The sequence below is a fragment of the Amblyomma maculatum genome, chromosome 3 (genome assembly GCF_055883805.1).
Source record: "Amblyomma maculatum isolate TAMU_Amacu chromosome 3, ASM5588380v1, whole genome shotgun sequence".
In the NCBI taxonomy this organism is placed as follows: Eukaryota; Metazoa; Arthropoda; class Arachnida; order Ixodida; family Ixodidae; genus Amblyomma; species Amblyomma maculatum.
Window position 1 is genome coordinate 62,393,248 of NC_139346.1, and position 72,089 is coordinate 62,465,336.

The following is a 72,089-nucleotide window of genomic DNA, read 5'->3' on the forward strand; positions in this document are numbered from 1 at the left end:
CGTCATAAAAAAACAAAAAATATCGATAGCCGATAGCATCTTTTCCTGCTTTATTTTTGATGGAGTGGAAGCGTGGGCGAGTTAGTGTTACATAGTGAACGCAATATCCTGTTTAAAATTTTGTATAAGAGCATTGCGAAAATAGATTCCAAATAGCTAGTGTGCTTTATCCAGAAATATATAGTTATGCCCTATATAAACATTATCCCTTGAGGATTCGTCACAACCGTAACTCAAATCAGCGTCTCTGTTTCCTATTTCATACTCTGGTTTTGCGATCTGCAACCATGACATCACTGTTTATGGTATAGTAACTATAATATGCGTAGAAATAATATGAGCAGGCGTAATAGTTGTAGCAGTGTAAAGTGACAGTTCCAGTGATCACAAAATCTTGCTTTATCAAACGTTATTCGTATATGATAACGAGGAACAATTTAAGTCAATTTCGAGCAATAACATCCCTTGTTTTTTTGTTAGCTCGCGCGTGTCCAGCCTCAGAAGTTGAAGTTCGTAAATTACAAAAGTAAGGAAAAATGCGTGACCGTCAAATTCTTTTTACGTTTGAGAAGAGTTGACCTAGCAAAATAAATTCCAAATCGCTACCAAGAGAGGAAGCACCACGCACGCGACCGGAATATTCTCTTGTGCACTTCAGAGTATGTCCGGCGGCGGAAACAACTAAAAGAGCCGGAGGGAAGTTGAGACAGTCTTGAAGCTACATGTCCAGAAGAAGAATTCGAACTAGGATAATTTTGAACGCGCTTAGGGCGCCCCTTTCTTATGTCCAATTTCGATACTTTGCATTGTCAATTTCATTATTTAGACGTACGTAATTTTGCATTCGCATCTAGTTTATGTTTCTGTATATTTGTGCAGAACAATTGGGTTTACAATTTTTGTTGCTTACTAATAGGCGCCTACCTCCATATTCTGCGTCAATTTGGCCTGAACAGCGTGTTGAATATTTTCTTTTATATCACCCTTGGGAGAAACGCTTGCGAATACGCGCTTATGGTTTTCACCGACCCAAGGTTTGCAAGAATTTGTGTAACACGCGGCTCGTAAAATGCCGCTTTTGTTTTTAGATGAGGTGTGTGAAAGCGATTGCGAAAGTCGATTCGACCTGAGAGTCCTTTGAAGGTGCTTTTCACTTTGTTGTTTCCCACTTGCATGTTCTTCGAAAATATCCTCGACTACTAGAGCAGCTGATCTCATGATTTCCCTCTATATTAGGTTCAGCACCATTGAACCCTTCTATTTTTCTTGCACGTGAACTGTTAGTGCTATAAGCAGCTTTAGTCGGAAGGGACATGAAAACTCTCCATCCAAATTAGCCGCCATAACCTACTGTAAATAATGGAAACAATATTGAAATAACTACTCAATGCTCTACCAACAATAAATCAGTGTATACATTTGTTCCTTTCTTCGTTCCTGCGTGGTAACTATTCAAACAAGATTTGGAGAGTACGGTGAGAAAAAGGACTGCGACAGGCAGCAAACGAGCGCGTGAAAAAAAAACAACAATGTTTTCCTGGCAACTATTTTGAGAGCAATTAAGGAAATATGAAGTGCATCGAGAATAGGCAATTTACAAAAAATGAAGCATGCAAAGCCTCCCTTAATAATATGAATAGCAAGAAAGAGTTCGAATTGAAACTATAGTTTATTTACCCAAGCTTGGCTTAATTAGAAAAGGACATAAAATATGGGCACGGATACAAATTATATACAAGTTCCAGGGAGAGGGTTGTTGGCAGCATTGATCACATCTAGCAGGCACAGGGTCCTTGTCGGCTTTGTTCTCATCAAACGAAGCTATCGAAGGAGTCGCGTTTTTAAACAAGCACAACAATGTCGCCTTCATCAGAGTCACTGTAGGAGTCATTAGGACTCGAGGCAGACATGATTTCCTCCGCTTTCTTTATCACCATGTTCACGAAAAAGCGCCAGCGCAGGCACACGCTTTGTCGACGGAAAGGCTTCAAGTCCATTTTTCTGCGGGAAACAGCCAGGATTCGGCAGGCGTCGATGTAAGTCGCTTCACAATATGCGGTAGTCGGCTGAGAGACGCGCGCAGATGGAACTGAACCATTGTTGCCACCAGCAAAAGGCGATGTTGACTCCATGACTCGGCAAAAGTTGATCAGGGACACGCGAGGCCGCACGACTGAAGCTTGGCTGCAACAAGCCAATAATGGCTTGTTTCATGAAGCACTACACATTTCATGTGTTGAAGATGGAGAGGGTAGATAAAACTGGACTGGTTTAGGGAAAGCAGAGTCTTTACCCTTTCCTCCTCTAGTCGTGTGGAAGCCCGGCTGTTCACTCCCGTTATCTTATCTCTACAGAGAGAAAAACATATTCAGAACCAGCTGGTGGTGACCCACTTTAGCTCTCGTGCGAATTACAGACTGACATGGGCTGGAGAGGTCCCTAAGCAGGACAGGTCATGGTTAAAAGCATGTTCAGCACAGGGGAAGATGAATGACGACACCACACGCAAAGCTCTTAATGTAATACCGACGGCCATGTTTTAACAGAATAACGCGGCTCAAACTACCAAACTGGCACAAAGCACAGTTTCGAATACCTGTCTATAACTTAAGCGTAAATGTATAAACTGTGCGCATGAGCAGGAGGCAATGCGCGTTAGTGTCGGCACTATTACGGTCTGAGGCTGAAATCACATGCGGCAACTTAGAATTCCAAACCCCGAAGCAGAGCAAAGTCTGCGAGTTAAATTAGGCGCCTTTCGCGGCGCTGTGATTCCTTTGGTAGTGCTGGCTCACCGGCAAAACCTTTCGTTTTTTTACAATTTTATATTTTATTGACGCGTGGACTTTTAAAGAAAATGGCAAAACGTTTTTTCTCCCGCCATGCGTGAGTAAAAGTTTATTTGGTGCGTTTCGGCGCGCCGCATATTATGTGTGATTGTGTTTTAAAAAAGTAATAATTTGGCTTATAATACTCGGTAGCTGAATTGCAATATTTTAGCATTTTTAACGCTCGTCATAAAAAACAAAAAATATCGATAGCCGATAGCATCTTTTCCTGCTTTATTTTTTGATGCCCTATCGAAAAATGCAGTGTCGCTGGGATACTGGACAGTGTTTTCCAGTGTAAAGCAGTATGTTTTTTACACTGGTAATACTGCGCCACACTGGCGTCGCACTTGGATTCGCTGGGCCACACTTGGATGGTACTGACGCTCGCAGTTTGGCACTGGGTCGCACTGGCACCTACTGGACATTCACTGCAAGCTCACTGGTCCCAGCGTTTCACAGCGCCAAGCTACACCTTTCACGCTGGGTCGCAGTGTGTCACGCTGCGCCTAATGGACGTTCACTGCAAACTCACTGGTACCAGCGCTGTGCAGCGCCAAGCTGTGCAGTGTCACACTGCACACAGTTTGCACACTGGGATAGTGCCCGTCTCATTCCCTGAGAAAATTGGGAGCGCTTACTAACGCCTAATTGCTGGAGAATTCATACCGTGCATCTTATTGTAAGTATAGCGGTTTTTAAAATGGGTCTAAATATGCGTCTGGCGGAAGTCCATGCAGCCAATGCCGGACGTCGACGTAGACATGTAGACTATACGTCCTCCACATGCATTATATGCTACGCGCTCTTCCGGAATGACACTAAATTCAGGACCTTCAAAGTAATGTTTAACCGTTTTTATGTCTCGCACTCACATATGATGCCGATCGCGGCGTTTTCATGCGCATTTGCGCGCAGCGATCACTGCAGCGCTGCCGCTCGCACCACATTGCATGCAGGCGTCGCGGCGGCAAAGCAATGCGGCGTACATCGGCCAGTAGAGATACACGATATAGTTTGGCACATCTTTCGTGCTTAGTAAACGGTCTCGAACTCGGCCGTACCTCGATTTGCTCGTATTTTACAAGATGCCGGCATATATGGACCGCCGGCGCCTTCAGTGCTTTCTGAAGTACGTACTGCGCGCCCCGAATCTATCGAGTGCCGCGGACATTGAAAGCACGCATCTTAAAGCGCAGCTTTTCTTTTAAGTGCAAACAGTACATAGAGGGTGTTCACTATTTTTATTTTTGCGTACATGGAGTTTAAACCCCTTCATGCTCGAGGTTACCGTAACTCGATTGAATGGCCTCCGCTTTCACACGAGCGGAAGATATATGTACGCGCCGGACTTCGGTACGCGGTAGAAAATGTGCGCTGCACATTTAGTTGCTGAAGCTGACTCTTGGAATTTTGCAGAGGGTGCCACGCAAGCGATCGTTGCTACAACCACCCATATATATGTTCCCACGGCTGGCCTACTCTGTGGCGCATATGAATGTAGTCGAGTACGCGCCCCCAATGCGTTGACCGGCTGTGCAGAGCTCGCAATTCTGCCCTCGATCGCGTTCGTTTTATTGCTTGTTGGGCGCTTCCATATCGAGTTTTGATGTGTGCAAAATAAACGTGAATTGTAGCCAAGCACTTGTCCTGTGATTATCGTTCCTCAATTGCGTTTTTGATGCATATATATGCGTCGAATGTACTACGTCCGCGCGCTCTCAAATGAAACATGCAGTTGCACAATAAATATTCTACTTTTGAGGGGCTGCAAACTGCTGTACAGCAGTATGCGAAGGAGAAGTTATATCATTTCTGCCTTGACCATGCAAAACTCAGTGTTTCAGGTGTGGTCAAGTAGTTCGAACAGCTCGCCATTAAAGACGAATTAACGGCTGATTGGGGGAGTTGGTGAACCATGACGAACAGTAATATAAGAGCGCGACAGAAACCATTGTTGTCCTCTTCTCTTCGTCTCATTTCTGTTGCGCTCTTATATTACTGTTCGCCTTTCAAGCCCGCGGCGAGCGCTGGACCAGCAGAGCGACTTTCCACGCCACACTGCTGTCTTGCTAGAAAGTCAACCTAGGCGGCGTTTGACATTCAGCTGGTTTTTGTGGGCTCCGTAATGATAAACAACGCCTTCAGAAACGTGCTAAATGTTCAAAAATATTCAAAAAATGTTTTAAAAAATTAGACAGTCATCACAAACACACCAAGAGGGCATTTTAGATCATTTTCGCAGAAGACACATCCACAGCTAGCTTCATACTTATGAAAGAGGACAATTACCAATATGCAAAGAGTGGAGATGAACTAGCAATAAACCATTCGGGGGGGGGGGGGGGAGGGGGGGTTCTTCTATTTAACACTTTCATTCCAGGTTGTCTTCAACAAAAAAAGTGGGCAGACGTTGACAAAACAATTGAGCACTCCAGTCAAAACCAAACACCCGCACGTCTTTAGAGATCTGTAGAATTGCCAAAGGTTACTTTCCGATTGCTAGGACATTAGAGCTGCATGACAGAGCTGTCATGTGAATAGACCACACCAGATCAAAGGCTTCTCATATAGTATAGCTAACCAAGGTATACCTAACAGCGTTGTGTTGATTTTTATGGCACATAAGCGACTAATGCTGCCATGCACTAAAAACAAGGTATAATGTATTTTTTTTTTCTGCATAATGACTAAAATGTTCTTTAGGATGCAGCTTGTTTAGGAACATTGCTTCCTTTAGGAAACGGAAAATGCAGGGAATTTGGACTAGTGCACTTCCTCGTAGGATTATACTGGAATGGAAAGGGATCTGTTGCAAAATTGTAGAAAATGTTTTCTTCTTAATTTCTCGCGTCTGGTGCATATGAAAGTAAGATATGGTTTATTGCTAGTTATTGCTTTCTTTATTGCTTTCTATGGTTTATTGCTTTCATAACTATGAAGCTCTGTGTCAGGTGTGGGTGTGTCTTTTGTAAAGACGGCCTAAAATGTCCTCCATGATGTGTTTTTGATGACAGCATGATTTCCATTCCTCGATGATAGGTTTGACTAAGTTTAGTTTGTTGTTTATTTCAATGTTCCAATCATTCTGCAATTTCACTCTCAAATTTCTTTGTAAAAGCTTCTTGGTATTTTTATGCAGTATATTCAACCTCTGTAATTTAGCATTGCAGCTAGGTTAACCGGTTATTTCTCTTCAGCGCCTTTGAAGACAGCTGTCCAGCGTTCATAAAGTGTACGGCTTCTGACGACAGGAACTTCTTTCAAGTCATAGAAATAAATGAGACTCACAACCATTAGCTATCTAAGGTATGCATATATATATATATATATATATATATATATATATATATATATATATATATATATATATATATATATATATATATATATATATATATATTATATATTGAGCGCACAGTGGAATGGTGTCAGCACACTGTTAGAAGAGGTCTTGTAACAACAATCGCCCCCTGAGGTGGTCGTGCCATGTAACCACAAGCACTGACAGAACTCTTGATCATGTTATGTGATGATGCTGCCCTTGCAAAAATAAAGGTACACATTTCAAAACATCCAGTGCACCACTTGACTATTTGCCACCAATTTTTGTGCAAAAATGTCTTTTTCATGCATGTTAACCAGCATGATTTACAAACATACCTTGTGCACAAGCCAAAAGTGCCACGATGCCACACAATATGGCAGGAGCTGCTAACTCGAGCTTGCAAAGTTACATCTTGAAATTTGTTCTGAGACGTTTCAGCTCCAAGTAAGAAAGGTTACTCCTAGGCCATGTAGGCATATTTGTACAGTTTGGTTAACACAAGCCTTACAGAGGTCTCCGTCAAGTTGTCTTTCACATAACACGGCAGCCTATGACTGCATGCTAATGAGTATGTGTGAGATAACAGAGACATGAATTAAGGAATTAGTGATTAAGTGTGTAGCAAAGGGCATATACAGTTGTGAGCAAAAGTGGTATACTCCACACGCTGCAAGAAAACTGCCCACCAGATTTTTCCGACAGAGAAGCAGTTATTTCTGAGATATGCATTACGTATCCTTCTTGATATACTTGCCATCTTGCCCAAGCAATTTTGTGTGGCACATTTTGTTATGCTGAAAAAAATGAATCGTTATGGTTTGCGTGGAGTATGCCACTTTTGCTCACGGGTGTACATTAATGGGAATCCACAGTGGCATCCGCAGACAAGAGTCATTAACACTGGCACATCATACCCTTACAGGTGGAGGTTAGGAATCTCCCTAATTTTTGTCTACTCAAAGCTTAAGTCATTTTCTTCGTTCTTCTAGGTAAGGAGGATGTCAAAATAATAGCATCAAGAATGCCTAAGACTATCAATTACGAGGAGGTTGATCCCGTAAATAAGTGCTAGCAAAAGTCGAATCTTAGCGGAAAGGCATGAAATTGAAATGCAACGAATGCAGAGATGTGTTGCGAGACGATCAACTGTCGTGTGCGACATCTGTCTCCGTTAGTTTGATCAAGTGATTGGCCAAAGTTGATGGAACTTGTGGTCTTGTGAGAAGTGCAGTGTAGTAGCATAGATGCAACCTTACCCATTAACAATTTGAGTGCCGTAAGTGTATCATATTGCTTTTGTAAAATGTTCATAGTTTCCATGCAAACATTGTGAGAAATTTCCTTTTAGTGAATGTTTGCTGAAATGTGAATATAATGTGCAATAAAACTAGTGTTTTTTGCTATTTCCTTCTTCATGTATACATTAGTTCTGTAAAGAACTCCACAGGCTTGAAGGAAATGTAATGGCATGCTTTTTGTTACTAGACCCCATCTTGTTGGCTCAGTAGTTAAGAGCGCTCGGCTGTTGAACCCATAGATGCAGATTTGATTCCAGCCGCAGTAGACATTTCAGTAGAGGCAAAACAATAGGCTATCATGCACCGTGTGGTGCCATTGCTTGTAAAAGAACCCCAGGTGGTTAAAATTATACCTGAGCCCTCAAATATTGCGTCCCTTATAGTCATAGTTGTTTTGGGATGCTAAACCATATATTATATATCACATCACTGTCTGAGTAAGATGCTATTCATAGTCAATTAATCATACACAAAACGACCAGTTTTTTCTGCATGGGACAGCATGTGTTCTACAATTTTATTTTAGCCTTCATGAAGAATGCCACATTGGCTCCACACGGCCTTCTGTAAACCCTTGGTATGTGTCACAATCCCACGCCCAATTATGTATTTGTCTAAGGGCACCTGTGCATGCATGGAGGGGACCATTACGTTCCATTTGTCAGAACTGAAATACATCCTTTACATCACTCCTGTTATTCAACTGCTTGCTATTTGAGCTGTCCAGCATTGATGCAAGCTTCAAAGAAGTGCTATTAGCAAATTAATCCAAGAACTGCTTCGGTTTTATCTTCAACAACTGTTCCAGAACCATAATTAGCCAAATGTTGCACAACATGAATGAGAGGTTACAAAACCTAAATAAATGCACATCCTACAAATGGTATGTGGTGTCACATCCTAAAGTGACATATATGAAGAATACTGCAGTGGAGGGTTCCAGATTAACTGCTTGGGCTTTGTACCTTGCATTGACATATCGCAGCAAATAGATGTGTTTGCATTTCGCCTCCACCAAAGTGCGGCTGCCATCACTGGGGTTAAATATCACGATGTCGGGCTAAGAACGCAATGCTAAGACGTCGCAGTGTGTAACCTCTCCAGCATTACAGCCGTCACATGCAAGGCAGATATTCATGTTCAGCTTTGGACTGACAAGCTTAACGTGTGCCATTTACGTTTGCCTAGCTTGACAAAGCAAGAAAAAAAAAATTAAGGAAAACCTAAAAAAAAACACACAATACAGGACTAGTCATTAACACATATAAAGCACATTTGTTCCTTTATTAATGATGAAGTGGCCTTCAATAACAGCACAAAGCCTGAAGGAAGGTGCTGTGCCTGGCAGCTATTATTTTCACCTGTAGTAATGCGCATCATGGGGGTGCTGAGCACTTATTTTTCTGTCCACTCCAACATGCGAAAACTACATCATGTGCATTCCCAACTTTGTGCAACGCCAGGTTAAAGTATTGCCGTTCAATGCTTTTTGCAAGCTTCAAAACAATAGGCGTGTACTTTGTAGAAATAGCCCATTTTCCGAGTTTTAAGCACCGTAATGCAGTCTGATAAATTGTCGATCACTTATTTTGGTCTGACTGTTGCACAGCGCGCGTCAATAAGATTACGATGCTCTCTTTACGCGACATTTTCGGACTTTCCACTGAATAAACACTGACATGCACGTGGAACATCGGCGATCATAAGTGAACACCATGTGAATACCACGACCTACTGTATAATACAGTAGGTCGTGGTGAATACGCTCAGCGCACGTTCATCACAGCACTCTCGCAGGATGTAGTCCAGACCGTGGTCCGGACATCACGCATCTCACGAAAAGCACAAACCGGCGCCTATACCTCCAGCCATACAGCAAACAAAAATGACGCGATGCTTGTATTAGATCACGGTGGACTAGAGACACGCAGGCGGTACCCAGCAGCTTTTTCAGCGCCGCTTGTCTGTATACAACTTGCAGCACCGCAAAGCATCAGCAGAAAGCGACGCGTTACGTGACGCATTTGATCACTGATGGAAGTGAGAAAACTTTGAAGAATCGAAACTACAAAACTGCCATCGTAGACGATAATCCACAGGATAACCAACCAAATGAGCAGGCGTGCGGGCCTCGGGCTGGTCGTCATCGGTACCATATAGCCTCAACGATTACATATGCGCTTGTGCTTCTCTGCCGCGGCCCAAAACACGTAAACCTATCAGGCCATCACGTAGTCTATCACCCATTGCTACAATCACACATCCGAGGACCTCAGATCCGTTCTGGTTTTCCGACGTATCCCGGAGAAAAAACGCATCGTGTCCGCCGGACGTAAACACCACCGATCGGGTCCGTGAGATATATTTCCCGGATCTGTCAGGCTTTTCCGACGATCCCGAAGAAAAACACACCGAGTACGTCGGGTGTAGTACCTTTAAAGCCATTGATCGGGTCCGTCCGACGTATGTACCTTTAGCCACAGCCTTTTTATATTCACTGCACAGCTACAGCAAATGTATGTTGAATCTGTTTGAGGTCTAGAGAATTCCCCGCCCGTCGCGCCTGCCGAGGCAAAGGTGTGCTCCGCTGCAACAGGGATGTTTGAGGAAGACTAGATAACTATCGAGCCTGAATTTCTCCTTACGAGAGTACTTTCGTGAGTTCTAGATTAGCGCCAAGAGTGCGGGCACTTCTAAGCGGTCACCATGTGCAAACAGATGCAAACCAGAAATGAACCTGAAAAAATTCTGTCATTTCAAGGTCAGTGTCAATATATGGTTCACGTGTACATAATCATATTTATTTTTTCAAGTGTCACCATAAATCTACTTAGTACCAGATACTTCTATACTATCGCAAACAGGGCTTTGCTTGGTAAACCTGTTTGCTCCAGCCTCACAGCTCTGCATCAGTACAAGGCACAACCATATCCGCACTGGCAGTGCTGCTTCCAATGTGCAGGTCCTGATAATTAAACAGCTAATTATTATTCCACGCCCACTATTCTGATTTTCACTATGATATGCATGAGATAATTACAAGGGCTCTGTAGGCTCTTGTTCAAAAGAGAAAGAAGTTTGAGCCAGAAAACCATTGACAGATTTCATTGAAAACATCAAAGAATAGCTGCTTTCAGATGTAGATAAATGCTGCACTCAACATTAATCACCATTACTCTGTCAGGCAGCATCTCCAGTGTATAATTATTCTAGTAGTATTTTGTAGGAAAGCAAGCATTCATTAGCATTCATCCATTTCACTTCTCAAAGCAAAGAAAAAAAAATCTTTGGACAACACCGAACCTAAATTACATGTCGACTTTGTTATTCGAGATGGTTTGATTTGTAGCACTGCACTGCTAACCTATGGAAATATTGTATAATGCAGAAATACCTCCTCCCTCTAGCAATGCACCACATGGATAAAGCAGAAGCATAAGAACAGCAATGGAACAGCCATTAGCAAGATAAAAAATAGAACTTGTAGATGCAGTTTCAGCTTGAATTGTCTAGGTACTGCATAAAGGATTTTAACTGTTGATAAGTTCACAATTAAGAAATAAAATCTGCACCTGTTTCAAACCAAAACTTTTTGTGCATAAATCGAATGCACTGCATAGAGAAAAGGTGTACCAACTAAGTTTGTTCTACAGCATGAACAGCTTCTTTGTTCCAAAACAAAGAAAATCTTACAAAACATACTGCACAACTCCTGAAAGAATGCTTGTGTCCAGGACTTAATTCAGAGTGGTTAGAGTGCTCGACTTCTGTGGCCAAGGATGCAGGATCAAATCACAGCCACGGCGGCCTCTTTTCGAGAGGCAAAAAGCAAGGCGCCCATAGGCTGTGTGATGTCAGTGACGTTAAAAAACCCCAAATGGTCTAAATTTTCTGACTCCTCCACTACAGCATCTTGTACAGCTTGAGTCGCTTTGGGACGTTAAATCCCACAAACCAACCAGCAAACTCAGAAAGCACACAATTAAATGTGGTGCCAACCGTAAACAACATGGTTTTGTGATTTGCATTCTGGCACAAAAAGGAATTTTCCCCTTAATAATATCAGGATATACAAATAAAATGGTTCTTTTAATTAGCTGATATGGATTAGAAACATTATACTGTTTCATTTTAATTAGTACCAAAAAACTTATGGTCATGAAATTCAGTAGCTTTAAAAGCTCCATGACAAAATCTTACCTACAGACATTACGTTTCAAAAGAAGCAGAGTTTTTATGTGCGGCAAAATGCTAGTAACACATATTCAAAAACCCTAGATGGTCGAAATTATTTCGAATCAAACACAAACTGCGTCGCAAAACCTGTATGCAAGTTAGAGATAAGTGCGACATGCCGTGTTGTCCCATATCATTTCATATTGATCTGTTTCAACATGAAAAAGAAGAACACAAGTTAAAAAGAGAAGGCGTGTCCCTGTGATCATTTAAATTGGCTTGCTGCATTACAAAAAGTCACCCTGAGTACCAAGCTTCTGCAACTTAGTAGCAAAACTGCAAATACTCTTCTATGGATGCGCCCCGCCGGGGTGGCGCAGTGGTTAGGGCGCTCGACTACTGTGCCCAAGGACGCGGGATCGAATCCCGGCCTCGGCGGCCGCTTTTCGATGGAGGCGAAAAGCTAAGCGCCTGTGTGCTGTGCGATGTCAGTGCACGTTAAAGAACCCCAGGTGGTCGAAATTTCCGGAGTCCTCCACAACGGCGTCTCTCATAGCCTGAGTCGCTTTGGGACGTTAAACCCCAAAACCAAACCAAACCATCTTCTATGGATGCCAAGCTAGATGCACTTCACAAAAAACTAACCAGCAATTCTCGCACCTAGTTTGTGCACACCACTGCATGTGTTGTACATAGGTGCACTCTTTGACACGGTCAATATACCTTCAGAGCCAATTTACTGCTGTGTGCCCAGGATAACGCAACCTTTACATTCACCACTGTTCCCAAGTTTGGACATCGGTCATAATCATCATAATTAGCCAGACTATACCTACTGCAGGGCAAATACCTCTCCCCTATTCCTCCAATTTACCCGGTCATGTGCTAACTGCATCCACTTAACCCATGCGAACTTCCTTAACCACTTCCACCCACCAAACTTCCTGTTGCCACCTGCTACGCTTTCTTTCCCTTGGAATCCAATCTGTTACCCTTAACGACGATCGGTTGTCCTCTTTTAGCACAACCTGCCCTGCCCATGCTCTTTTCTTCATTACTTCCTCTAGAATGTCATTAACTCGAGTTATTTCTCTGACCCACTCTACGTGCTTCCTTTCTCTTAACGTTACACCTATCATTTTTCGTTCCATAGCCCCCTGCGTTGTCCTCAACTTAAGAAGAACCTTTTTACAGGGTATTCTGTGCAACACAAACACACACAAGAAAGAGGACACCATGGGTGCCCATGTTGAACTCTTTCTTGTGTGTATTTGTATTGCACTCGATACCTTGTAATTATGTGTGACAGCCAACTAGCTCAGCAGTTAACTCTCTTAAAGAACCCTTTTCATTAGCCTCCACATTTCAGCCGCAAAAGTGAGTAAGGTAAGATGCAGCTGTTGTATACTTCCTGGGTGATACCGGTAAGCTGCTAGTCATAATCTGCGAATATTTGCCAAATGCGCTCCATCCCAATCTTATTCTCCTAGTTATTTCCCTTCCATGGTCTGGATGCGGTTACTACCTGTCCAAAGTAGATACATTTCAGAAAAGTAGATACTTGGGCTTGTTGGTACATGATCGAAGGGAACAAAATGTAGCGCACCAAGACAAGGACAGCGCTGTGTGTGTCTTCTTTCTCTGTCCTTGTCTTGGTGCGCTACATTTTGTTCCCTTAGATATATTTGCCTACTACTTCCAGTGCTTCGCTACCTATTGTGAACCTACCTTCCCGAGGCTGTTGAACATTACCTTAATCTTGTGCATGTTGATTTTGGAGCCTACCTTTCTGTTTTTCCAGTCTCGGTCATCATCCTTCTTTGCAGTTCATCCCGTGAGCTACTTCGCAGATTACCGCGATTCGAGAATTGCAGATTACTGACATCCGCCCCTATCAACTGCTCCCATTCCAAGTCTCTGAATACTTCCTCTTAGTAAGCTGTGAACAGTACTGCGTAGGTCGTGTCTCCTTGCGTAGTACCTTTTTATATGGGAATTTTGTTACTTTTTTATGCAGAACTATGGTTACTGATTGAACGGGTAAAACTGCGTCTGCGCCTTGTTCGTGCCTGTGTGTTTTTTACGTCCTGTCTATTTTGCGCAGTTTTACCCGTTCAATTAGTATGAACGAACCAGCCCTTCAGAGTGTATTACTTATGGTTACTGAACAGCCGCTATATATATCTTAATCCAGTACTTTTACAAACGGCTCGTCTGCAACCTGATTTCACAATGCCTGCATGACTCTCGAGGTTTTTACTAAGTCAAATGCTTTTTCGTAATCAATGAATGCTATGTATAAGGGCTGGTAGCTTAATTGGTTATTATATTCCTAGCATTTTGCATTCACCTGATTGATGATATGGACATGAAATTTTCGAAAACCTGCTTGATCTTTTGCTTGATTGAAGTCTAAGATTGTCGTAATTGTGTTAGCAATTTTGTGATTACGTTAGTAAACACCATTATATGTAACAGATAGTAGGCTGATTGGTTTGCAATTTTGAACGCCGCTACAATCCATAATTTCAAACTTCCCGCGTCTCGGCTGCCGATGGTACTTCTGGTTCCCATTGGTTGAAAATAAAAGAAAACTTATGCTCCATTTTTGGCTTTCAAAACTTTTCAAAAACAGGCTCACTTTTTATTATATTATTAATAAAATGATTGTTAATTATTGCTGCACTTTTGTATACAATACTACGATACTACTACTCACAAGTAACTGCTTGGCAGTTCGCATGTGTGTGTACAGGCGCTGGTCACTGGTGTGTATCAACGGTCAACGGTCTGTGTGGCCCACGGCCTATTGTATGTTGTGTTATCTTTGTGCTTTCTGCCGTATTTTACTTCTGCCTGCGTGCCATGTTGGCATCAGCTGCTCCCTGACCACAGCGCGCGTCGTTTACTAACAGCGGTGGATCCGTCCTCGTCTCAAGTGTTTGTGTCGTCTCAGTATGCAGTCGAAGGCAGCGGGGAATACGTCAGTGGTAAGCCTTTCTCCACTTCTGTATGCTCTCAAGCAGTGCTTACGAGCAATAGGTGGTTACGCAGAACAGTATATTGTTTTTCATTTCCGAAATTTTCATCGAGATACTGCTTGATAAAAGCGCAAAAAGAAATTATTTGAGCTCTATAGCCGCAAGTTGCTTTATCTCTTGTCTTTTCACCGCTGTGCAAGGCGCCGTCGACGCTTTTACCCACGACCTACTGTATAATGCTTTTACCGCTGCTACCAGACGTTATTGTTCTTAAGTAGGGTCTGCATTTCAGGCAAACATCGGAAGATTAGTCGAACAGGTGTTCATGAGACTCCCCCACCCCCCTCATGCGAACGAGGCACCCTCTGTGCGAGCGCTCACCGCAGCTGTGTGCACTTCGCACTGTCGCGTGCTCTGCTCTTCGGATAAGTGTGCTATTACATGCCAGCTGTGCTCTGCGGTGAAGGGGCGCTAAAAGGCGACGCAACTTGCAGCAGTGAGCTCGACATCGAAAATTACTTTCTCTCTTAAAGCAACAGTTAACGCGATGAAAAATTCAGAAATGAAAGACAATAAGCTGCTCTACCTAGCGCCTTAACGTTCGTTCTTTTTTTTTACTGTAACCCTTCCAGGCTGACACCAACATGTCTTCATGGTTCAACATGCACTTCTTTCTGCAAACTGTTTTCTATTTCGATATACACTGATTTACTAGATGTAACATTGGTTATAAATGACATCTAGGGAAGCAATATGGCTATTTTCTAATTCCCAAAGGCTTGTTAATAGTTGTAACAAAATGAAAATTTATGTACTTTGAGGATTTCTTACACAATGTTTAAGGAAAGATTTCGAATATTTTGAATGCTTTATTGTTTATTGAATGTGATACTTGGTTTCTCGCTTTTTTGAAACATTTGAATTTTATTCAACTCAGAAAAATGTTTTGGAGCAATTTTAAGCTTTCAAACATGCCTTGGGATGAGTCATCGGCAATGTTTTTGGACAAATCAGGTTGAGTGCAACCTCCGGGTCGTTTGGTGCAGAACGACCCTTGTTAGTTTTATATATCGGAAGAGCTCAGTCAGCGTGCCTGTACACAAACAAGAGGACCTTTTAAGGAGGAAGTTTTAACTCATATTTGCCTGTATGCTTATTGGCAATAACATGTGGAAGGGAAACAGTTTCAAGACAAGGCACGAGCTTATGTCATGTAGCTGCACATATTTATCCCTTACCGCTTATAGTTTTTGTGATTGCATATTTGGACCTAATATGACCGAGCCTGAATTCATAACTTTGCCATTACGAACAGCTCAGCAAACTTGGGCAGAGTGTTGGAGCAGTTTCACGAATTCTATACATCATGCACTTGTGTTCATTTTGGTTATCGTACCATATTAGTTTCTATCCACTGATATGGTTAAATGAGATTTTCTTGTTTGCCAGGCATTTAACAAAAGCTTCTATGCGAGCTCTTCTCATGTCTTTTGTGTGTTGTCATGCAGAAGGTCTCCGAGAGCTGATGGCTTCTTTTAAGATATCGTGGACCCCAGTGCCAAGGCTGATTCTTGGTAAAGTCACCAAGTCTGCTAAGGTAAGGATTTTTTTGTCATCACGCCATAACCAGCTGCGCTCAAAAGAGCTGTACATAATAGTTAGGGTATTTATTAAGTGCAGTTTTATTTGTGATGTGGTCCAGTTGGACAGTCCATTTCTTAAAGCTGTAGCCTATACATGCAACACTTACTGTCTGGATGAGGGACCAATTCAAAAGTGCTTTGCAAGATGAGGCTAACATGTGTGCAGTATTAGATACATTGTGACCCTCTAAATAGTAAGTGAAAGTGCATGAGCAATATCACTTGGGGTTCATTTTATTATAATAGTATGATTAGCTACCACCTCCTTGAGAATCGTAAAGGTGCTTGCCGAGTAACGGTTTTGCATTGTGGGGTCATTGCAAACTGGCTATTTTAGACAACCGGTATGTCTACAGAGCAAGATTTATTGAAAGGAAAATAGATAGGTCAGCTGACTACTATGAGGGTGGCAGCAGAACGCTGGAGCTGATCAACTGAAGGATCATCTATTCAACTGCACGCTAATCTGTGAGCGACTTGTCTTCTTCAATGGCCTCATAATGTCCAATCGGAAAAGGAAATGAAAGTGCCAGGCGAATCACATTGAGATGGAGAACATCCTCAAGGCATTCAAATCTTTCAAAACTCCCGATGAGGTATGTTACATTCATAATTTGTCACCTCCTTGATAGTCAGTAAAGGGTGGTGTAGCAGCTTATGGGGTGAGTTGGTGCATAATACTCAGAATTGCAGTGAAGCCTAGACAAACACATAGAAACAAACACGAAACAGGCACACACTACAAACTGTAATACAAAACTGTACCCGAATTTCCTCTTGCACACTCGGCCACAACTTCCTCCTCTACTCTCAAGTACCGCACACTCGCACACATCTTCTATCCCAAGCAGATATGTCTGGCCAATAGTAAATGTTAGCAAGGTAGCATCCAAGCAACAAATACAAGACCAAGGCTGTCACTCACATCTTCTAACAAGAGTTAAAACTCCAGCCACATAGGCACAAACTAAAAAAAAACACATCTGCAGCTGCCAAGAATCAGGTTCACATTCACGCACAATACATCTAAACAATGAGTCCGGTTTGTGAGTTTCAACACAAAAGACATATGAAGGGAACCCTTATTTGAATCGCTGATTGCCTTGCCCAATCTGGTCAGCTGCAGTTCATTTCTTCTTCACAAGCATAAAATTCTTTTTAATTGCCTAAGGTCTTCTTATTAGGCAAGAGTCGGAATAGGATTGGCAGAGAAATTTTTGAGGCGTTATAGATACAAAAGAAAGACAGCACATGGTTCATTGATGCCTCTTTGTCCTTGTGCAAAAATGAAATTTCAGTTCTTGAAGGCTGTTTATGAGTTGTTGCTAGGGATGTGTGGTGCATGAGGAATGCTTTTTGGATGAGCTTGAAGACTTACTGAGGACTTCTCGGAAGATGAGCCGGAGCTGTGAAGCCCCATTGTTTGTCAGTTTGAAGAAGACGAAGGTTGTTCCTCTAAAAAATCAATGACTTTAAATACCTTCTGAGGAATAACCTTAGTCTTCTTTAAACTGACAAACAACGGGGCTTCGCAGCTCCGGCTGGCCTATGCAAAGAGAAGGCAACCCAATAAATTAAGAATTTTATGTTTGTGAGGAAGAAAGCTGGTGCAAAAGCAGTCGTGTTTTGTAATGAACTGCAGCTGACCAGATTGGCCAAGGTGATCAGCAATTGAAAGGAGGGTTGCCTTGATGTGTTTTTTATTCTGTTGAAACTCAGAAATCGGACACATTTAGAGGTATTGGGAGGGAATGTGAACCTAATTCGTGGCAGCTGCAGATGTTTATTTTTTGTTTAAGTTTGTGTCTGTGGCGAGAGTAGTGACTGTCTTGTTTGGACGATGTGAGTGATGATCTTGGTTTTGTATTTGTTGCTTGGACGCTACCTTGCTAACAGTTATTGTTGGCCAGACATATCTGCTTGGTATAGACCAGATTTTTTTACCCTCACGCGCAGGCTGCCAGCGCGCTCCTGCTCTAGACACCAGGCGACGTATGTATGGGGACTGCGGGACCGCAGATCACGCAGGCGCCTCGCGTTGAATATGCGTGTTTGTGAGCAATCGTTGTCAAATTCTGCGGTTAACGCGCTCTACCACTTACGCATGTAGGTGTGCGCTGTGCCTTGCTACTCACATTTGTCCTTGTTCTACATAATACTACAGCATTTTGAAACGCACTGTCCTCTTGACGCAATATACGAAGGTGGGCTACCATGCAGGTTGCGGACTGTAAATCAGCGTTCATGCGCAGCAGTGGCGTATTTTTTTTCTCGGACTGCCCTTCAGAAGCATTGAATGCATATGTCTTGCTTTTTTACTTCTTTGATTCTACGAATTTTGGACCAGACTCCATGGTGTGAGATGTAACCGGATTGGCGAGCTTCACGCTAAAGGTTGCTTAGGCAAAGCGTGTTTTCGGCCACCAGTGGTTCGTTTTTGGCTTTCATTTGCCATTCCTTAACGCGAGTTTAAGTCCGATTATAACAGACGCTTGGGCGAGTTGGGCAATCCACAAGTGCAGACAGCGCAAAAAAAAAAAATGTGGAGCTACGTTTCCGATGTTTCTTTTTTTTTTTGCTTGGGCGGTCTGCACTCCCACTAACAGCAATTCAAATTTTTATTTCCTTATTTCAAAGAGAAGTCTGCATGAACAATGGTTGAGCGTAGTAGCTTTTTGTGATTTCTGCCTAAGACTCAAAAACATAATTTCATTACATGCTACGACCTGGCCAAAATGGCTAAACAGATCTTTCACATACACCGAAAGCATCTAAATGGAGAATATTCGTATTCAGCCGCTACTGTGTTATTTGTTCAAAACTTGAAAGAAATAGAGAAACTGTGTTGTGCCTTTCAGCGAGTGGCTCTGTGGATAGGGCTCTCGACTGCTGAGCCAGAAGACATGGGCTCGATCACGGAAGCTATGGCAGCTCTTCGATGAAGATGAAGCTGAAGGCGCTTGTGTGGTGTGCGATGCCAGCGCACGTTAAAGAACCCCAGGCATTCATTAACTTTCCGGAGCACTTCACTACGGCGTACCTCATAGCCGATGCCACTTTTGGACGCTAAACTTCATATACCACATAAAAACAGTTGTCATGCTCCAGCTAGTATTTCTTTGCTGCAGTTTCTTCCTTTGGCGTGTATGACAATGTACGTGCAGGATCAAAAAAAAGTATCATGCTTGACATAAAGGCACTACTGTTTAATAGGTGCTAGATTATCCAGCGATGAAAAGAAACGATCCTAATGCTCCGTTGTTTATAAATAAAGCGCAACAAAACTTGCGTGCTGTTAGCCTGTCGATTCCGATGAACGAACCGCGATAATTTGTTGGTGTTACTGGCACAGTCGTTGATCGTACATCAGCTGCCTTCATCAACAAGGCACCAGACAACCTGCATTCACTTTCATCTCGATGTATACTGTATTCTTTTAAGTATAAGTGATTGCATTGTTTATTACCTACTGTGTTCATTCAGTAGCTCTCTTCGAGCCATCCTACAGTGGCATCCACCTACCATTTTGGCATAATCGAGGATGCACTGCTCAATTTTTTTTTCAAGGAATGGGAGGATGTCATCTTGGAATGATGTATATTCATTCTTATTGAGTTTATTTTTGTTCTAATTCTCTTGTTTTGGAGGTTTTTTATATGTAGACATTTTAGCAGCAGCCTACATAACCACAAATAAAGCCCTCAGAAATGAAAATATGCACATACTGTTTACTTCCACAAGGCTCAACCTCATTACTGTGTCCATAGAAGGCACCCTAAATATACTTGTTTGATGTTTTTGGACACTACGTAAATAATGTTTGATAAAACTGCCACATACTTGTTTATCAAACAGAAGATAGTCGATGGTCACCTAGGGCAACAAATTGGATTCCAAGGTAACTAAAGCATAGCAGGGTGCAGCAGAAAGTTGGGTGAGCGGATGAATTTAAGAAGTTCACAGGGGTCAAGTGGATGCAGCTAGCAGAGGACCGGGTTAATTGTAAGAATATGAAAGAGGCCTTTGGCCTGCAATGGATATATCTCTGCTGATATAATTTTTCCAGACCTGCTACTAGTGTTGCTTTACTGTCTATTACATACACCCTATAATGCTTTTTGCGCTATAAATACCTTGTTGCCTGCTTTTTGTCCTTTTGTACATACATGGCTACTTTATTAGAAGTAGGTGCCGTACATGTTATTGTCATTGCAAAAGGTATCTGGAGTGCCACTTGCTAATGTCAGTCCATACAAGTATCTCATATTTGACCTGTATTTTTCACCTTCCCTTTCAGTCAACATGGCTCATGCGAAAGTTGGCAGCCCCCCCCCCCCCCCCCCACCTCTCCGCCTCGTGTTCAGCTCTTTGAAGTCACGGGAAGAAATGTAAGCCCCTAACAAAGCTAGAAGGCTGTAACTTTTGATCGTTCAAGAGTATTAGTTAACGTGTGCATGTTGTATGATGTGACATGTTCTGCTTATCCTATTTAATGCAGTTACATATGGCCTGGAAAACTAAAACAGCACTTTAGTATGGTGTGGTGCTAGCACAGACTTCATATATTTTGACAGGTGCATGGCTTTAAGGCATCTGTAAAATGAAACTATCTAGAAGTATCCTGTTTACTCATTTATAATATGCATCCATGTATCACAGCAAGAAAAAAAGTGGAATGCCTTGAATTTTTCTGGGCACTGGATTTTCATGGCCAAACCTCGATATTATGAATCATGTTGGGCTAAAATGGTTCATTATTTTGAATTATCACGGTACTGAAAAATTAGTGGTTATAAGGGAGTGATCTAATCTTGGTATGAAAATGATGTATCTTGGCAGTAGAGACATGCATAAAAGCCAGATCTGAAATGAAAATGTTTCACGAACTTCAAAGCTGCTTCCTTTGAAGAAATAAGTTATTTTCTTCTACTGCGTGCAGCACGCGACTGATTAAAAACCTCTATACCTTCCGCTTTGTGCAATGCTTCATCGGGTGCATACTTCATTGCACCGACTCTCTCTGTTTGCTAACATATTTATGTTAACGTGTTTGTAGTAACGAGATTTGAATGTACTTGAATGAAAATCTAGCTACTTGGAACAACCAGATTTATTGCAACCGCTCATCACTTGGAGTGATATAAATGGTGTCAAAGGATGATTTGCCTTTCTGACAGGTGGCTGGCTGTTCGCCTTCAAAGTGAAGTTCATAATTAAGAATCTTGATTGGCTTTGAACACTCTGCGTTAACCCTTTCTGCAGTCTGTTCTGTGCATGAAATATTTAACTTAATATCCCGACTCATCGCCCTGCTCCCCTTAATCAAAATATTCAGGCAAAACCGTCATTGCCAACCTCTAGGAAGAGTCAGTCACAGGCCGAAGACATTCCCGCTAATTTTTTTTTTTATTTGCTTATTACGCACTTTATCTGCTTTCGGTATAGCCCCTTTGTCTTTTGGTTGCTGTTTTTCTTGTATTTGGTATTTGTTTGCGTTTTCTTTTGAACCAGCATTGCTTTTTGTTATGTGTTTGTACTGCGGTAACTTTTGGGCATAGGCTTCCAATTGAGCTCCGGAGCTGCACTTGCATGAGACAAGCTGTAGATTTCATAGACAGTAAAACATTGTTTTGCGAGTCTTCCGAGCAAGGTAAGATCCCATAAGTTTGTTTTGTTTGTGTTTTGTGGAGTTCAACGCCCCAAAGCGACTCAGGCTATGAGAGACGCCGTAGTGGAGGGCGCCGGAAATTTCGACTACCTAGGGTTCTTTAACGTGCGCTGACATCGCACAGCACACGGGCGCCTTGCTTTTTGCCCCCTTCGAAAAGCGGCCGCCAAGGCCGGAATTCGATCCCGCATCCTTGGGAATAGTTGTCTGCGCCACCCCGGTGGGGCATAAGATCCCATGATTAAGATCGTCAAACCGCACTAGATGCAGAAAAAAAGGAATGAATATTCTCTAGATTTTGGTTTTTTGTTCAGTCCCGGAAGTTTGAAAAATTAACCTCCTCGGGTTTATGGCTCACATTCTTTTTTTTTCTTAGTGTGATAGCATGCCTTGCAATACAAAATGCTTACTTACAAAAACAGGTACATGCCAGATTTTTAAAAGAAATATACTAAGTGCCGGTGATAGATGGCCCCTTCTAGATTTCCTTTGGATCACATTCATACTGTCGATGTTCACATCTTTTCATTTTTTTGTGCCGAGAGTAATGTTTCCTCCCTGTTTAATGGCTCCAAAACTTCATGCTGCTGCTAAGTGCAGTTTTTTTTTTCGTTCAGCTGCTCCAAATATGGATATTACTACTCCAAAAATTAAGATTTTGCTGCTCTTAAAATTGTTACAAATCCTATTTCAGCTGTTACATCCCTGCATTTCTGTACTCTATTCTTAACTTTTACCCAAAATTAATTTTTCTCCAAAAAAGGCACACTTCACTATGTAGTGAATAAAGGGGGACGGAATGGAATCCAGTCTTCAGGCCACGAAACGCTTGTAATTCTTTCAAGATTTTTTTTTTTTGTCTTCCTCCACTTGCGAATGCACAACTCTTCGACGTCATTTTGTTTTGCTGCAGCTTTGTTGCAAATTTCCAGTGGCTATAGACCAGATTTATAGCTGCTCCCGGGCGCGGCCATTTTTTGCCGGCGCGCCGCCACGTGGACACTTCCTTGGGGACGGCGGGACCGTGCCTGTTCAGTAGCCATGTTCAGCTAGCGTTCGGGAGCTAGACAAAATTGCCAAAAATATTTTCATGGCATGATTGTGTTGGAGCAAGTTTATTTTCATTGTCGTAAAGTTAAAATCGACTAATTATTAGTGGGATTTAGTACTACATTCACGTTAACTGTGTTTGATGCTCAGCATGCAACTGCACTATAATGCTGTCATTTTGGTGCCTTACTGATGACAAAATGTCTGAACAATTGCAAGCATTACTCTTGCACCCCGCTGGGGTGGCGCAGTGGTTATGGCGCTCGAATACTGTTCAATACTGTTCCCAAGGATGCGAGATCGTATCCCGGCCGTCAACGGCCGCTTTTCGATAGAGGCGAAAAGCAAGGCGCCCGTTGTGCTGTGCGATGTCAGTGCACGTTAAAGAACCTTTAGGTGCTCTAAATTTCCGGAGTACTCCACTGCGGCGTCTCTCATAGCCTGAGTCGCTTTGGGACGTTAAACCCCACGAACCAAACCAAACCATTACTCTTGCATACGACTCGCATATAATTTCACTTCTAGTGAGCTCTTCCTTCATACCAGCCATTTCGAACCTCACCAATTGCGCTGTGCTGTTGTTAGCGTGGTGTGTGCCATTAACACCAACAAATTATCGCGGTGTGCGCATCTGAGTCGACAGGCTAACAGCAGGCAAGTTTTTTTTGTGCTTTATACATACCACCACATTAGGATCGTTTCATTTTATCCCTGGAAAATCTAGTGCCTATCAAACCGTAATGCCTGCGTTTCAAGCATTTTTGTACATGCCAAAGGAAGAAACTGCAGCAAAGAAATGCTAACTGGAGCATGACAACTCGGTTATCAGTGGTATATGGAGTTTAGCATCCAAAAGTGGCATCGGCAATGAGGTACGCCGTAGTGAAGTGCTCCGGAAATTTAGCAAATACCTGGGGTTCTTTAACGCGCGCTGACATCACACAACACATCACATGACATCACAAGCGCCTTCATCTTCATCGAAGAGCGGCCATAGCTTCCGTGATCGAACCCATGTCTTCTGGCTCGGCAGTGAAGAGCCCTATCCACAGCCACCGCTAGAGGACACAACACAGTTTCTCTATTTCTTTTAAGTTTTGAACAAATATTAACACAGTAGCAGCTGAATACAAGTATATTCTATTTCAGTGCTTTCAGTGTGTGTGAAAGAGCTGTTTAGCCATTTGGGCCAGGTCAAAGCATGTAATGAAATTGTGTTGTGTCTCGGGGAGTTGCTGACAGCAAAAAGCTATTCCGCTCAAATGTTTTGCATGCATACTTTTCTCTGTAATAAGGAAATAACAATTTGTATTGCTTACAGTCAAATTGCACACAGCACCATAAAAAAAAAGCTTTTGTGCTAGCATTTTTTTTTTGCGCTGTCTGCACTCTCTTGGATTACCAAGTCGCCCATGGTCAGACTTACACTGCTGTTAAGGAACGGCAAACGAAAGCCAAAGACAAACCACTGGTGGCTGAAAACGCGTTTTGCCTAAGCAACCTTCAGTGCGAAGCTCTCAGATCTGGTTACATCTCACATCATGGAGTCCGGTCCAAAATTTTACATTCTCATTCGCAGAATCAAAAAAGTAAAAAGCGAAACGTGTGAATTATGCGAAGGGCACTCTCAGAAAAAAACGCCGCCACTGCACATAAACGGCGATTTACAGTTTGCAACCTGCATGGTCGACTACCTTCGTATATTGCTTCAAGAAAAGAACAGTGCGCTTTAAAATGCTGTTGTACTCTCTGGAACAGGTACAGGTATGAGTAGCGAGACACAGCATACACCTCCATGCATAAGCGGTACAGTGCGTTAACGACAGCATTGAAGAATGATCGCTCACAAACACTTATTCAACACGGGGCATCCGCATGACCCACAGTCCTGCAGTCCCCTGTCACGCGCGCCTGACAGATGTTGCCTAGTGTCGAGAGCAGGAGCGCGCTAGCAGTCGTGAGGGTAAAAAAAAACTGGTTCGTAAACTTTAGCTTGTTTTTCGCTGTGAAAGACTGCTGCCGAGTCGCACTCATGGCACCAAAATAAAGGCTATCAGTGCAAACTGTGTTGATAGGGTGTTGAAACAGCACCTTGCAAAAGGCCTAAGAACTGCTGGCAGAACAAAGCGACCAATGGCATGGAGAATAAAGACTATGCTATGGATGTGGATTTGCCTCTGCCTTCTGTTGGCTCCTTATCTGTTTGACAAGCGTTGATGGCTATGAGAATGGCGGACTACATGGACTACATTGTTGTGCAGTGACCACTGCCTCCCCCTTCCCCCTGGAAAAAAATTTGCAGTTAACCTGCACCCCCAAACCTGCTTTATAGTTAAGGTAGGTTCTAGAGCTGTGCACGGGCTGGGGCTGCTCAGAAGCCCTTGGGCTTGGTCTGGGCCCAGGTATATTTATCTTGGGTGGGCCGGGCCGGACACCCTGATCACGAACACATGCAACATCTGCAAAAGTGCGAATACAGCCATAGTGCGATAAGTGTCTAGAATGCACAGCATTTTCCCGTGCCAAGCTGGATGGGGAATGTTATTGAAGCAATATTAAGCCATTTAAAGGAGCTAACATTTAAGTCGTAACCATGTGAAGCGACAATCCTTGGCGATGAGTCGTGCCATCACTGCGCTAACTCCTGTCGTTGCCACTGGTGCACACCGCACAAACGGGACTGCAACAGAGCAGCGCATTTTCAGCGTTGCTCTGTTACTGCTGCCTCGCGGTTTGGTCTAGGGAAGTACAGTTAGGCTAATACTCCATTTCTAACACTTAACAGCATGAAGCACGATATAACACTGATGAAATTTCATGTAACACATCTGGTTTCTAATGGAAACACCACATTGGTGCGTGGTGTGCTCCTGCACATCGATGCAGACTTCCATTGCAAGCAGTGACTTTGTCCAGCTCCTTTCGAAAGTAAACAATATCTAGCCACTCTATAACCTTTGTTTTCCCTTATTACCCTACCAATCAATCGACTCGATGCCCTCGTATGCGCATGGACGAGATGAAGTGATCGTCTGCAGGATCTTCCTTCGTGCAAAACAGATTATAGAAAAACTTGTCGCAAAAAAGGCCAAAACGGAAGTTGAATACCTCAAAGCCTTCTGCAATTGGCTGTCCGCGATCTGATTCCGGGCGACGACTGCTGAACTCAAGGATGCAGGATCGAATTCTGGTGGCAGTGGGCACAGTTTGTGAAAAGCAAGGCGCCACTGTGCTGTGCGATGCCTTGCATGCGGAAGAACCCTAGGTGGTATAAATTTCTGGAGCCTTCCACTGTGGCGTCTCTTATAGCCTGAGTCACTTTGTGATGTTAAACCACATAAATAACCACTGAAGTACTTTTTGAACTCATCTTAGTGTTGCAAATTCTCATTATGGATGACTGTGCCTCTTTTTTCCACCCTCTATATATACATATTTTATGTGTGCCAATTTTGTGCTTGCAGGTTCACTTTGGGTCGAATCTGTACATCAACGAGAGAAAAGTTCAATTTATCACAAGCAAGAAAAATGAGACAAAAGTGGAGCGGGAAATGGTGATGGTATTTCTGGACACCTGCGGAGTTGAGAGAGAAGCCTCACGGGCCAGCATTGCAGAAGGACTGCAGGCAGTGTTCCAGAGATGCCGGCAACCCCTGAGAAAGTGATGGTAATCATGACTAGGTTTCGTTTTATGCTTGTTGCTGAAATCAATGCTGCAACAGCTGTGCCAATTGTGCCATTTTGATACAGCAGCATAATTCTGCGTGCGCAAAACTTGCTGAATTTGCACCAAAATGCGCCGAACGGCCGCAAAAATTTGCCATGCTCGAAGACAACTTTCTGCGACCGTGATATAGCCAGTCATGACGTTTCAGACACTCCAGCATGTCACTGGCCTTTTATTTTTATTTTGAGATGGCTTCATGCCGTTCTAACGCCTACCCATATTTTCCTTTCTAGCATTCACGTGCTTCCTCCACTTTGAGTACGCTGAACTGTTGCGGTTTGAGGATGCTTCAACGCACGGGTCACAGTTCGTGCGGTGAAGTATCCTTTTAATGCATAGAAGCCATTTGTAACGAGGCACCACTGCTACTGCGTTGCATTGCTAAAAGGGGCGTGGTAGTATTTTTGATTTTGCAGTAATACTTCCATGCTTTGTTTTAAGCACCGCATGCTTTTAATGGGTGTATCTTGTTTTTTTTTATGTCGCTTCTGGTAGTTTTCTGTACTTTGTTGGGCTATTCATGTGCAGCAAGGTTGTTTTTAATCAGTCTAGTTGATAGACTCAAGACTCACTTTCCCGTCAGATAGTGTAGGAGATGCATCAGTTATGGCTTCTGTTGGTGATAATAAATTGGGGGGTGGGGTGGAGGGAAGGCATCGGCATGTCGGGAAACGCGCAGCAGCCAAATTTTGAATTCCATAACACCACAATGTAGCCCAAGACTGTCAGAATTAACATTTATGGATGCCGGAACATCTAAATTGCTCTGTGCACGAAGTATATAGCCTTGCTTATACGAATATATACGACTTGATTTCCTATCTGCTTTTGGCATTTGCCCTTTCGCCTTTCGGTTGCTTTTTTTTGTGCTTTTGAATGAAGATTTTTGTTTTTGGTACTGCGCTCGCATTTAAGCACAGGCTGATAGCAGGCTGATGGCTTTGAATCTCGACTGGAGCTGTCATCGCGCGACACAAGCTATGAATTTTGCAGACAGTAAAATATTGTTTTAAAAGTCTTGCAAGCAAGAATCTCTGAATGAGATTGTCAATCCGCGCTAGATGCAAAAAAAAGCACATTCTTTAGCTTTTTGTATCCTTTCTTTTTTGAAAAATTAACCTTGGTTGTATGGCTAACATTCTTTTTTTGTTTGATGCCACGCCTTGCGGTACAAAATGCTTACAGAAAGAGGTGCACGCCAGATTCTGGAACGAAATATGCCAAGCGCCTGTAATAGGTGGCCCTTGCTAGATTTCCTTTGGATCACATCCATACGGTCCGATATTCACATATTTTTTGTTTGTTTGCCCCGAAGGTAAGGTTTCTTTTCTGGCTAATGGCTTCAAAATTTAAATTCATTCTGCAAAGTGCAGGTTTTTTTTTCTCCTATGAGCTGCTCCAAATACGGATTTTGCTGCTCCAAAAATTGCTACAAATCCTATTTCTTCTATTGCACCCCTGTGAAATGAATGATAAAATTAGTGGCAGATCAACAGTGTAATTCCGAACCATGACCTTAAACACCATTTTGCTTCTGTTACTTATGCATATCTTCTCTTTTTTTTAGATCTAATACAAAAGGTGGTCACTGAAAACCGAAGTGACATGTCGACTGACAAAAGGATCTCGGACCGAAAAGCCATTGATGATATGTTTGCAGAAGTCAGTCGTGTGGGCCGTCAGAAGGAAATGTGTGAAAATAAAATTGCATATATCATGCGAAGCTCTACGTTACAGTCAATGGGAACAGGGCATCACCCGCTTCTGTGCAGGGTGTATTCTGTCCTGCATGCTAGTATCACGTGTGGTCTGTATGCTGGCTAGCTACTGCCAGTGTGCCAGCAGTGTCACCCATTGTGCCAGTGTAGGCCATATGCCAGTGTAGTCCAGCATGCCAGTGTATTCCAGCATGCCAGTGTATTCCAGCATGCCAGTGTAGGCCAGCACGCCAGTGTAGGCCAGCATGCCAGTGTAGGCCAGTGTGCCAATATGCAGTGCCACACTGGTCCGATAATCAGGTATGACACTGGCCCAGTGTCTCCCAGTGACACTGCGTTTTCCAATAGGGTGGAGTGGAAGCGTGGGCGAGTTAGTGTTACATAGTCAACGCAATATCCTGTTTAAAATTTTGTACAAGAGCATTGCGAAAATGCATTCCAAATAGCAAGTTTGCGTTATCCAGAAATATATAGTTAAGCAATATATAAACATTATGCCTTGAGGATTCGTCACAACCGTAACTCAAATCAACGTCTCTGTTTCCTACTTCATACTCTGGTTTTGCGATCTGCAACCATGACATCACAGTTTATGGTATAGTTCTATAATATGCGTAGAAATTATATGAGCAGGCGTAATAGTTGTAGCAGTGTAAAATGACAGTTCCAGTGATCACAAAATCTTAGCTTTATCAAACGTTATTCGTATATGATAACGAGGAACAAATGAAGTCAATTTCGAGCAATGACAACCCTTGTTTTTTTGTTAGTTCGCGCGTGCCCAGCCTCAGAAGTTGAAGTTCGTAAATTACAAAAGTAAGGAAAAATGCGTGACCGTCAAATTCTTTTTACGTTTGAGAAGAGTTGACCTTGCAAATAAATTCCAAATCGCTACCAAGAGAGGAAGCACCACGCACGCGACCGAAATATTCTCTTGTGCACTTCAGAGTATATCCGGCGGCGGAAACAACTAAAAGAGCCGGAGGGAAGTTGAGACAGTTTTGAAGCTACATGTCCAGAAGAAGAATTCGAACTAGGATAATTTTGAACGCGCTTAGGGCGCCCCTTTCTAGTGTCCAATTTCGATCCTTTGCATTGTCAATCTCATTATTTGGACGTACGTATATTGCACTCGCATCCAGTTTATGTTTCTGTATATTTGTGCAGAGCAATTGGGTTTACAATTTTTGTTGCTTACTAATAGGCGTCTACCTCCATATTCTGCGTCAATTTGGCCTAAACAGCGCGCTGAATATTTTTTTTATATCACCCTTGGGAGAAACGCTTGCGAATACATGCTTATGGTTTTCACCGACCCAAGGTTTGCAAGAATTTGTGTAACACGCGGATCGTAAAATGCCGCTTTTGTTTTTAGATGAGGTGTATGTAGCGATTGGGACGTCGATTCGACCTGAGAGTCCTTTGAAGGTGCTTTTCACTTTGTTGTTTCCCACTTGCATGTTCATCGAAAATATCCTCGACTTCTAGAGCAGCTGATCTCATGATTTCCCTCTAAATTAGGGTCAGCACCATTGAACCCTTCTATTTTTTCTTGCACGTGAACTGTTAGTGCTATAAGCAGCTTTAGTCGAAAGGGACAAGAAAACTCTCCATCCAAATTAGCCGCCATAACCTACTGTATAGGAATAATGGAAACAATATTGAAAAAACTACTGAATGCTCTACCAAAAATAAATCAGTGTATACATTTGTTCCTTTCTTCGTCCCTGCGTGGTAACTATTCAAACAAGATTTGGAGAGTACGGTGAGAAAAAGGACTGCGACAGGCAGCAAACGAGCACGTGAAAAAAAAAACAATGTTTTTCTGGCATCTATTTTGAGAGCAATTAAGGAAATACGAAGTGCATCGAGAATAGGCAATTTACAAAAAATGAATTATGCAATGCCTCCCTTAATAATATGAATAGCAAGAAAGAGTTCGAAATGAAACTATAGTTTATTTACCCAAGCTTGGCTTAATTAGAAACGGACATAAAATATGGACATGGATACAAAATATGTACAAGTTCCAGGGAGAGGGTTGTTGGCGGCATTGATCACATTTAGCAGGCACAGGGTCCTTGTCGGCTTTGCTCTCATCAAACGAAGCTGTCGAAGGACTCGCGTTTTTACACAAGCACAACAATGTCGTCTTCATCAGAGTCTCTGTAGGAGTCATCAGGATACGAGGCAGACATGATTTCCTCCGCTTTCTTTATCACCATGTTCACGAAAAAGCGCCAGCGCAGGCACACGCTTTGTCGACGGAAACGCATCAAGTCCATTTTGCTGCGGGAAACAGCCAGGATTCGGCAGGCGTCGATGTAAGTCGCTTCACAATATGCGGTAGTCGGCTGAGAGACGCACGCAGATGGAACTGAACCATTGTTGCCACAAGCAAAAGGCGATGTTGACTCCATGACTCGGCAAAAGTTGAGCAGGGACTCGCGAGGCCGCACGACTGAAGCTTGGCTGCAACAAGCCAAGAATGGCTTGTTTCATGAACCACTACACATTTCATGTGTCTAAGATAGAGAAGGTAGATAAAACTGGACTGGTTTAGGGAAAGCAGTCTTTACCCTTGCCTCCTCTAGTCGTGTGGAAGCCCGGCTGTTCACTCCCGTTATCTTATCTCTACAGAGAGAAAAACATAATCAGAACCAGCTGGTGGTGACCCACTTTTGCTCTCGAGCTAATTACAGACTGACATGGTCTGGAGAGGTCCCTAAGAGAGACAGGTCATGGTTAAAAGCATGTTCAGCACTGGGGAAGAAGAAGAATGATGACATCACACGCAAAGCTCTTAATGTAATACCGACGGCCATGTTTTAACAGAATAACGCGGCTCAAACCACCAAACTGGCACTAAGCGCAGTTTCGAATACCTGTCTATAACTTAAGCGTAAATGTATAAACTGTGCGCATGAGCACAAGGCAATGCGCGTTAGTGTCGGCACTGGTACGGTTTGAGGCTGAAATCACATGCGGCAACATAGAATTCCAAACCCCGAAGCAGAGCAAAGTCTGCGAGTTAAATTAGGTGCGTTTCGCGGCGCTTTGATTCCTTTGGCAGTGCTGGCTCACCGGCAAAACCTTTAGTTTTTTTTACAATTTTATAGTTTATTGACGCGTGGACTTTTAAAGAAAATGGCAAAACGTTTTTTCTCCCGCCATGCGTGAGTAAAAGTTTATTTGGTGCGTTTCGGCACGCCGCTTATTATGTGTGCTTTTGTTTTAAAAAAGTAATAAATTGGCTTATAATACTCGGTAACTGAATTGCAATATTTTAGCATTTTTAACGCTCGTCATAAAAAACAAAAAATATCGTTAGCGATAGCATCTTTTCCTGCTTTATTTTTTGATGGAGTGGAAGCATGGCGAGTTAGTGTTACATAGTCAACGCAATATCCTGTTTAAAATTTTGTATAAGAGCATTGCGAAAATGGATTCCAAATAGCAAGTGTGCTTTATCCAGAAATATATAGTTATGCCCTATATAAACATTATGCCTTGAGGATTCGTCACAACCGTAACATAAATCCGCGTCTCTGTTTCCTATTTCATACTCTGGTTTTGCGATCTGCAACCATGACATCACTGTTTATGGTATAGTAATTATATTATGCGTAGAAATAATATGAGCAGGCGTAATAGTTGTAGCAGTGTAAAGTGACAGTTCCAGTCATCACAAAATCTGAGCTTTATAAAACGCTATTCGTATATGATATCGAGGAACAAATGAAGTCAATTTCGAACAATAACATCCCTTGTTTTTTTGTTAGCTCGAGCGTGCCCAGTCTGAGAAGTTCAAGTTCGTAAAATTACAAAAGTAACGAAAAATGCGTGACCGTAAAATTCTTTTTACGTTTGAGAAGAGTTGACCTTGCAAAATAAATTCCCAATCGCTACCAAGAGAGGAAGCACCACGCACGCGACCGGAATATTCTCTTGTACACTTCAGAGTATGTCTGGCGGCGGAAACAACTAAGAGAGCCGGAAGGAAGCTGAGACAGTTTTGAAGCTACATGTCCAGAAGAAGAATTCGAACTAGGATATTTTTCAACGCGGTTAGGTCGCCCCTTTCTAGTGTCCAATTTCGATCCTTTGCATTGTCAATTTCATTATTTAGACGTACGTAATTTTGCATTCGCATCCAGTTTGTTTCTGTTTATTTGTGAAGAACAATTCGGTTTACTTTTATTGTTGCTTGCTAATAGGCGCCAACCTCCATATTCGGCGTTAATTTGGCCTAACCAGCGCGCTGAATAATTTTTTCTGTATCACCCTTGGGAGAAACGCTTGCGAATACATGCTTATGGTTTTGACCGACCCAATGTTTGCAAGAATTTGTGTAACACGCGGCTCGTAAAATGCCGCTTTTGTTTTTAGATGAGGTGTGTGAAAGCGATTGCGAAATCGATTCGACCTGAGAGTCCTTTGAAGGCGCTTTTCACTTTGTTGTTTTCCACTTTCATGTTCATCGAAAATATCCTCGACTACTAGAGCAGCTGATCTCATGATTTCCCTCTATATTAGGTTCAGCACCATTGAACCCTTTTATTTTTCTTGCACGTGAACTGTTAGTGCTATAAGCAGCTTTAGTCGGAAGGGACAAGAAAACTCTCCATCCAAATTAGCCGCCATAACCTACTGTATAGGAATAATGAAAACAATATTGAAAAAACTACTGAATGCTCTACCAAAAATAAATCAGTGTATACATTAGTTCCTTTCTTCGTTCCTGCGTGGTAACTATTCAAACAAGATTTGGAGAGTATAGTGAGAAAAAGGGCTGCGACAGGCCGCAAACAAGCGCGTAAAAAAAACAATGTTTTTCTGGCATCTATTTTGAGAGCAATTAAGGAAATACGAAGTGCATCGAGAATAGGCAATTTACAAAAAATGAATTATGCAATGCCTCCCTTAATAATATGAATAGCAAGAAAGAGTTCGAAATGAAACTACAGTTTATTTACCCAAGCTTGGCTTAATTAGAAACGGACATAAAATATGGGCATGGATACAAATTATATACAATTTCTAGGGAGAAGGTTGTTGGCAGCATTGATCACATTTAGCAGGCACAGGGTCCTTGTCGGCTTTGTTCTCATCAAACGAAGCTGTCGAAGGACTCGCGTTTTTACACAAGCACAACAATGTCGTCTTCATCAGAGTCTCTGTAGGAGTCATCAGGATACGAGGCAGACATGATTTCCTCCGCTTTCTTTATCACCATGTTCACGAAAAAGCGCCAGCGCAGGCACACGCTTTGTCGACGGAAACGCATCAAGTCCATTTTGCTGCGGGAAACAGCCAGGATTCGGCAGGCGTCGATGTAAGTCGCTTCACAATATGCGGTAGTCGGCTGAGAGACGCACGCAGATGGAACTGAACCATTGTTGCCACAAGCAAAAGGCGATGTTGACTCCATGACTCGGCAAAAGTTGAGCAGGGACTCGCGAGGCCGCACGACTGAAGCTTGGCTGCAACAAGCCAAGAATGGCTTGTTTCATGAACCACTACACATTTCATGTGTCTAAGATAGAGAAGGTAGATAAAACTGGACTGGTTTAGGGAAAGCAGAGTCTTTACCCTTTCCTCCTCTAGTCGCGTGGAAGCCCGGCTGTTCACTCCCGTTATCTTATCTCTACAGAGAGAAAAACATATTCAGAACCAGCTGGTGGTGACCCACTTTTGCTCTCGTGCGAATTACAGACTGACATGGGCTGGAGAGGTCCCTAAGCAGGACAGGTCATGGTTAAAAGCATGTTCAGCACAGGCGAAGATGAAGAATGACGACACCACACGCAAAGCTCTTAATGTAATACCGACGGCCATGTTTTAACAAAATAACGCGGCTCAAACCACCAAACTGGCACTAAGCACAGTTTCGAATACCTGTCTATAACTTAAGCGTAAATGTATAAACTGTGCGCATGAGCACAAGGCAATGCGCGTTAGTGTCGGCACTGGTACGGTTTGAGGCTGAAATCACATGCGGCTACATAGAATTCCAAACCCCGAAGCAGAGCAAAGTCTGCGAGTTAAATTAGGCGCTTTTCGCGGCGCTGTGATTCCGTTGGCAGTGCTGGCTCACCGGCAAAACCTTTATTTTTTTTTACAATTTTATAGTTTATTGACGCGTGGACTTTTAAAGAAAATGGCAAAACGTTTTTTCACCCGCCATGCGTGAGTAAAAGTTTATTTGGTGCGTTTCGGCACGCCGCTTATTATGTGTGCTTGTGTTTTAAAAAAGTAGTAATTTGGCTTATAATACTCAGTAGCTGAATTGCAATATTTTAGCATTTTTAACGCTCGTCATAAAAAACAAAAAATATCGATAACCGATAGCATCTTTTCCTGCTTTATTTTTGATGGAGTGGAAGCGTGGGCGAGTTGGTGTTACATAGTCAACGCAATATCCTGTTTAAAATTTTGTATAATAGCATTGCGAAAATGGATTCCAAATAGCAAGTTTACGTTATCCAGAAATATATAGTTATGCCCTATATAAACATTATGCCTTGAGGATTCGTCACAACCGTAACTCAAATCAACGTCTCTGTTTCCTATTTCATACTCTGGTTTTGCGGTCTGCAACCATGACATCACTGTTTATGGTATAGTAACTATAATATGCATATAAATATTACGAGCAGGCGTAATAGTTGTAGCAGTGTAAAGTGACAGTTCCAGTGATCACAAAATCTTAGCTTCATCAAACGTTATTCGTATATGATAACGAGGAACAAATGAAGTCACTTTCGAGCAATAACATCCCTTGTTTTTTTGCTAGCTCGCGCGTGCCCAGCCTCAGAAGTTGATGTTCGTAAATTATAAAAGTAAGGAAAAATGAGTGACCGTCAAATTCTTTTTACGTTTGAGAAGAGTTGACCTTACAAAGTAAATTCCAAATCGCTACGAAGAGAGGAAGCACCACGCACGCGACCGGAATATTCTCTTGTGCACTTCAGAATATGTCCGGCGGCGGAAACAAATAAAAGAGCCGGAGGGAAGTTGAGACAGTTTTGAAGCTACATTTCCAGAAGAAGAATTCGAACTAGGATAATTTTGAACGCGGTTAGGGCGCCCCTATCTAGCGTCCAATTTCGATCCTCTGCCATGTCAATTTCATTATTTGGACGTACGTATTTTGCATTCGCATCCAGTTTATGTATCTGTATATTTGTGCAGAACTATTGGGTTTACAATTTTTGTTGCTTACTAATAGGCGTCTACCTCCATATTCTGCGTCAATTTGGCCTAAACAGCGCGCTGAATATTTTTTTTATATCACCCTTGGGAGAAACGCTTGCGAATGCGTGCTTATGGTTTTCACCGACCCAAGGTTTGCAAGAAATTGTGTAACACGCGGCTCGTAAAATGCCGCTTTTGTTTTTAGATGAGGTGTGTGAAAGCGATTGGGAAGTCGATTCGACCTGAGAGTCCTTTGAAGGTGCTTTTCACTTTGTTGTTTCCCACTTGCATGTTCATCGAAAATATCCTCGACTTCTAGAGCAGCTGATCTCAAGATTTCCCTCTAAATTAGGATCAGCACCATTGAACCCTTCTATTTTTTCTTGCACGTGAACTGTTAGTGCTATAAGCAGCTTTAGTCGGAAGGGACAAGAAAACTCTCCATCCAAATTAGCCGCCATAACCTACTGTATAGGAATAATGGAAACAATATTGAAATAACTACTGAATGCTCTACCAACAATAAATCAGTGTATACATTTGTTCCTTTCTTCGTTCCTGCGTGGGAACTATTCGAACAAGATTTGGAGAGTACGGTGAGAAAAAGGACTGCGACAGGCAGCAAACGAGCTCGTGAAAAAAAAAAAACAATGTTTTCCTGTCAACTATTTTGAGAGCAATTAAGGAAATACGAAGTGCATCGAAAATAGGCAATTTACAAAAAATGAAGCATGAAAAGCCTCCCTTAATAATATGAATAGCAAGAAAGAGTTCGAAATGAAACTATAGTTTATTTACCCAAGCTTGGCTTAATTAGAAACGGACATAAAATATGGGCATGGATACAAATTATATACAATTTCCAGGGAGAGGGTTGTTGGCAGCATTGATCACATTTAGCAGGCACAGGGTCCTTGTCGGCTTTGTTCTCATCAAACGAAGCTGTCGAAGGAGGGGCGTTTTTACACAAGCACAACAATGTCGTCTTCATCAGAGTCACTGTAGGAGTCATCAGGACACGAGGCAGACATGATTTCCTCCGCTTTCTTTATCACCATGTTCACGAAAAAGCGCCAGCGCAGGCACACGCTTTGTCGACGGAAACGCATCAAGTCCATTTTGCTGCGGGAAACAGCCAGGATTCGGCAGGCGTCGATGTAAGTCGCTTCACAATATGCGGAAGTCGGCTGAGAGACGCGCGCAGATGGAACTGAACCATTGTTGCCACCAGCAAAAGGCGATGTTGACTCCATGACTCGGCAAAAGTTGAGCAGGGACTCACAAGGCCGCACGACTGAAGCTTGGCTGCAACAAGCCAATAATGGCTTGTTTCATGAAGCACTACACATTTCATGTGTCGAAGATGGAGAGGGTAGATAAAACTGGACTGGTTTAGGGAAAGCAGAGTCTTTACCCTTTTCTCCTCTAGTCGTGTGGAAGCCCGGCTGTTCACTCCCGTTATCTTATCTCTACAGAGAGAAAAACATATTCAGAACCAGCTGGTGGTGACCCACTTTTGCTCTCCTGCGAATTACAGACTGACATGGACTGGAGAGGTCCCTAAGCAGGACAGGTCATGGTTAAAAGCATGTTCAGCACAGGGGAAGATGAAGAATGACGACACCACACGCAAAGCTCTTAATGTAATACCGACGGCCATGTTTTAACAAAATAACGCGGCACAAATTACCAAACTGGCACTAAGCACAGTTTCGAATACCTGTCTATAACTTAAGCGTAAATGTATAAACTGTGCGCATGAGCACAAGGCAATGCGCGTTAGTGTCGGCACTGGTACGGTTTGAGGCTGAAATCCCATGCGGCAATTTAGAATTCCAAAACCCGAAGCAGAGCAAAGTCTGCGAGCTAAAATAGGCGCTTTTCGCAGCGCTGTGATTCCTTTGGTAGTGCTAACTCACCGGCAAAACCTTTAGTTTTTTTTACAATTTTATAGTTTATTGACGCGTGGACTTTTAAAGAAAATGGCAAAACGTTTTTTCTCCCGCCATGCGTGAGTAAAAGTTTATTTGGTTCGTTTCGGCACGCCGCTTATTACGTGTGCTAGTGTTTTAAAAATGTAATAATTTGGCTTATAATACTCGGTAGCTGAATTGCAATATTTTAGCATTTTTAAAGCTCGTCATAAAAAAACAAAAAATATCGATAGCCGATAGCATCTTTTCCTGCTTTATTTTTTGATGGAGTGGAAGCGTGGGCGAGTTAGTGTTACATAATCAACGCAATATCCTGTTTAAAATTTTGTATAAGAGCATTGCGAAAATGGATTCCAAATAGCAAGTGCGCATTATCCAGAAATATATGGTTATGCCCTATATAAACAGTATGCCTTGAGGATTCGTCACAACCGTAACTCAAATCAACACCTCTTTGTTTTCCTTTTTCATACTCTGGTTTTGCGGTCTGCAACCATGACATCACTGTTTATGGTATAGTAACTATAATATGCGTATAAATATTACGAGCAGGCGTAATAGTTGTAGCAGTGTAATGTGACAGTTCCAGTGATCACAAAATCTTAGCTTCATCAAACGTTATTCGTATATGATTACGAGGAACAAATGAAGTCACTTTCGAGCAATAACATCCCTTGTTTTTTTGTTAGCTCGCGCGTGCCCAGCCTCAGAAGTTGATGTTCGTAAATTATAAAAGTAAGGAAAAATGAGTGACCGTCAAATTCTTTTTACGTTTAAAAAGAGTTGACCTTGCAAAATAAATTCCAAATCGCTACCAAGAGAGGAAGCACCACGCACGCGACCGGAATATTCTCTTGTGCACTTCAGAATATGTCCGGCGGCGGAAACAAATAAAAGAGCCGGAGGGAAGTTGAGACAGTTTTGAAGCTACATTTCCAGAAGAAGAATTCGAACTAGGATAATTTTGAACGCGGTTAGGGTGCCCCTATCTAGCGTCCAATTTCGATCCTCTGCCATGTCAATTTCATTATTTGGACGTACGTATTTTGCATTCGCATCCAGTTTATGTATCTGTATATTTGTGCAGAACTATTGGGTTTACAATTTTTGTTGCTTACTAATAGGCGTCTACCTCCATATTCTGCGTCAATTTGGCCTAAACAGCGCGCTGAATATTTTTTTTATATCACCCTTGGGAGAAACGCTTGCGAATGCGTGCTTATGGTTTTCACCGACCCAAGGTTTGCAAGAATTTGTGTAACACGCGGCTCGTAAAATCCCGCTTTTGTTTTTAAATGAGGTGTGTGAAAGCGATTGGGAAGTCGATTCGACCTGAGAGTCCTTTGAAGGTGCTTTTCACTTTGTTGTTTCCCACTTGCATGTTCATCGAAAATATCCTCGACTTCTAGAGCAGCTGATCTCAAGATTTCCCTCTAAATTAGGATCAGCACCATTGAACCCTTCTATTTTTTCTTGCACGTGAACTGTTAGTGCTATAAGCAGCTTTAGTCGGAAGGGACAAGAAAACTCTCCATCCAAATTAGCCGCCATAACCTACTGTATAGGAATAATGGAAACAATATTGAAATAACTACTGAATGCTCTACCAACAATAAATCAGTGTATACATTTGTTCCTTTCTTCGTTCCTGCGTGGGAACTATTCGAACAAGATTTGGAGAGTACGGTGAGAAAAAGGACTGCGACAGGCAGCAAACGAGCTCGTGAAAAAAAAAAACAATGTTTTCCTGTCAACTATTTTGAGAGCAATTAAGGAAATACGAAGTGCATCGAAAATAGGCAATTTACAAAAAATGAAGCATGAAAAGCCTCCCTTAATAATATGAATAGCAAGAAAGAGTTCGAAATGAAACTATAGTTTATTTACCCAAGCTTGGCTTAATTAGAAACGGACATAAAATATGGGCATGGATACAAATTATATACAATTTCCAGGGAGAGGGTTGTTGGCAGCATTGATCACATTTAGCAGGCACAGGGTCCTTGTCGGCTTTGTTCTCATCAAACGAAGCTGTCGAAGGAGGGGCGTTTTTACACAAGCACAACAATGTCGTCTTCATCAGAGTCACTGTAGGAGTCATCAGGACACGAGGCAGACATGATTTCCTCCGCTTTCTTTATCACCATGTTCACGAAAAAGCGCCAGCGCAGGCACACGCTTTGTCGACGGAAACGCATCAAGTCCATTTTGCTGCGGGAAACAGCCAGGATTCGGCAGGCGTCGATGTAAGTCGCTTCACAATATGCGGAAGTCGGCTGAGAGACGCGCGCAGATGGAACTGAACCATTGTTGCCACCAGCAAAAGGCGATGTTGACTCCATGACTCGGCAAAAGTTGAGCAGGGACTCACAAGGCCGCACGACTGAAGCTTGGCTGCAACAAGCCAATAATGGCTTGTTTCATGAAGCACTACACATTTCATGTGTCGAAGATGGAGAGGGTAGATAAAACTGGACTGGTTTAGGGAAAGCAGAGTCTTTACCCTTTTCTCCTCTAGTCGTGTGGAAGCCCGGCTGTTCACTCCCGTTATCTTATCTCTACAGAGAGAAAAACATATTCAGAACCAGCTGGTGGTGACCCACTTTTGCTCTCCTGCGAATTACAGACTGACATGGGCTGGAGAGGTCCCTAAGCAGGACAGGTCATGGTTAAAAGCATGTTCAGCACAGGGGAAGATGAAGAATGACGACACCACACGCAAAGCTCTTAATGTAATACCGACGGCCATGTTTTAACAAAATAACGCGGCACAAATTACCAAACTGGCACTAAGCACAGTTTCGAATACCTGTCTATAACTTAAGCGTAAATGTATAAACTGTGCGCATGAGCACAAGGCAATGCGCGTTAGTGTCGGCACTGGTACGGTTTGAGGCTGAAATCCCATGCGGCAATTTAGAATTCCAAAACCCGAAGCAGAGCAAAGTCTGCGAGCTAAAATAGGCGCTTTTCGCAGCGCTGTGATTCCTTTGGTAGTGCTAACTCACCGGCAAAACCTTTAGTTTTTTTTACAATTTTATAGTTTATTGACGCGTGGACTTTTAAAGAAAATGGCAAAACGTTTTTTCTCCCGCCATGCGTGAGTAAAAGTTTATTTGGTTCGTTTCGGCACGCCGCTTATTACGTGTGCTAGTGTTTTAAAAATGTAATAATTTGGCTTATAATACTCGGTAGCTGAATTGCAATATTTTAGCATTTTTAAAGCTCGTCATAAAAAAACAAAAAATATCGATAGCCGATAGCATCTTTTCCTGCTTTATTTTTTGATGGAGTGGAAGCGTGGGCGAGTTAGTGTTACATAATCAACGCAATATCCTGTTTAAAATTTTGTATAAGAGCATTGCGAAAATGGATTCCAAATAGCAAGTGCGCATTATCCAGAAATATATAGTTATGCCCTATATAAACAGTATGCCTTGAGGATTCGTCACAACCGTAACTCAAATCAACACCTCTTTGTTTTCCTTTTTCATACTCTGGTTTTGCGGTCTGCAACCATGACATCACTGTTTATGGTATAGTAACTATAATATGCGTATAAATATTACGAGCAGGCGTAATAGTTGTAGCAGTGTAAAGTGACAGTTCCAGTGATCACAAAATCTTAGCTTCATCAAACGTTATTCGTATATGATTACGAGGAACAAATGAAGTCACTTTCGAGCAATAACATCCCTTGTTTTTTTGTTAGCTCGCGCGTGCCCAGCCTCAGAAGTTGATGTTCGTAAATTATAAAAGTAAGGAAAAATGAGTGACCGTCAAATTCTTTTTACGTTTAAAAAGAGTTGACCTTGCAAAATAAATTCCAAATCGCTACCAAGAGAGGAAGCACCACGCACGCGACCGGAATATTCTCTTGTGCACTTCAGAATATGTCCGGCGGCGGAAACAAATAAAAGAGCCGGAGGGAAGTTGAGACAGTTTTGAAGCTACATTTCCAGAAGAAGAATTCGAACTAGGATAATTTTGAACGCGGTTAGGGCGCCCCTTTCTAGCGTCCAATTTCGATCCTTTGCATTGTCAATTTCATTATTTAGACGTACGTATTTTGCATTCGCATCCAGTTTATGTTTCTGTATATTTGTGCAGAACAATTTGGTTTACAATTTTTGTTGCTTAATAATATGCGCCTACCTCCCTATTCTGCGTCAATTTGGCCTAAACAGCGCGCTGAATATTTTTTTTATATCACCCTTGGGAGAAACGCTTGCGAATACGTGCTTATGGTTTTCACCGACCCAAGGTTTGCAAGAATTTGTGTAACACGCGGCTCGTAAAATGCCGCTTTTGTTTTTAGATGAGGTGTGTGAAAGCGATTGCGAAAGTCGATTCGACCTGAGAGTCCTTTGAAGGTGCTTTTCACTTTGTTGTTTCCCACTTGCATGTTCATCGAAAATATCCTCGACTACTAGAGCAGCTGATCTCATGATTTCCCTCTATATCAGGTTCAGCACCATTGAACCCTTGTATTTTTCTTGCACGTGAACTGTGAGTGCTATAAGCAGCTTTAGTCGGAAGGGACAAGAAAACTCTTCATCCAAATTAGCCGCCATAACCTACTGTATAGGAATAATGGAAACATAATTGAAATAACTACTGAATGCTCTACCAACAATAAATCTGTGTGTACATTTTTTCCTTTCTTCGTTCCTGCGCGGTAACTATTCAAGCAAGATTTGGAGAGTACGGTGAGAAAAAGGACAGCGACAAGCAGCAAACGAGCGCGTGAAAAAAAAAACAATGTTTTTCTGGCAACTATTTTGAGAGCAATTAAGGAAATACGAAGTGCATCGAGAATAGGCAATTTACAAAAAATGAAGCATCAAAGCCTCCCTTAATAATATGAATAGCAAGAAAGAGTTCGAAATGAAACTATAGTTTATTTACTCAACCTTGGCTTAATTAGAAACGGACACAAAATATGGGCATGGATACAAATTATATACAAGTTCAAGGGAGAGGGTTGTTGGCAGCATTGATCACATTTATCAGGAACAGGGTTCTTGTCGGCTTTGTTTTCATCAAACGAAGCTGTCGAAGGAGTCGCGTTTTTACACAAGCACAACAATATAGTGTTCATCAGAGTCACTGTAGGAGTCATCAGGACACGAGGCAGACATGATTTCCTCCGCTTTCATTAACACCATGTTCACGAAAAAGCGCCAGCGCAGGCACACGCTTTGTCGACGGGACCGCATCAAGTCCATTTTGCTGCGGGAAACAGCCAGGATTCGGCAGGCGTCGATGTAAATCGCTTCACAATATGCGGTAGTCGGCTGAGAGATGCGCGCAGATGGAACTGAACCATTGTTGCCACCAGCAAAAGGCGATGTTGACTCCATGACTCGGCAAAAGTTGAGCAGGGACTCGCGAGGCCGCACGACTGAAGCTCGGCTGCAACAAGCCAAGAATGGCTTGTTTCATGAAGCACTACACATTTCATGGGTCGAAGATGGAGAGGGTAGATAAAACTGGACTGGTTTAGGGAAAGCAGAGTATTTACCCTTTCCTCCTCTAGTCGTGTGGAAGCCCGGCTGTTCACTCCCGTTATCTTATCTCTACAGAGAGAAAAACATATTCAGAATCAGCTGGTGGTGACCCACTTTTGCTCTCCTGCGAATTACAGACTGACATGAGCTGGAGAGGTCCCTAAGCAGGACAGGTCATGGTTAAAAGCATGTTCAGCACAGGGGAAGAAGAAGAATGACGACACCACACGCAAAGCTCTTAATGTAATACCGACGGCCATGTTTTAACAGAATAACGCGGCTCAAACTACCAAACTGACACTAAGCACAGTTTCGAATACCTGTCTATAACTTAAGTGTAAATGTATAAATATGTGTATGAGCACAAGGCAATGCGCGTTAGTGTCTCCACTGGTACGGTTTTAGGCTGAAATCACATGCGGCAACTTAGAATTCCAAAACCCGAAGCAGAGCAAAGTCTGCGAGTTAAATTAGGCGCTTTTCGCGGCGCTGTGATTCCTTTGGTAGTGCTGGCTCACCGGCAAAACCTTTAGCTTTTTTTACAGTTTTATAGTTTATTCACGCGTGGACTTTTAAAGAAAATGGCAAAACGTTTTTCTCCCGCCATGCGTGAGTAAAAGTTTATTTGGTGCGTTTCGACACTCCGCTTATTATGTGTGCTTGTGTTTTAAAAAAGTAATAATTTGGCTTATAATACCGGTAGCTGAATTGCAATATTTTAGCATTTTTAATGCTTGTCATAAAAAGAAAAAATATCGAAAGCCGATAGCATCTTTTCCTGCTTTATTTTTTAATGGAGTGGAAGCGTGGGCGAGTTAGTGCTACATAGTCAACGCAATATCCTGTTTAAAATTTTGTATAAGAGCATTGCGAAACTGAATTCCAAATAGCAAGTGTGCGTTATCCAGAAATATATAGTTATGCCCTATATAAACATTAAGCCTTGAGGATTCGTCACAACCGTAACTCAAATCAACGCCTCTTTGTTTCCTATTTCATACTCTGGTTTTGCGGTCTGCAACCATGACATCACTGTTTATGGTATAGTAACAATTATATGCGTAGATATAATATGAGCAGGTGTAATAGTTGTAGCAGTGTAAAGTGACAGTTCCAGTCATCACAAAATCTGAGCTTTATCAAAAGCTATTCGTATATGATAACGAGGAACAAATGAAGTCAATTTCGAGCAATAACATCCATTGTTTTTTTGTTAGCTCGAGCGTGCCCAGTCTGAGAAGTTGAAGTTCGTAAATTACAAAAGTAAGGAAAAATGCGTGACCGTCAAATTCTTTTTACGTTTGAGAAGAGTTGACCTTGCAAAAAAAAAAAAACCAAATCGCTACCAAGAGAGGAAGCACCACGCACGCGACCGGAATATTCTCTTGTGCACTTCAGAGTATGTCCGGCGGTGGAAACAACTAAAAGAGCCGGAGGGAAGTTGAGACAGTTTTGAAGCTACATGTCCAGAAGAAGAATTCGAACTAATTTCGATCCTTTGCATTGTTAATTTCATTATTTAGACGTACGTAACTTTGCATTCGCATCCAGTTTACGTTTCTGTATAATTGTGCAGAACAATTGGGTTTACAATTTTTGTTGCTTACTAATAGGCGTCTACCTCCATATTCTGCGTCAATTTGGCCTAAACAGCGCGCTGAATTTTTTTTTGATATAACGCTTGGGAGAAACGCTTGCGAACACATGCTTATGGTTTTCACCGACCCAAGGTTTGCAAGAATTTGTGTAACACGCGGCAAGTAAAATGCCGCTTTTGTTTTTAGATGAAGTGTGTGAAAGCGATTGCGAAAGTCGATTCGACATGAGAGTCCTTTGAAGGCGCTTTTCACTTTGTTGTTTCCCACTTGCATGTTCATTGAAAATATCCTCGACTACTAGAGCAGCTGATCTCATGATATCCTTCTATATTAGGTTCAGCACCATTCAACCCTTCTATTTTTCTTGCACGTGAACTGTTAGTGCTATAAGCAGCTTTAGTCGGAAGGGACAAGAAAACTCTCCATCAAAATTAGCCGCCATAACCTACTGTATAGGAATAATGGAAACATAATTGAAATAACTACTGAATTCTCTACCAACGATAAATCAGAGTATACATTTGTTCCTTTCTTCGTTCCTGCGTGGTAACTATTCAAACGAGATTTGGAGAGTACGGTGAGAAAAAGGACTGCGACAGGCCGCAAATGAGCGCGTAAAAAAAACAATGTTTTTCGGGCATCTATTTTGAGAGCAATTAGGGAAATACGAAGTGCATCGAGAATAGGCAATTTACAAAAAATGAAGCATGCAAAGCCTCCCTTATAATATTAATAGCAAGAAAGAGTTCGAAATGAAACCATAGTTTATTTACCCAAGCTTGGTTTAATTAGAAAAGGACATAAAATATGGGCATGCATACAAATTATATACAAGTTGCAGGGAGAGGGTTGTTGGCAGCATTGATCACATTTAGCAGGCACAGGGTCCTTGTCGGCTTTGTGCTCATCAAACGAAGCTGTCGAAGCAGTCGCGTTTTTACACAAGCACAAAAATGTCGTCTTCGTCAGAGTCACTGAAGGAGTCATCAGGACACGAGGCAGACATGATTTCCTCCGCTTTCTTTATCACCATGTTCACGAAAAGCGCCAACGCAGGGACACGCTTTGTCGAGGGGAACGCATCAAGTCCATTTTGCTGCGGGAAACAGCAAGGATTCGGCAAGGGTATGTAAGTCGCTTCACAATATGCGGTAGTCGGCTGAGAGACGCGCGCAGATGGAACTGAACCATTGTTGCCACAGCAAAAGGCGATGTTGACTCCATGGCTCGGCAAAAGTTGAGCAGGGACTCGCGAGGCCGCACGACTGAAGCTTGGCTGCAACAAGCCAAGAATGGCTTGTTTCATGAAGCACTACACATTTCATGTGTCGAAGATGGAGAGGATAGATAAAACTCTACTGGTTTAGGGAAAGCAGTGTCTTTTCCCTTTCCTCCTCTAGTTCTGTGGAAGCCCGGCTGTTCACTCCCGTTATCTTATCTCTACAGAGAGAAAAACATATTCAGCACCAGCTGGTGGCGACCACCTTTTGCTCTGGTGCGAATTACAGACTGACGTGGGCTGTAGAGGTCCCTAAGCAAGACAGGTCATGGTTAAAAGCATATACAGCTCAGGGGAAGAAGAAGAATGACGACACCAGACGCACAGCTCTTAATGTAATACCGACGGCCATGTTTTAACAGAATAACGCGGGCTCAAACTACCAAACTGGCACTAAGCACAGTTTCGATTACCTGTCTATAACTTAAGCGTAAATGTATAAACTGTGCGCATGAGCACAAGGGAATGCGCGTTAGTGTCGGCACTGGTACGGTTTAAGGCTGAAATCACATGCGGCAACATAGAATTCCAAACCCCGAAGCAGAGCAAAGTCTGCGAGTTAAATTAGGCGCTTTTCGCGGCGTTGTGATTCCTTTGGTTGTGCTGGCTCACCGGCAAAACATTTAGTTTTTTTACAATTTTATAGTTGATTGACGCGGGGACTTTTAAAGAAAATGGCAAAACATTTTTTCTCCCGCCATGCGTGAGTAAAAGTTTATTTGGTGCGTTTCGGCACGCCGCTTATTATGTGTGCTTGTGTTTTAATAAAGTAATTATTTGGCTTATAATATAGGGCAGCTGAATTGCAATATTTTAGCATTTTTAACGCTCGTCATAAAAAACAAAAAATATCGATAGCCGATAGCATCTTTTCCTGCTTTATTTTTGATGGAGTGGAAGCGTGGGCGAGTTGGTGTTACATAGTCAACGCAATATCCTGTTTAAAATTTTGTATAAGAGCATTGCGAAAATGGATTCCAAATAGCAAGTTTGCGTTATCCAGAAATATATAGTTATGCCCTATATAAACATTATGCCTTGAGGATTCGTCACAACCGTAACTCAAATCAACGTCTCTGTTTCCTATTTCATACTCTGGTATTGCGATCTGCAACCATGACATCACTGTTTAAGGTATAGTAACTATAATATGTGTAGAAATAATATGAGCAGGCGTAATATTGTAGCAGTGGAAAGTGACAGTTCCATTTATCAAAAAACCTTAGCTTTATCAAACGTTATTCGTATATGATAACGAGGAACAAATGAAGTCGATTTCGAGCAATAACATCTTTTGTTTTTTTTGTTAGCTCGCGCGTGCCCAGCCTCAGAAGTTGAAGTTCGTAAATTACAAAAGTAAGGAAAAATGCGTGACCGTCAAATTCTTTTTACGTTTGAGAAGAGTTGACCTTGCAAAATAAATTCCAAATCGCTACTAAGAGAGGAAGCACCACGCACGCGACCGGAATATTCCCTTGTGCACTTCAGAGTATGTCCGGCGGCGGAAACAACTAAAATAGCCGGAGGGAAGTTGAAACAGTTTTGAAGCTACATTTCCAGAAGAATTCGAACTAGGATAATTTTGAACGCGGTTAGGGCGCCCCTTTCTAGTGTCCAATTTTGATCCTTTGCATTGTCAATTTCATTATTTGGACGTACATATTTTGCGTTCGCATCTAGTTTATGTTTCTGTATATTTGTGTAGAACAATTGGGTTTACAATTTTTGTTGCTTACTAATAGGCGTCCACCTCCATATTCTGCGTCAATTTGGCCTAAACAGCGCGCTGAATATTTTTTTATATCACCCTTGGGAGAAACGCTTGCGAATGCATGCTTATGGTTTTCACCGACCCAAGGTTTGCAAGAATTTGTGTAACACGCGGCTCGTAAAATGCCGCTTTTGTTTTTAGATGAGGTGTGTGAAAGCGATTGCGAAAGTCGATTCGACCTGAGAGTCCTTTGAAGGTGCTTTTCACTTTGTTGTTTCACACTTGCATGTTCATCGAAAATATCCTCGCCTACTAGAGCAGCTGATCTCATGATTTCCCTCCTAATTAGGTTCAGCACCATTGAACCCTTCTATTTTTCTTGCACGTGAACTGTTAGTGCTATAAGCAGCTTTAGTCGGAAGGGACAAGAAAACTCTCCATCCTAATTAGCCGCCATAACCTACTGTATAGGAATAATGGAAACAATATTGAAATAACTACTGAATGCTCTACCAACAATAAATCAGTATATACATTTGTTCCTTTCTTCGCTCCTGCGTGGTAACTATTCAAACAAGATTTGGAGAGTACGGTGAGAAAAAGGACTGCGACAGGCAGCAAACGGGCGCGTGAAAAAAAAACAATGTTTTTCTGGCAACTATTTTGAGAGCAATTAAGGAAATGCGAAGTGCATCGAGAATAGGCAATTTACAAAAAATGAATTATGCAAAGCCTCCCTTAATAATATGAATAGCAAGAAAGAGTTCGAGATGAAACCATAGTTTATTTACCCAAGCTTGGCTTAATTAGAAACGGACATAAAATATGGGCATGGATACAAATTATATACAAGTTCCAGGGAGAGGGTTGTTGGCAGCATTGATCTCAATTAGCAGGCACAGGGCCCTTGTCGGCTTTGTTCTCATGAAACGAAGCTGTCGAAGGAGTCGCATTTTTACACAAGCACAACAATGTCGTCTTCATCAGATTCACTGTAGGAGTCATCAGGACACGAGGCAGACGTGATTTCCTCCGCTTTCTTTATCACCATGTTCACGAAAAAGCGCCAACGCAGGGACACGCTTTGTCGAGGGGAACGCATCAAGTCCATTTTGCTGCGGGAAACAGCAAGGATTCGGCAAGGGTATGTAAGTCGCTTCACAATATGCGGTAGTCGGCTGAGAGACGCGCGCAGATGGAACTGAACCATTGTTGCCACCAGCAAAAGGCGATGTTGACTCCATGGCTCGGCAAAAGTTGAGCAGGGACTCGCGAGGCCGCACGACTGAAGCTTGGCTGCAACAAGCCAAGAATGGCTTGTTTCATGAAGCACTACACATTTCATGTGTCGAAGATGGAGAGGATAGATAAAACTCTACTGGTTTAGGGAAAGCAGTGTCTTTTCCCTTTCCTCCTCTAGTTCTGTGGAAGCCCGGCTGTTCACTCCCGTTATCTTATCTCTACAGAGAGAAAAACATATTCAGCACCAGCTGGTGGCGACCACCTTTTGCTCTGGTGCGAATTACACTGACGTGGGCTGTAGAGGTCCCTAAGCAAGACAGGTCATGGTTAAAAGCATATACAGCTCAGGGGAAGAAGAAGAATGACGACACCAGACGCACAGCTCTTAATGTAATACCGACGGCCATGTTTTAACAGAATAACGCGGGCTCAAACTACCAAACTGGCACTAAGCACAGTTTCGAATACCTGTCTATACCTTAAGCGTAAATGCATAAACTGTGCGCATGAGCACAAGACAATGCGCGTTAGTGTCGGCACTGGTACGGTTTGAGGCCGAAATCACATGCGGCAACATAGAATTCCAAACCCCGAAGCAGAGCAAAGTCTGCGAGTTAAATTAGGCGCTTTTCGCGGCGTTGTGATTCCTTTGGTAGTGCTGGCTCACCGGCAAAACATTTAGTTTTTTTACAATTTTATAGTTGATTGACGCGGGGACTTTTAAAGAAAATGGCAAAACGTTTTTTCTCCCGCCATGCGTGAGTAAAAGTTTATTTGGTGCGTTTCGGCACGCCGCTTATTATGTGTGCTTGTGTTTTAATAAAGTAATTATTTGGCTTATAATACTGGGCAGCTGAATTGCAATATTTTAGCATTTTTAACGCTCGTCATAAAAAACAAAAAATATCGATAGCCGATAGCATCTTTTCCTGCTTTATTTTTGATGGAGTGGAAGCGTGGGCGAGTTGGTGTTACATAGTCAACGCAATATCCTGTTTAAAATTTTGTATAAGAGCATTGCGAAAATGGATTCCAAATAGCAAGTTTGCGTTATCCAGAAATATATAGTTATGCCCTATATAAACATTATGCCTTGAGGATTCGTCACAACCGTAACTAAAATCAACGTCTCTGTTTCCTATTTCATACTCTGGTATTGCGATCTGCAACCATGACATCACTGTTTAAGGTATAGTAACTATAATATGTGTAGAAATAATATGAGCAGGCGTAATATTGTAGCAGTGGAAAGTGACAGTTCCATTTATCAAAAAACCTTAGCTTTATCAAACGTTATTCGTATATGATAACGAGGAACAAATGAAGTCGATTTCGAGCAATAACATCTTTTGTTTTTTTTGTTAGCTCGCGCGTGCCCAGCCTCAGAAGTTGAAGTTCGTAAATTACAAAAGTAAGGAAAAATGCGTGACCGTCAAATTCTTTTTACGTTTGAGAAGAGTTGACCTTGCAAAATAAATTCCAAATCGCTACTAAGAGAGGAAGCACCACGCACGCGACCGGAATATTCCCTTGTGCACTTCAGAGTATGTCCGGCGGCGGAAACAACTAAAATAGCCGGAGGGAAGTTGAAACAGTTTTGAAGCTACATTTCCAGAAGAATTCGAACTAGGATAATTTTGAACGCGGTTAGGGCGCCCCTTTCTAGTGTCCAATTTTGATCCTTTGCATTGTCAATTTCATTATTTGGACGTACATATTTTGCGTTCGCATCTAGTTTATGTTTCTGTATATTTGTGTAGAACAATTGGGTTTACAATTTTTGTTGCTTACTAATAGGCGTCCACCTCCATATTCTGCGTCAATTTGGCCTAAACAGCGCGCTGAATATTTTTTTATATCACCCTTGGGAGAAACGCTTGCGAATGCATGCTTATGGTTTTCACCGACCCAAGGTTTGCAAGAATTTGTGTAACACGCGGCTCGTAAAATGCCGCTTTTGTTTTTAGATGAGGTGTGTGAAAGCGATTGCGAAAGTCGATTCGACCTGAGAGTCCTTTGAAGGTGCTTTTCACTTTGTTGTTTCACACTTGCATGTTCATCGAAAATATCCTCGCCTACTAGAGCAGCTGATCTCATGATTTCCCTCCTAATTAGGTTCAGCACCATTGAACCCTTCTATTTTTCTTGCACGTGAACTGTTAGTGCTATAAGCAGCTTTAGTCGGAAGGGACAAGAAAACTCTCCATCCTAATTAGCCGCCATAACCTACTGTATAGGAATAATGGAAACAATATTGAAATAACTACTGAATGCTCTACCAACAATAAATCAGTATATACATTTGTTCCTTTCTTCGCTCCTGCGTGGTAACTATTCAAACAAGATTTGGAGAGTACGGTGAGAAAAAGGACTGCGACAGGCAGCAAACGGGCGCGTGAAAAAAAAACAATGTTTTTCTGGCAACTATTTTGAGAGCAATTAAGGAAATGCGAAGTGCATCGAGAATAGGCAATTTACAAAAAATGAATTATGCAAAGCCTCCCTTAATAATATGAATAGCAAGAAAGAGTTCGAGATGAAACCATAGTTTATTTACCCAAGCTTGGCTTAATTAGAAACGGACATAAAATATGGGCATGGATACAAATTATATACAAGTTCCAGGGAGAGGGTTGTTGGCAGCATTGATCTCAATTAGCAGGCACAGGGCCCTTGTCGGCTTTGTTCTCATGAAACGAAGCTGTCGAAGGAGTCGCATTTTTACACAAGCACAACAATGTCGTCTTCATCAGATTCACTGTAGGAGTCATCAGGACACGAGGCAGACGTGATTTCCTCCGCTTTCTTTATCACCATGTTCACGAAAAAGCGCCAACGCAGGGACACGCTTTGTCGAGGGGAACGCATCAAGTCCATTTTGCTGCGGGAAACAGCAAGGATTCGGCAAGGGTATGTAAGTCGCTTCACAATATGCGGTAGTCGGCTGAGAGACGCGCGCAGATGGAACTGAACCATTGTTGCCACCGGCAAAAGGCGATGTTGACTCCATGGCTCGGCAAAAGTTGAGCAGGGACTCGCGAGGCCGCACGACTGAAGCTTGGCTGCAACAAGCCAAGAATGGCTTCTTTCATGAAGCACTACACATTTCATGTGTCGAAGATGGAGAGGATAGATAAAACTCTACTGGTTTAGGGAAAGCAGTGTCTTTTCCCTTTCCTCCTCTAGTTCTGTGGAAGCCCGGCTGTTCACTCCCGTTATCTTATCTCTACAGAGAGAAAAACATATTCAGCACCAGCTGGTGGCGACCACCTTTTGCTCTGGTGCGAATTACACTGACCTGGGCTGTAGAGGTCCCTAAGCAAGACAGGTCATGGTTAAAAGCATATACAGCTCAGGGGAAGAAGAAGAATGACGACACCAGACGCACAGCTCTTAATGTAATACCGACGGCCATGTTTTAACAGAATAACGCGGGCTCAAACTACCAAACTGGCACTAAGCACAGTTTCGAATACCTGTCTATACCTTAAGCGTAAATGCATAAACTGTGCGCATGAGCACAAGGCAATGCGCGTTAGTGTCGGCACTGGTACGGTTTGAGGCTGAAATCACATGCGGCAACTTAGAATTCCAAAACCCGAAGCAGAGCAAAGTCTGCGAGTTAAATTAGGCGCTTTTCGCAGCGCTGTGATTCCTTTGGTAGTGCTGGCTCACCGGCAAAACCTTTAGTTTTTTTACAATTTTATAGTTTATTGACGCGTGGACTTTCAAAGAAAATGGCAAAACGTTTTTTCTCCCGCCATGCGTGAGTAAAAGTTTATTTGGTGCGTTTCGGCACGCCGCTTATTATGTGTGCTTGTGTTTTAATAAAGTAATAATTTGGCTTATAATACTCGGTAGCTGAATTGCAATATTTTATAATTTTAACGCTCGTCATAAAAAACAAAAAATATCGATAGCCGATAGCATCTTTTCCTGCTTTACTTTTGATGGAGTGGAAGCGTGGGCGAGTTGGTGTTATATAGTCAACGCAATATCCTGTTTAAAATTTAGTATAAGAGCATTGCGAAAATGGATTCCAAATAGCAAGTTTGCGTTATCCAGAAATATATAGTTATGCCCTATATAAACATTATGCCTTGAGGATTCGTCACAACCGTAACTCAAATCAACGTCTCTGTTTCCTTTATCATACTCTGGTATTGCGATCTGCAACCATGACATCACTGTTTATGGTATAGTAACTATAATATGCGTAGAAATAATATGAGCAGGCGTAATAGTTGTAGCAGTGTAAAGTGACAGTTCCAGTGATCACAAAATCTTAGCTTTATCAAACTTTATTCGTATGTGATAACGAGGAACAAATGAAGTCAATTTCGAGCAATAACATCCCTTGTTTTTTTGTTAGCTCGCGCGTGCCCAGCCTCAGAAGTTTAAGTTCGTAAATTACAAAAGTAAATGCGTGACCGTCAAATTCTTTTTACGTTTGAGAAGAGTTGACCTTGCAAAATAAATTCCAAATCGCTACCAGGAGAGGAAGCACCACGCACGCGACCGGAATATTCTCTTGTGCACTTCAGAGTATGTCCGGCGGCGGAAACAACTAAAATAGCCGGAGGGAAGTTGAAACAGTTTTGAAGCTACATTTCCAGAAGAAGAATTCGAACTAGGATAATTTTGAACGCGGTTAGGGCGCCCCTTTCTAGTGTCCGATTTCGATCCTTTGCATTGTCAATTTCATTATTTGGACGTACGTATTTTGCATTCGCATGCAGTTTATGTTTCTGTATATTTGTGTAGAAAAATTGGGTTTACAATTTTTGTTGCTTACTGATAGGCGTCCACCTCCATATTCTGCATCAATTTGGCTTAAACAGCGCGCTGAATATTTTTTTTTATATCACCCTTGGGAGTAACGCTTGCGAATACATGCTTATGGTTTTCACCGACCCAAGGTTTGCAAGAATTTGTGTAACACGCGGCTCGTAAAATGCCGCTTTTGTTTTTAGATGAGGTGTGTGAAAGCGATTGCGAAAGTCGATTCGACCTGAGAGTCCTTTGAAGGTGCTTTTCACTTTGTTGTTTCACACTTGCATGTTCATCGAAAATATCCTCGACTACTAGAGCAGCTGATCTCATGATTTCCCTCCTAATTAGGTTCAGCACCATTGAACCCTTCTATTTTTCTTGCACGTGAACTGCTAGTGCTATAAGCAGCTTTAGTCGGAAGGGACAAGAAAACTCTCCATCCAAATTAGCCGCCATAACCTACTGTATAGGAATAGTGGAAACAATATTGAAATAACTACTGAATGCTCTACCAACAATAAATCAGTATATACATTTGTTTCTTTCTTCGTTCCTGCGTGGTAACTATTCAAACAAGATTTGGAGAAAGCGGTGAGAAAAAGGACTGCGACAGGCAGCAAACGGGCGCGTGAAAAAAAGACAATGTTTTTCTGGCAACTATTTTGAGAGCAATTAAGGAAATGCGAAGTGCATCGAGAATAGGCAATTTACAAAAAATGAATTATGGAAAGCCTCCCTTAATATAATGAATAGCAAGAAAGAGTTCGAGATGAAACCATAGTTTATTTACCCAAGCTTGGCTTAATTAGAAACGGACATAAAATATGGGCATGGATACAAATTATATACAAGTTCCAGAGAGAGGGTTGTTGGCAGCATTGATCACATTTAGCAGGCACAGGGCCCTCGTCGGCTTTGTTCTGATCAAACGAAGCTGTCGAAGGAGTCGCATTTTTACACAAGCACAACAATGTCGTCTTCATCAGAATCATTGTAGGAGTCATCAGGACAAGAGGCAGACGTGATTTCCTCCGCTTTCTTTAGCACCATGTTCACGAAAAAGCGCCAGCGCAGGCACACGCTTTGTCGACGGGAACGCATCAAGTCCATTTTGCTGCGGGAAACAGCCAGGATTCGGCAGGCGTCGATGTAAGTCGCTTCACAATATGCGGTAGTCGGCTGAGAGACGCGCGCAGATGGAACTGAACCATTGTTGCCACCAGCAAAAGGCGATGTTGACTCCATGACTCGGCAAAAGTTGTGCAGGGACTCGCGAGGCCGCACGACTGAAGCTTGGCTGCAACAAGCCAAGAATGGCTTGTTTCATGAAGCACTACACATCTAATGTGTCGAAGATGGAGAGGGTAGATAAAACTGGACTGGTTTAGGGAAAGCAGAGTTTTTACCCTTTCCTCCTCTAGTCGTGTAAGAAGCCCGGCTGTTCAATCCTGTTATCTTATCTCTACAGAGAGAAAAACATATTCAGAACCAGCTGGTGGTGACCCACTTTTGCTCTCCTGCGAATTACAGACTGACATGGGCAGGAGAGGTCCCTAAGCAGGACAGGTCATGGTTAAAAGCATGTTCAGCACAGGGGAAGATGAAGAATGACGACACCACACGCAAAGCTCTTAATGTAATACCGACGGCCATGTTTTAACAGAATAACGCGGCTCAAACTCCAAACTGGCACTAAGCACAGTTTCTAATAACTGTCTATACCTTAAGCCTAAATGCATAAACTGTGCGCACGAGCACAAGGTAATGCGCGTTAGTGTCGGCACTGGTACGTTTTGAGGCTGAAATTACATGCGGCAACTTAGAATTCCAAAACCCGAAGCAGAGCAAAGTCTGCGAGTTAAATTAGGCGCTTTTCGCAGCGCTGTGATTCCTTTGGTAGTGCTGGCTCACCGGAAAAACCTTTAGTTTTTTTTTACAATTTTATAGTTTATTGACGCGTGGACTTTCAAAGAAAATGGCAAAACGTTTTTTCTCCCGCCATGCGTGAGTAAAAGTTTATTTGGTGTGTTTCGGCACGCCGCTTATTATGTGTGCTTGTGTTTTAATAAATTAATAATTTGGCTTATAATACTCGGCAGCTGAATTGCAATATTTTATCATTTTAACGTCGTCATAAAAAACAAAAAATATCGATAGCCGATAGCATCTTTTCCTGCTTTAGTTTTGATGGAGTGGAAGCGTGGGCGAGTTGGTGTTAATAGTCAACGCAATATCCTGTTTAAAATTTTGTATAAGAGCATTGCGAAAATGGATTCCAAATAGCAAGTTTGCGTTATCCAGGAATATATAGTTATGCCCTCTATAAACATTATGCCTTGAGGATTCGTCACAACCGTAACTCAAATCAACGTCTCTGTTTCCTATTTCATACTCTGGTATTGCGATCTGCAACCATGACATCACTGTTTATGGTATAGTAACTATAATATGCGTAGAAATAATATGAGCAGGCGTAATAGTTGTAGCAGTGTAAAGTGACAGTTCCAGTGATCACAAAATCTTAGCTTTATCAAACGTTATTCGTATGTGATAACGAGGAACAAATGAAGTCAATTTCGAGCAATAACATCCCTTGTTTTTTTGTTAGCTCGCGCGTGCCCAGCCTCAGAAGTTGAAGTTCGTAAATTACAAAAGTAAATGCGTGACCGTCAAATTCTTTTTACGTTTGAGAAGAGTTGATCTTGCAAAATAAATTCCAAATCGCTACCAAGAGAGGAAGCACCACACAGGCGACCGGAATATTCTCTTGTGCACTTCAGAGTATGTCCGGTGGCGGAAACAACTAAAATAGCCGGAGGGAAGTTGAGACAGTTTTGAAGCTACATTTCCAGAAGAAGAATTCGAACTTGGATAATTTTGAACGCGGTTAGGGCGCCCCTTTTTAGTGTCCAATTTCGATCCATTGCATTGTCAATTTCATTATTTGGACGTACGTAGTTAGCATTCGCATCCAGTTTATGTTTCTGTATATTTGTGCAGAACAATTGGTTTTACAATTTTTGTTGCTTACTAATAGGCGTCTACCTCCATATTCTGCGGTAATTTGGCCTAAACAACGCGCTGAATATTTTTTTAATTATCACCCTTGGGAGAAACGCTTGCGAATACATGCTTATGGTTTTCACCGACCCAAGGTTTGCAAGAATTTGTGTAACACGCGGCTCGTAAAATGCCGCTTTTGGTTTAGATGAGGTGTGTGAAAGCGATTGCGAAAGTTGATTCGACCTGAGAGTCCTTTGAAGGTGCTTTTCACTTTGTTGTTTCCCACTTGCATGTTCATCGAAAATATCCTCGACTACTAGAGCAGCTGATCTCATAATTTCCCTCTATATTAGGTTCAGCACCATTGAACACTTCTATTTTTCTTGCACGTGAACTGTTAGTGCTATAAGCAGTTTTAGTCGGAAGGGACAAGAAAACTCTCCATCCAAATTAGCCGCCATAACCTACTGTATAGGAATAATGGAAACAATATTGAAATAACTACTGAATGCTCTACCAACAACTAATCAGTGTATACATTTGTTCCTTTCTTCGTTCCTGCGTGGTAACTATTCAAACAAGATTTGGAGAGTATGGTGAGAAAAAGGACTGCGACAGGCAGCAAACGAGCGCGTGAAAAAAAATGTTTTTCTGGCAACTATTTTGAGAGCAATTACGGAAATATGAAGTTCATCGAGAATAGGCAATTTACAAAAAATGAAGCATGCAAAGCCTCCCTTAATAATATGAATAGCAAGAAAGAGTTCGAAATGAAACCATAGTTTATTTACCCAAGCTTGGCTTAATTAGAAAAGGACATAAAATATGGGCATGGATACAAAGTATATACAAGTTCCAGGGAGAGGGTTGTTGGCAGCATGGATCACATTTAGCAGGCACAGGGTCCTTGTCGGCTTTGTGCTCATCAAACGAAGCTGTCCAAGCAGTCGCGTTTTTACACAAGCACAAAAATGTCTTCTTCATCAGAGTCACTGAAGGAGTCATCAGGACACGAGGCAGACATGATTTCCTCCGCTTTCTTTATCACCATGTTCACGAAAAAGCGCCAGCGCAGGGACACGCTTTGTCGAGGGGAACGCATCAAGTCCATTTTGCTGCGGGAAACAGCAAGGATTCGGCAAGGGTCGATGTAAGTCGCTTCACAATATGCGGTAGTCGGCTGAGAGACGCGCGCAGATGGAACTGAACCATTGTTGCCACCAGCATAAGGCGATGTTGACTCCATGGCTCGGCAAAAGTTGAGCAGGGACTCGCGAGGCCGCACGACTGAAGCTTGGCTGCAACAAGCCAAGAATGGCTTGTTTCATGAAGCACTACACATTTCATGTGTCGAAGATGGAGAGGATAGATAAAATCTGGACTGGTTTAGGGAAAGCAGTGTCTTTACCCTTTCCTCCTCTAGTTCTGTGGAAGCCCGGCTGTTCACTCCCGTTATCTTATCTCTACAGAGAGAAAAACGTATTCAGCACCAGCTGGTGGCGACCACCTTTTGCTCTGGTGCGAATTACAGACTGACATGGGCTGTAGAGGTCCCTAAGCAAGACAGGTCATGGTTAAAAGCATATACATCTCAGGGGAAGAAGAAGAATGACGACACCACACGCACAGCTCTTAATGTAATACCGACGGCCATGTTTTAAGAGAATAACGCGGCTCAAACTACCAAACTGGCACTAAGCACAGTTTCGAATACCTGTCTATAACTTAAGCGTAAATGTATAAACTTTGCGCATGAGCACAAGGCAATGCGCGTTAGTGTCGGCACTGGTACGGTTTGAGGCTGAAATCACATGCGGCAACATAGAATTCCAAACCCCAAAGCAGAGCAAAGTCTGCGAGTAAAATTAGGCGCTTTTCGCGGCGTTGTGATTCCTTTGGTAGTGCTGGCTCACCGGCAAAACCTTTAGTTTTTTTTACAATTTTATAGTTTATTGACGCGGGGACTTTTAAAGAAAATGGCAAAATGTTTTTTCTCCCGACATGCGTGAGTAAAAGTTTATTTGGTGCGTTTTGGCACGCCGCTTATTATGTGTGCTTGTGTTTTAATAAAGTAATAATTTGGCTTGTAATACTCGGTAGCTGAATTGCAATATTTTAGCATTTTTAACGCTCGTCATAAAAAACAAAAAATATCGATAGCCGATAGCATCTTTTCCTGCTTTATTTTTGATGGAGTGGAAGCGTGGGCGAGTTGGTGTTACATAGTCAACGCAATATCCTGTTTAAAATTTTGTATAACAGCATTGCGAAAATGGATTCCAAATAGCAAGTTTGCGTTATCCAGAAATATATAGTTATGCCCTATATAAACATCATGCCTTGAGGATTTGTCACAACCGTAACTCAAATCAACGTCTCTGTTTCCTATTTCATACTCTGGTATTGCGATCTGCAACCATGACATCACTGTTTATGGTATAGTAACTATAATATGCGTAGAAATAATATGAGCAGGCGTAATAGTTGTAGCAGTGTAAAGTGACAGTTCCAGTGATCACAAAATCTTAGCTTTATCAAACGTTATTCGTATATGATGACGAGGAACAAATGAAGTCAATTTCGAGCAATAACATTCCTTGTTTTTTGTTAGCTCGCGCGTGCCCAGCCTCAGAAGTTGAAGTTCGTAAATTACAAAAGTAAGGAAAAATGCGTGACCGGCAAATTCTTTTTACGTTTGAGAAGACTTGACCTTGCAAAATAAATTCCAAATCGCTACCAAGAGAGGAAGCACCACACACGCGATCGGAATATTCTCTTGTGCACTTCAGAGTATGTCCGGCGGCGGAAACAACTAAAATAGCCGGAGGGAAGTTGAAACAGTTTTGAAGCTGCATTTCCAGAAGAAGAATTTGAACTAGGATAATTTTGAACGCGGTTAGGGCGCCCCTTTCTAGTGTCCAATTTCGATCCATTGCATTGTCAATTTCATTATTTGGACGTACGTAGTCTGCATTCGCATCCAGTTTATGTTTCTGTATATTTGTGCAGAACAATTGGGTTTAGAATTTTTTTTGCTTACTAATAGGCGTCTACCTCCATATTCTGCGTCAATTTGGCCTAAACAGCGCGCTGAATATTTTTTTTTTATATCACCCTTGGGAGAAACGCTTGCGAATACATGCTTATAGTTTTCACCGACCCAAGGTTTGCAAGAATTTGTATAACACACGGCTCGTAAAATGCCGCTTTTGTTTTTAGATGAGGTGTGTGAAAGCGATTGCGAAAGTCGATTCGACCTGAGAGTCCTTTGAAGGTGCTTTTCACGTTGTTGTTTCCCACTTGCATGTTCATCGAAAATACCCTCGACTACTAGAGCAGCTGATCTCATAATTTCCCTCTATATTAGGTTCAGCACCATTGAACCCTTCTATTTTTCTTGCACGTGAACTGTTAGTGCTATAAGCAGCTTTAGTCGGAAGGGACAAGAAAACTCTCCATCCAAATTAGCCGCCATAACCTACTGTATTGGAATAATGGAAACATAATTGAAATAACTACTGAATGCTCTACCAACAATAAATCAGTGTATACATTTGTTCCTTTCTTCGTTCCTGCGTGGTAACTATTCAAACAAGATTTGGAGAGTATGGTGAGAAAAAGGACTGCGACAGGCAGCAAACGAGCGCGTGAAAAAAAATGTTTTTCTGGCAACTATTTTGAGAGCAATTACGGAAATATGAAGTGCATCGAGAATAGGCAATTGACAAAAAATGAAGCATACAAAGCCTCCCTTAATAATATGAATAGCAAGAAAGAGTTCGAAATGAAACTATAGTTTATTTACCCAAGTTGGCTTAATTAGAAACGGACATAAAATATTGGCATGGATACAAATTATATACAAGTTCCAGGGAGAGGGTTATTGGCAGCATTGATCACATTTAGCAGGCACAGGGTCCTTGTCGGCTTTGTTTCATCAAACGAAGCTGTCGAAGGAGTCGCGTTGTTGCACAAGCGCAAGAATGTCGTCTTCATCAGAGTCACTGTCACTGTAGGAGTCATCAGGACACGAGGATGACATAATTTTCTCCGCTTTCTTTATCACCATGTTCACGAAAAAGCGCCAGCGAAGGCACACGCTTTGTCGACGGGAATGCATCAAGTCCATTTTGCTGCGGGAAACAGCCAGGATTCGGCAGGCGTCGACGTAAATCGCTTCACAATATGCGGTAGTTGGCTGAGGGACGCGCGCAGATGGAACTGAACCATTGTTGCTACCAGCAAAAGGCGATGTTGACTCCATGACTCGGCAAAAGTTGAGCAGGGACTCGCGAGGCCGCACGATTGAAGCTTGGCTGCAACAAGCCAAGAATGGCTTGTTTCATGAAGCACTACACATTTCATGTGTCCAAGATGGAGAGGGTAGATAAAACTGGACTGGTTTAGGGAAAACAGCTTCTTTACCCTTTTCTCCTCTAGTCCTGTGGAAGCCCGGCTGTTCACTCCCGTTATCTTATCTCTACACAGAGAAAAACATATTCAGCACCAGCTGGTGGCGACCCACTTTTGCTCTCGTGCGATTTACAGACTGACATAGGCTGGAGAGGTCTCTGTTCAGCACAGGGGAAGAAGAATGACGACACCACAAGCAAAGCTCTTAATGTAATTCCGACGGCCATGTTTTAACAGAATAAACCGGCTCAAACTACCAAACTTTCACTAAGCACAGTTTCGAATGCCTGTCTATACCTTAGGCGTAAATGTATAAAAGGGGCACATGAGCACAAGGCAATGCGCGTTAGTGTCGGCACTAGTACGGTTTAAGGCTGAAATCACATGTGGAAACTTAAAATTGCAAAAACCGAAGCAGAGCAAAGTCTGCGAGTTCAATTAGGCGCTTTTCGCGGCGCTGTGATTCCTTTGGCAGTGCTGGCTCACCGGCAAAAGCTTTTGTTTTTTTGACAATTTTATAGTTTATTGACGCGTGGACTTTTAAAGAAAATGGCAAAACTTGTTTTCTCCCGCCATGCGTGGAGGGAAGGTTATTTGGTGAGTTTCCCCTTACAAAAATGTCTATGATCACTTTATGCGATGTCTTTAGACAATATGATCATAGAAGCTATCGACCATCAAAAGAAAGTCTTTAGAACACGTATGATCTATGAATGACCTCTCTTCCGACAATTGGCCACCGTGATTAAATAGAATGTATCTACATAGAACATTTTTATATCTCCTATGTTTAGCCTATTGATAGCATATATGGACACTGTAACGACTGTGTTCCGATAATTGGCGACCGTTATTTTAAAGTTTCGTGTTCATACAAAGTATTAATATTTTGTGTAATGCTAACTATATTTCAAGTGTCCAATAATAATGTGTATTTTATTCACTGTTCACATGCGTGTAATATTTCGTGAAAAGTGAGAGTGGTGAAAGAAACCAATGCAAATTCATACCTTCATTTATTGCAAAAACCCTTGACACAGAAACACTTGGATTCCGATGGCAACGACATTGTGTGTTTGATGTAGCAGCCATATCAAATTTAACATGGTGTCACCTAGAAAAGAAATATACATGCTCAAAATTTCTCTGCCAATTTCACACGCTTTGTGGTAGCATCACACACATCTCTCTTCACTCAGATGCCTCTTTTTCCTCAAAATATGCTAACAGGTTTCCAACCACTTTCTGTACAAACTAGTTCCTGCAAAACACCCTCAGGAGATGGAGACTATTGCTGTGTTTAGTTGCATTCCTTTTGATCCTCTATATCATTCGACATTAGTTTATCACAATAGGGGCCCAGGAAACAAATGAGTGAAATTTACATGCCAGTGTTCTTGGTCATCAGATAAACTCTCTCCTCTGCCATTTGCTACATCAAGCAAATACACATGTTGAGTGGCAACGTATCAGTATGTATACATACATTTTGGTGCATGCTACCAGAAAGTGATGCCACTATGCCTGTTTGCTCCCATTTTTCCTGAGTGATGCCTATGTTAGCCATAGCAGATAACACACACCTAAGTAATTACTGAAGGAGACCAGCTACACCAAGCACCTAGGTGAATACAAGAGCAATGATAGGGAATGATGAAGTATATTATAGTTACCCTAAAATATGCAGTCACACATACTTTTTGCTACATTATGCAGGTAACAAGTCTCAATAGTGTATTCCCAGAGTAAGAAAATAAGAAAGTTCCACTCATGCCCATCTTTTCCTTTCAAGAGCTTGTCACCAAGGTAAAATCTTTATCACATTTAAAAGCAAAATTTAGAATACCTTTCTTTTATAAGAAGTCCACATGGATGCTGAAGAAACTACGCTGCTACGTTCCACTGCTACTTGTCCCGGAAGTCAGGTTGCCTTGTTACTTGTCAGCACAGACCACGGCAAAATTGGGTCTCCAGATATGGTCGAATGAAGCAACAAGAGGACTGCATGTGCATATGAGAACACTAGTCAGAACAGCACGAAGAAAGAATTTTTGAATAATAAAGGAAAAGTCAAATGCACAAGCAAAAGAAACACAGGAGGAGTATTACATATGGTTGCTGAGTGACAGCATGAAAAGCCCAGAATTGGAAACGCAATGCTCCACTGAGGAAAATTACATAATCATAAAATACATAAATACATAATAATCTAGGTAATCTTAGAAATAGTGGCAAGCCTTATGTAGGCACTATCGTTTGGAGATACGTGGAAAGACAAGTCAGATGGGGTGGTAAAAATGACTGGTTTGGTTTATGTGGTTTATGATCCCAAAGCAACCCAGGCTATGAGAGATGCTTTAGGAGAGGAATTAAGAGTGTTCGACGAGCTGGGGCTCTTTAACGTGCACTGACATCGCAGAGGACATGAATGCCTTTTTGCTTCAATTTTGAGGTTACTGCTGAACTGGTCGTACTCAAAACAGGTTGGCGCTACTTTTATTTAAATTTAGACAAGGTCATTTTGAGGATACAAGACTTGCATGTGTCCCAGACACACTCAGGGAGACACTTTTGCGCTGTACAAAGGCTTAAAACGTGGAGAGCTTGTCTCATTAAAACCCACCCGGCCCCGCATAATCACTTTTTGGTACCTAGTATTGCCTGCTTTGGCTCGTCAATACTAGGCTACCGACAGTAGGAGCTAAATTATTTCATCCTTAAAAAATCGTGCAGCTTAGTGCTGGAATATGCAGTCACACATAAATTTTGCTACATATGCAGTTAACAAGTCGTAATAGTGTATTCCCGAGAGTAAGAAATCAAGAAAGTGCCATTCATGTCCGTACTTTCCTTCAAGAGCTTGTCACTAAGGTAAAATCTTGATCACATCTGATAGTCAAATATAGGAGAAATACCTGTCTTTTATAAGAAATCCACATGGATGCTGAAGAACCGATGCAGCACGTCCCACTGCTACTTGTCCCGGAAGTCAGGTTGCCTAGTTTTTACTTGTCGGCACAGATTACGGCAACAGGGAGTCTCCAGATATGGCTCAATGAAGCATCAAAAGGACTGCATATGCATACGAGAACACTAGTCAGAACAGCAGGAAGAAAGTTATTTTGAATAATAAAAAAAGGAAAAGTCAAATGCACAAGTAACAGAAAAAAACAAGGAATACTTCATATGTTGCTGAGTAACAGCATAAAAAGAGAAGCACAGAATTAGAAATACAGTGCTCCGCAGAGGCAAACTACAGTAAAATGCTTGTGCACAAAATTCTCTTCTAGAGTGGAGGATTCAGTGATATATGCAAGGGGTTACGATTATCTATTGCGCATGCATACGATAGTGTAGGAATACATTACTGTCTGGGAAATAAACCTCCACACCGCCAGGTATCAAACTATTTCAGAAGTTTATGAAAGATTTCTATGCAATGACAGGAAGATCTTTCACTATCAAACACAGTTGCAAACAACACTAAAATCTAATGAGCCCATGTATGTTTCTCTTAAAAATGTGTGGACGAAGGAAATGTAGTTGCTGCTCCTTTTATTTATTCACTTGTAACTAATACTGCATCATTTCCAGCTATAGCATGCGTGAACACAACGCAAACAAACAATAGAGGTGAGAAGCTTATCTAATGATTTAGAATGACTTTTTGTAATAAAATGAACAGAAATCATTTCACTAGCCACGTACAGGAGACAATGCGTGTACTAAAACAGAGCTACACAGATTTAAGAGCCTTAAAAGCTCTAGCAAAACACCCTTCTTGTCACTGTTGCCTTTTCACAAACACTACAGGCTGGCCGAGAGCTAGTTTAGATACAATACCTCTAATTATCGCATTCAAACTGATCACTTTTTCAAATACATTGATAAACGCAGGTACACATGGCTGAGCTTTCAAAACATAATCTGTTGGACAAAACCCTCATTATACTCTTGGATAGGTCTGATCAGCATGGCGAACAGCCATTCGGCGCTTCCATGCGCTATGCAAGCTTAATAGCCTTATCAAATCTTACAGAACACTGTTGTAATTTTCAACACCTGAGAACCTAATTCCATTGGGATTTGAAGGGACATCTTTGAGCAAAGTTCACTGTTGGCTATTGCTCCCAAAAAACCCAATCACAACAATCTATAAGCACATGTTCGACAGCCTCTGGCTTTCTGCACAAAATACAGTTCACACCCCATGGCAGAAAGATCTCTCTCTGCCATCTATGCTTATCCAGGCAGAACCCAAACATGCAATTTAAAAAAGAAGATTTTTAGCAGGCTGTAAAGGCATTTGTTTTACATGTTAGGATGCATTATTATTTGATAAACACAAAAGGGCCGCCACACTGATACTTCCCTTCGTCTTGCAGCCCACCCCTTCTGTAAGAAGCCCCTTCATGTTTGCAGAACTCAAAAACACACAAAACAATCTAACAAAAAATGTTCTCCAACAGATAAATATCAATATATTACTTTTATTATTGCTAGTAACTATTTGGCTCTAGGGTTAACGAAACATTTATTTGAGTTGTGAATAATATGAGTTCGGAAGTTAATTGCAAATCTTGGTGACTAGCAAGAAAGTAAATATTTGTGTATATGTTGCTTTGAGCAAAGTAAATGTTCTCATTTAGTCACAGAAAAACAGAATACCACTTGAACGAACGTCACTTCTATGATGTATTCAGTTGTATGAACTTTATTAAATCCCCCCACCGAAGCTCTATTGAACACTATGCAAACGCACTTCATTTTAACAAACTTCAGTTATCGCTCATTTCAGTTCAACGAACATTTTCCGCGGTGCTATCCTGTGTCTTCAAAGTCATACTGAGCGCTTAAAAAAGCACAGTCCGCACTCTTTGTAGCATATTTTTATGTTAAGAATCACTCTTCATTATCGCGTGAAGAAAAATGGCGTTATTTAGCTTTCAAGTGAATTGGCTGTGTAAACTAGCTTATAACCAGATGAATTCATAGCTGTCTTTGCACGCTTATTTAGCTGTACAGTCATAGCCAGCCAAAGCCATATCTTCAGCCCTACTAGGCCATTTAGCTCCAAGAATTGCGAATGTGTGCATTTTGGTTAACCATGATCTGCTTGGAGAAAATGAAAGCCTTTTCTCCTCAGCAGGCCGTTGTGATAGGCAAGATTCTCAGGAGCTTGCACAGTAATCGAGTTCAAAACCACTGTAGTCCTTTCAAAAGTGCTGCAAAAGATTACGCATTCTTCACTTGCAAATCAGCGCAATGACAAATAAATGGGCCCAGATAAGATTTGAACAACCTAAAAATCTGTGACAGATTTTCTCTTCTTGTGCTCCAAAATTACCTCCGAAGGAGGCTGCAGCCATGAAATTAGGAGACGCCTGCTTCTGGGAAAGAGAGCAATGGTTAGCCTTGACCGCCTAGTAAAGAGCAGAGACATTAGTCTGCCAACCAAGATCCGTATAACTCGTGCTATGGTCTTTCCAGTTGTGATGTATGGATGCGAGAGTTGGACTGTGAAAAAGGCTGACCGCCGAAGAAATGACGCGTTTGAATTTTGGTGCTGGCGAAGACTCTTGAGAGTTCCTTGAACTGCCAGAAGATCAAATCAGTCGATATTGTCGACCATAAACCCTGAACTCTCATTGGAGGGTCAAATTCTTAAGCTAAAGCTCAGCTACTTTGGTCATCTGATGAGAAGAGAGGAGTCGCTGGAGAAAGATTTGATGTTGGGAAAGGTTGAGGGTCACCGGAGAAGGAGTAGGCAGCGAAGGCGATGGTTAGATGGCATCCTCGAGGCACTGCAGATGAAGGTATGTGATGTTAGGAAGATAGTGAGAGACCGGAAAGCGCAGCTTGACATGGTCCATAGCGTCACGAAGAGTCGGACACGACTGAACGACTGAACTGAATATTTCTTGAAGCTAATGGAAACAATCTTCCACGCATTCATTTCAGTCCAATGAACTTTCATTTACAGAAACTTTTTCCTAAGGTCCCTTGAACTTTGTTCAAGTGAAGCATCAGTGTATGTGTACATATGCTGAGGCAGTCTAAATAAACAGTAACTGAATGTGAGAATGAACATGCACACATATGCACAGTGCAGCCAGCTATATTATTAAACCATGTTTTTCACTGAGCTAATAAAACACAGGTTTACTCAATTTTGCCTCAACTATAAATAGTAGGTACTACTGCAATAAAACAGCTAAGTATATCTCCTGTTTTAAAGCTCTGAAGAGGCCACGAAATCTTTTCTTTAGTGAAGACTCTGAGCAAGATTCACCAACACGTCAGTCTTGCGCTATATACACAGCAAGAATCATATAACAACACCGAGCTGGTCTCAAGCTTTGCTTTAATGAAGCCTGTTACACATCTGCCCTTTATATTCTCAAAAGAAAACAATAATTGCAAGAAAGCATGAACCAGTGAAAATTTTACAGTTATAAAGCAAACACATGAATGCAAAAAACATCAGCATGTGATACCTACCAATTCAATGTCTCCTTTACAGGTAGGATGGTTTAGGGCAGGGCACCCATGGCTGATAGAATAAACTGCCTCAACAGATTCATGACGCTGTCTGCTTCATATTCAGGCAGCACTCCCTCGATGGCAGATGAAATCTGCTGCAAAAGCAGTGTGACAATACAATTGCATCAGCTGGACTGCAAGCATTATTGCCAAACAAGCCGTAAACGCAGTAAAAGAAAGACTTCAATAAATCCATGCTTCTCAAAATCCATAATATTCCATTACTTTCCCTATACTCCAAAAGAAAAGCTGTCTCAGAAAATGAATTAATAGCAACTTTAGGTCACATGCCATAAGTTACCAAAAAACTCGATCCTATCATCTGTTTCAATTCTGACCCTTGTCAGCAATGTCAAACATTATTAAACGAAGAACTTCCATAGTTGAAATTCACTCTTCAAAATATGCTGTTTCTCTTTGAAGGTTCTTAGAAACTAAACAAACCAGAAGACTAAGTTTGAAAGCTCGAACCCCTTAGTTTACAGCCAATTGTTAGCTTGACCCACATAACTTGCCACGCCTCCGTAAAAAAAAAATGAAAACCGTTGAGACTTAAATAAACAATACGTACTGACCTACTGAGGATACAAATATAACTATCACTGTGTTGGAGTCTGCGAATTGTTATGAATAAAATGATATATCACCCCCCCCCCCCCCAATCTGTGCTTACTTGGAAGGAAAGCTTAAAATACAGTATAATTTTACGCGCAAAAGTCATTGCTTATGGACTATTCCAATCAACCTCGAATTACCGGCTCTATGTGCAAATAGCTCAGCAAAGAAACCCTATAAATAAAAAAGATAGGTAGCGAGCGATCACACCCATCTGATGGAAGATAAAAATAGCGTCTACATCGCTTTTACGCCTCTCTCAATATTTGAAGCTGACAGTTATGGCTGCGAGGCTAAGCGGTTGTTTACGTTTGAATAATTAGTAATAACTCCGCAAAAACAAACGCCTTAACTATCTGAACTTTGTTGCAAAATGATCGGAAAGAGGCCGCGGACCATCGAGGATCACTTTTTAGAACTTAACTAGGTGCTAAAAAGGCTAAACGATGAAAAATCTTCCTAGCACATTGGTCGCGCTGTGTGCAGCAAATTAAAAAATGGGCAAACGCGTGTAAGTTAAAAACTGCTCAGTTCAGAAACATACAATTTTCCGTGAGTATGCGCAAAGGGTTTATAAAAAAGGAATAAAAACGTTTAGAAACTTACATTGAAGATTTCTGGCAGAAAAAAGTATTTTTTTCCGTGCTCGACGTCGCAAACGCCGCCTCCCCAAGAAGATTTTTTGCAGATCTTCGGTGCACGATCACGTGACACAATCACGTGACGCATGCCTCTATTTTTGCAGGCATTCGGAGAGCAATCACGTGACACATGGGTGCCGTAGGCAAGCCGTAGTCTCGGCGTACGCTCACGCTAGTATCGTGGAGTTTGCTTTTTTTTTTTAGTTGCGCTGCCGCGCTGCTCAGACGAAAGGCGGGAAGCGTGGAATGCCGAGCGAGCCCCGGTTCTGTGCGTTCGCAATCTTTTGCTTTCGTTATTTTTCTTCCGGTCGTTTTGTGGGGTGGCTGGTATTCGAGGCGACGCAGAGACTCGGAGTGGCGAGCCCGCTTCTTCACAGCGCGCTGCATGGTTCGTGTGCTTGCTTTCCTCATTGTAATGAAAACTTTAGTGCTGACCGTATGCGGGGCCACACATATTGAGTACCTGAGCATAAGTTATTTGCACACACGCCCGCTCACACACATGCAGATTTGCAGTGGCGGAAAAGATATAGCTCTCAAGACTGAGAGAATATCTATTTATGTTAAATAAACACGAAAAACTGATTGCTGATTTGGTTGCTTTTACTCGGAGACAGCTTCGTGAATATTTTGTGAAACTTTGAAGCCATCCTTTTCGCTCTATTGATGACATCACTGCATTATTACCATGAAATTGCGCTGTTATTCGGTAAACACATATCTATTTTCCTTTTTTTTTACTTTTGATGCTGTTCATCTCTGTAATGCCTGCAACGTTTATGCCTGTAATGTGTTTCATGTAAACTCTCAAGCAGTGTGCAACTGCTCTCTCGCTGAGGAGCACCTTGCAACCACAATCTCGAGAGGGTGGCTGCAGCTAGAACTAGCATAACGTTCTTAATGGATCACAACACACGGAAGGATGAATATGTTCAGCTACAGCTGGTTCATATTCCGTGGTTCTGCATGTTAATTGCTGTTAATTGTGCCGTAAGGGCGCTTAATTTATGCACAGAACAAGGTCAGTGCTGCGGACCGCAGGTTGCGCGGTGATATAGTTCACCAGGCTGAATGAGCGCGATGCGAAGGCAGAGAGCGAATATGCGTGTTTCTGCGGGCGCATTCTATGCCGTTATGTGTGCTAGTTCGCCCGCACCGTCCCCTTCTCTGCGCCTTCCCTCTTCCGCTCTCTTCTCTTACCATTAGCGCCCCTCCCTTCTCTACCCTTGCCCTTAGCACGCACCTCACCCAGACACCACATCCAGCAAAAACGCAACAAACAAAAGTAGAACCTGTAGAGCACTCGCTAGGTTGAACCACATGCCCAAAGGCTGCTGTGTGGTCTCGGATAACCTCCGCGAGCGAAACATACGATGCGCGCGGTCAGGAACAGATGGGCTGAGATATGGCCGCTGCCTTGCCGGGAGCTGTGGCGCAGAAGTGAATAAGACAATTGCTAACATATTGAGCGCGGCGATAGAAAATGTCGGCGACGCGGACACCGATTTCTTTCCGTAAGTGGTGGGCAGGGGCGTAGCGTGAACAGTGGGGTGGCTCGACGGCGTCTGGGCGCACAGTTCTAATCCCGATCGTGTCGATAAAATAAAAAAAAAGAGAAGTTCATTTTTTTTTCTGGTGAAAGTTTTGTCCACGGCATGGAAAAGCACTCTCCATTTTCGAGTAATTTCGGCGCGCGAAAAGGGAAGGGGCGGAGGGGGGGGGGAGCTCGTTCGGTATTTTACTGAACATGTGCATATACTCAATAGTTGTGTGTATACCATCAAATAATGCAAAAGTCCCGCCCATACAGCTTCTGGGCTACGTGGATCCGAGCGTCCAGGGCGTGCGCCTCTTGGAGAGCATCGCGCGATGTAACCCGACAACACCACACAGCGTACATTCGCCATCGTAAAGTTGGCGGCGCGGTGGCTGACGCCATGCTGTCCGCGTTTACCTTCCATTTGTGATGTTTTAGTCTTTAATGGTGCGAGCGAGCTCGATAACAGGACTCAGTGCGTCCTCAACAAGAGCGGACACTTGACGAAGAAATGCGCGATGAAGAAAGAGTGAAATTGTAACCAGTTAAATTTTTCAAAATATAAAGATATATATTTTTATCAATAATTCTTGCAATTGGTCCTATCAATTGTATTTTTCCATTCCTTTTTTAACAGATGTTACTCATAATAAAAATAAAAAAATAATTCAAATATGATTTGCCATGAACAGCATGCACTCAGTCAGTTAATTGGGAGTATATACTTTCGATCTGAACATTTTTTCTGACATGCCAAATTGAATCAATATATTGCAATAGCTGTGTATGAGTGGTATAACCAGACATAATTGTCGAGGGCGTTATACGGCATCGATAAAAAAATTGCAAAAAAAGGCCGAAAAAAGAGTTCAAAAACTTTCGGAAGGTGTTTTGACCTCGAAACAGAGCCCTGGCTACGCCTCTGCTGCATATTGACAGGCGTATATACAGAGAAGTATATTTGCCTAACAACTTGCTATGTACTAACTTTATATGAACTGATCTAAATAGACAAAAGTAACCGTGTATGAACTTCGTATTTAAAAATGTCCATAGAGATTAAAAGTACGTACAATATTGACAGAGTCAATATGGTGTTAATACAAATTCTAAAGACTGTTAACGACTATTTTTGTAAGGGTCGGCACGCTGCTTATTATGCGTGCTTGTCTTTTTAAAAGGTAATAAATTAGCTTATAATAGTCGGTAGCTGAATTGCAATATTATAACGAAAGGGCTCACTCGACCACAAGAGATATTTCTCGACAAAATAATAACAAGCGCTGCTTACACACCACACATACTCGACAAGTGGTTTCTCCGAAGACACGAAACACTCAAACACAACATATGCACTCACTGTCAGGAACAGTGTACAGCAGACCTAGAACATCTTATATGGAAATGTCCATCGTTTTCACGAGGAAGAAACAAAATTACGCATATTCAACACGACGACATGCCATGCCCACATTGGCAGGTCAGGTTATATCAAGCACCGAAATACAACACTCCATTGCCACATACGGCAGTGAGAGCGGCCTGCATCGAGTAGTGTGAGAGAGGTCGACTTACAGCGCGAAGATCGGCCGCATGGCAAGCAACAAGCAACAGCTTGAAGAACCGTTAAGGCGAAGTTACTCCCATCCCTTCTAACTCCCCAAGAACCCAAACAG

General features: G+C 42.1%; 1 long non-coding RNA gene across 3 annotated transcripts; it reads left to right on the top strand.

Annotated features, from left to right (window-relative positions):
- Positions 1-16,787: 16,787 nt before the first annotated feature.
- On the top strand, positions 16,788-28,312 carry LOC146194867 (uncharacterized). Of its 3 annotated transcripts, none has more exons than XR_014705495.1 (3): positions 16,788-16,850; positions 26,437-26,639; positions 28,267-28,312. It is a non-coding gene; the product is annotated as an uncharacterized LOC146194867 (long non-coding RNA). The 3 variants fall into 3 exon arrangements; XR_014705497.1 differs by lacking the exon at positions 16,788-16,850 and adding an exon at positions 20,550-20,642; XR_014705496.1 differs by lacking the exon at positions 28,267-28,312 and having other exon boundaries at positions 26,437-27,014.
- Positions 28,313-72,089: the final 43,777 nt, after the last annotated feature.